This window comes from Dipodomys spectabilis, unplaced genomic scaffold (genome assembly GCF_019054845.1).
Source record: "Dipodomys spectabilis isolate Male_0828 unplaced genomic scaffold, ASM1905484v1 ptg000028l, whole genome shotgun sequence".
Lineage (NCBI taxonomy): Eukaryota > Metazoa > Chordata > Mammalia > Rodentia > Heteromyidae > Dipodomys > Dipodomys spectabilis.
Window position 1 is genome coordinate 2,913,886 of NW_024870705.1, and position 72,089 is coordinate 2,985,974.

Here is a 72,089-nt window from a genome sequence, read left to right on the forward strand (position 1 = left end):
GACCTCAGAACTCTCAGATCAACTTGTGCTTCAGTCAACTGAAACATAAAACAACCTAACAAGGTTGGTCACTATTCTTTTATTCAATGAATTTCATGGCAAGTGTGTTATTTTAAGGAGAGGTGTGCCTTGTTTTAATTTTCTGTGTTGTCCACGATTCTCCTAGCAGATATTACACCTTTCCTTGGATTATTTATTGCTATGCACAAGTTACACCCCATTATTCTCTTCCACTTTTTGTCTAGAAATAAAATCAGAGGAGGGAAATTTACAGTTATGTTATAGCATTTATCACAGCAAAAAAAATAAAAATAAGCTTGAGGAGTATGGTTTAAAATCCTAATGTATGTGGAGACAGACGATCGGAATACTAGTCTCTGCATGAAACTTGCCAATCAACTTTGACACAGAACAATTGGGCCTCAAGTGTTAAGTAGTCTGGATGATACTTGAAATCATCAAATTCTCTATTGAAGCTGGAATAGAAGGGAAACATATTCTGGCAACATATAAATGACAATAATTGGATGAAATTTGGCAAGTATATATTATTATTAACATATTTCAGACTGCATATATGTCATTCTTCTTGCCAATAAAGACTTAATTTACTTCAATAACTAATATATAGAATATATTCCTTTTTTCAACTACGCATCCATCCAGATATGCTCTCAATAGCTACATATCATTTTATTGTTCACTATAATTTTTATCTTGGAGTTATATCCTTGAATATATATTGATCAGTACTCTGTTATACTAAATCATATTTTTTCATGTGAAATTATGTGAAGGTTCTTTAGAGTTATTAATGCAGATTATTGTCTGAAGTGCCTTATTCTGAAGTAATATTAAAATGTAATAATAAAGAAAAATAATATCACCTATTGATGTATATAAAAATATATGGCATTCTTTGTATAATTTCATGAAACTCTAGGACCACATCTAAAATTTGAGGCTAAATTATTTGACTAGAATATGGAACTCATACATCAAGAAGAGAAAAAATGTTACAGATAGAAAAGTAGACAATAAAATCTGAAACTCTATTGGGAATGTGTACTCCTAGGTAGGAGAAGTTGTCAGTTTGAGGCTACCATACTATCTCTATCTTTCTTTTTTCCCATGATTGATTGAGAATTTGCAAGAATTATATTAGTGTTAATTACAGAGAATTTTCATCAAAAACATTGAGTGTATTTTGACTTCATAGAAGTTAAAATGTAGATAATGGAACACTCTTTCAATTTGTAGAAACCTTCTTAATTGCATTGCTTCATGGAAGTAACTAGACCCTGTAAAAAGAGAAATATGAATATCTTGTTTTGTAATATGACAGCATATATCCTAGGTATTTCTAGGACCAAACAATTTTGAAATTCCTCTATGGTGAATTTGGAAAAATCTGTCAATTAGTTAATGTATCAATTGGACAATTGCAGCACCATTCAGAGAGTGATGGCAAAAGAAATGACTGCATGATTTGGAAGGCCACAGTTCTTCTGTAGAATGTTCGCTTACTATATGTAATAGCAAAACTTAATAAAGTTTAATGACAAGTCATCAAAATAAATCTTAGAATGATCTTTGTTTCTATCTCCTCAAATTCTCTGGTTTAAACTAAATAGACGTGGAAGAGGAAATAAATCCAACACGGGAATACATGGACCGAACTGCTTCTAATTAAAATGGAATTAAAAATGACAATCATCAAAATGATAACAAGGACTGAATAAGCCAGCAGTAGGTTAGGTGGAAAAACATTAAAAAACTGACAAACCCTTAGCAAATCTGAAAGCAGAGGCAGCCTGAGAGAAGAGGGACAGAGAGAGAGAATGTACCCAAATGAGTAACACCGGAGATGAGATATTTAACCTCATGACAGAGTCAAGATACAGAAGAGGATAAGAGAATATTGCGAAAAGCTAGTAAAATAAAATCCTAGACAAAATTAGAAAAAAAATTAGACAAAAAGGGTTTACAGGTCATTTCTGGAAGTCCTTCAAAGGCTAACTCACTATAAGCCTCTTAAAATCTTCTATATAGCAGACAGTGAACTTATACAATGAACTTGATGGATGATGCCAGTATATTGCTTAACCAGAAACCTCATATGGATTCATCAGTAAAAGAACTGCAGAAACATTTCTTGCTTGAACTTCAGTGCAAACTTTCTCAATAAATTTCTATAGAACTGATATGAAGAACTAATAAAAATAACCCACAAATTCTGACAGAAGGGGAATCATAGCAGAGGGGAAAGTTGCTTCAACATATTCAAGTCAACCCATGTAATTCAGTTCATCAGTAGGAAGAAGCACACGAATCACAAAATCATGAGTATAGCTGTCAAAAGTCATTTGATAAGATCCCATGAAACCTTATTATGGCAATTATGGAGAAAAAAGAAACATATGAAATATTCCTCGATATAATAAAGACTCTCTATGACAATCTGACTGTTCCCTTACACTTAATAGTGAAAGGAAAATACATGTCCAGAATTAGAAATGAGAGAATGAATCCCTGCTCCGCAGAGCTTTTCAGTATACAATAGGAATTCCTAACTGAACTAATACTGGTATAATTTGGGGAGAGGAAGGGAAAAAAACAAATTATTTAAATAGAGATACAGGTAAACCACTTGCAAAAATGAGATGTATAAGACGTTATGTTCAAAAAGGAACTTCACAACTTTGGGTGGGGGTGGGGGGAATGGAACGATAGGGATGGTAAGGGGAAACAAAGGAGGAGGCAACAATGCTTGATAAGAAAACTACTCATTAGCTTGCTCATGTAATTGTATCCCCTCTCTATGATATTTTCATTATATATACATATTTATTTGTTTATATATGAACATATATATACATATCTCAAAGGAAAAAAATGGGATCCAAATAGGGAAAGAAGAAATGAATCTCTATTTCTTTGCAGATAACTTGATTCTCTATTGAAAGACTTATACACTACAATCACAATCCTTTGGCTGTTCTAATCTTTTGGCAAAGTAACAGAGTTTACAATGAACTCAAATAAATCATTTCAGTATGCCCAAAATGAAAAGAATGAAGCTTAACCACAAAAAGACCTTCTTTTGTGATAGCCTCCAAAAGAACATACTTACGACTTCACGTAAGCCGGGAAGTGAAGGACCTCTGTGAGGTACACATCAATCATCTGAAAATAGAAATTGAAGCATATTTAATAACATGAGAAAACCATACATGCTCCTGTATTTGAAGTATTGACATTGAGAAATTTGGGAAATTCTCAAAAGCTACTACCTCCAAATTCAAAGCAGTACTGATCAACATCCCTAAAACATAATTTAGTGGAAGAGAATATGTAATAAAAACTCAAATAGAAATGTAGATGAACCAGAAAGCAACCTTTAGCAGGAAATTCATAGCAAGAATATAAATACTCCATTGCAAACTCTATTATTCAACACAGAGAAAAACCTCAAAATACACAAAAACTCACTCACACACATAAAATATAGATATATACAAACATATGCACATATAGACACAGATGTGTGTATACAGACATATATATACATACATATATAAAATTAGAATTAGTACATAAACAGGCCTAAAGACCAATGGAATAGCATTAAAGACACAGAAATCATCCCAGAGATTTATGGCCACCTAAATTTTGATAAAGGTGCAAAAAGCATCAGATAGAGGAAAGGGAAACTCTTCTCAATATGGTGCAGATAAAAATAGCTATACATGTATGAATAATTTAAAGTAGAACTTTATATTTCAACTTAAGTTGGAGCCAAGTCTAAAGGAAACAAAGGCCTCAAAGTAGGTTTATGTATCATGAAATATGATAGTATGGATTAGGGTATGACGTATTGAACTTCGAAATCAGATCAAAATTTACTACATAACAATCCAGTCACAACAAATCAAGGGAGGGCTGAATATAAGGGATTGTGTTCCACTGGAGAATTTTGCATGGCAATATTCAGAGGTAGCAAGAGAAATATGCGTAATAAACCCACCATTTGGGAGGCAATCTATTGAACTCTAACTATAAAACATGCAAGGGTGACAGAGCTCCCCAAATTAAATTTCCTCAATAACAAATTCACAAATCCTCAGAGAGAAAACTGTCTGATAATTAAGTGGGATAAAGACACAAGAGACACTTCTCTGAAGAGGAAATATCAATGACCAGTACACACATGAAAAAATGTTCAACCTCTAAAGCCATAAAAGAAATTCAAACAAACAACATTGAGATTCCACCTCATCCCAATTGGAATGACTATAATCAAGAACTTTAATAACAACAAATGCTGGAAGGGTTGTGGCAAAAGGAAATTCTACTATATTGTAGGTGGGAGTATAAACTTGTTAAACCACTTTTGAAAGCAGTATGGAGGATCCTAAAACTCTGAAAAGAGTTGCCCTATGACCAAGCACATGATCACAAACAAGACCGTACTAATCCTACCAGAACAACTTTGTTTAAAGCAGCATTATTTACGATAGATAAGAAAAGAAATCAACACAGATCCCCCTCAGTAGATGAATGGATCAGGAAAATGTGGTACACACACACACACACACACACACACACACACACACACACACAATGGAATTTTATGCCTCCATCAGAAAACATTTGTTAGGAAATGAAAAGGCAAGGAAAAAATTATATTAAGTGAAGTAAGCCAGGCCCAAAGAAACATACGTCCCATGGTTTCCTTTACTTGCAATGAATACTACATGTCAGGGACAGGCAAAAAAGTTCAAAAGCTATGTACATTTGACAAGATAAAATGATGTTAAGAGAAATGTACTCCAAGGTAGGGACACAAGTGGCTTTTTCTTACTTACTAGTGTTTCTAACAGATTCATAAGGTACCATGTGATTTTTTTTTTGTTGCTTTTTTGTTCCTTCCCACATTATTATCCATGTTTTCACTCTATTTGATGTCGGTGCCCTGCATCTTCTCTATTTGGGGAGGGGAAGGAAAAAAAAAGAGAATGATTAAGGAGGGATACAAGTTGGCCCATTGTATGAATGAGATGTACAAGACTGTTGAAAAACAATTTTTACAATTTAGGCTGGAGGGGGAGGGGTTTACTTGTGGATGTGTGAGCAAAGAATGGTAGGGGAAAAACAAAGGAGGAGGGAACAATGCTTGATAGGAAATGTATTCATTACCTTGCTCATGTAACTGAAACCCCTCTGTACAGTATTTTTAAAATAAAAAATCTTAAAAAATTCATTAAGAAACAACCACCCCATTTATAAGTTGTCTAAATTATCCAAGAGATTCTGATCGGTATGGAATAAAAATGACCAAATGAGGAAATATTTAATATCTCTTGCCAAAATCCACATGCAAATAACTACAGTGTACATCAAACGTGCTGTGCTTATCATGAGCAAGAATACTGTAAAAATACTGTACGAAGGAGTGACAGTTACATGAGTAAGGTAATTAGTACATTTTTATCGAGCATTATTGCCTCCTTTGTTTTCCTCCTACCATTGCTTCTTTCCTGACATCCCCAACTATTCCCCACACTGAAGTTGTAAAGTTCATTTTCAACATAAGGCGTACGACATCTCCTTGTTACATTGGTTCAACCTGTATGCCAATTTAAGCATTCTAATTTTTTTTCCCTTCCCCTCCCCAAATTAGAAAAATATATACACAACAGCCAGGACACTGGAATCAAATTCAGTGAAAAGAAGGGTTATATTGTGTGTGTGTGTGGGGGGGGAACATACCAAAGAAACAAAAAAGCGCATACTACATTTTAAACACATTAAAAACAATAGCACGTCTTCGTATCTTCAGGTTCATTTCTCTTAACAACATCATATATCTCTATCTACTTATATATGTAAATATATAGGTATATGTATCATAAATATACATATATATCATATATATGTATATATATGTGTGTGTTTGTGTGTGTGAGTCTCTCTCTCTATGCCTATACATGTTTATTTAGCTTCAGACCTTTTTGCTTGTCCTAAATTTATACTAGTTATTCCAAATAAAGGAAACCATGTGACCTATGTTTCTTCCGGCCTGACTTACTTCACTTAATATAATTTTTCCAAGTCTTTCTGTTTCCTACCTAATGGGGTGGTCATTCTTTCTGATGAAGGCATAAAATTCATATATATATATATATATATATATATATATATATATACAGATAGACATGTATGTACATATATGAATAATATGCATATATATGTATATTACATATGTATATATGCCACACTTTCTTGATCCATTCATTTACTGAGTGGCATCTGGCTTGGTTTCTTATCTTAGCTATGGTAAATAATTCTGTGAGAAACATAGTTGTGTGGTAGGCATAGTATGGTCTTAATCATGATCATTTGGGTAAATTCTCAAAAGTGGGATTGATGGGTCATAGAGGAGCTCTATGTGCAGTCTTTTCTTTCTTTTAATTTTTTATTGTAAAGATACTATACAGAGGGTTACAGTTACGTGAGAAAGGTAATGAGTACACTACCTAGTGAGCATTGTTACCCCCTCCATTGTTTTCCCCCTACTAACCCTTCCCTCCCTACCTTCCCTGAGGTTTGTTTTTTTTTAATTGTGATTAAGTGATTACATAATTTCCCAAATTTCACAGTATTGTGGAATAATGATGCTCATTTAAAGTAACAAGTTCATTCTAACTTTCCTGGAGCAAATTGTCTATCACAGTCTATAACATATAACGGTGTATCCATATACACCATACAAGTGATCAGTTGCATGGGGATATTTAGTAGTTGTTATAGAAGTTGTGCATTTCTTCACGTGTATATTGGCCTTTCTAATTTCCCCTTCCGTGAAGTTTCACTTCAAGTATTTGGCCTACTTCTTGACCAGGCAGTTGTTTCTTTCGTTCTTTTTTTAAAAATATTTATTGTGAAAATTCCATACAGAGGGGTTTCAATTACATGGGCAAGGTAATGAGTACATTTCTTATGAAGCATTGTTGCCTCCTCCATTGTTTCCCCTTAACATCCCTTCCCATCTGCCCCCCCACCACAACTCCCCCACCCCCACCCTACCAAAGTTATAAAGTTCGTTTTTCAACATAACTAATTCTCATTGTTTCAAGGGGTCCACCTGTATCCCTATTGAAACAGTTTCTTTTTTCCCTTACCCTACAGAAATTACACCAACAACAAATACAGTGAAAGCAGGAGTTATACCGTGGGGGAGGGACATACAAAGCATCAAGGAAATAATGTTCTAAATATATTAGAAACAATCGCAAGAAAGAAAAAAATTGAATATTTATCTTGGGTTCATTTCACCTAACATGAACTTATCTGAACTTTTCTGCTTGTCTCAGACATATACTAGTAATTGCAAATAAGGGAAACCATGGAACCTGTTCCTTTGGGCAATTTACTAACTGCTAATTCTGCTTCTGTAAATTTGCTTGCGCTAGCACAGACCCTCCCGGGAAATAAGTAAAAAGTTTCAGAGTCCAGATGCAGGCCCTAGGACAAGGTCTGCAAACATAAAGAAAAAAGAGTATGTTCTTCTAAATTCCTGTGTAAAAACTCTCAGCAAGGGACTCAAGATAAAGACTATCTGGCAAGCCCAGCAAACTAGGTCAAATGTCAATCAATCACGAGCCTGTAACTATGTGGACTCCTCTCCAGGGAAGCCTCCCACTAGAGAGCCAACCAGTTAATGAGGAGTGTTACAAGACTTCCTGCACAACAAAAAGATTGCTGGAGTATATAATGATTATTAAATTAAGCCAATCCCAGTGTTTTATGCTAATCTTGTGGTTTTTGCCTTTAAAAGTGCCTGTAACCACTGCTCGGGGCTCCCTGTCTGCCCTGGACAGAGAGTCCATTTGCGCAAATGCCAAATAAAATCCTCTTGCTTGTTGCATCTGCTGGTTTGGAGTCTTGGTTCCTGGGGTGCCCTCCCATTGAAGGAAGTATCCCAGTGAGTCTGGGGTCTTTCAGGCCTGGCCTACATCACTTAATATATTTTTTTCCAAGTCTTTCCATGTCCTAACAAATGAGGCAATGTCATTCTTTCTGATGAAGGCATAGAATTCCATTGTGTATATATACCACATTTTCTTGATCCATTCATCTACGGAGGGGCATCTAGGTTGGTTTCCAATCTTGGCTATGGTAAATAATGCTCCAATAAACATAGTTGTGCTGGTGGATTTAATATGGTTTTGTTTGTAATCATTATGTTAAATGACCAAATGTGGGATTGCTGAGTCATAGAAGAGCTGTATGTGAAGTCTTTTGCGCAACCTCCACACTACTTTTGAAACAACTGCCAAATAATTAAGTGGACTAAAGACTTAAAGAGAAACTTCTCTGAAGAGCAAAGAAGGATGGCCAATAAACATGTGAAGAAGCACTCAACATCTCTACCCAGAAAAGTAATGCAAATCAAAACATTAAGATAAAACCTCACCCCAGTTACAATGTCTATAAACAAGAACTCTAATAACAACAAATGCTGGAGGGATTGTGGACAGAAGGAAATCCAACTCCATTGTTTGTGGGAATGTAACCTTGTTCAACCACTTTCAAATTCAGTTGTTTCTTTTTTTTTTTTTTTTTTTTTAGTTTTATTTTATTTTATTTGAGAACATACTGTACAGAGGGGTTACAATTACATGGGCAGAAAAATGCATACATTTCTTACCAAGCATTGCAGCCTCCTCCTTTGTTTACCCTTCACCTCCCTTCCCAGCCACCCCCCTCCCCCCCGCCCAATCATGCCCCCCTCCCCACCCCCCCGACATTGTAAAGCTGGTTTTGACATGACATTTTGTACTTCTCATTGTTGCAACAGGTCCACCTGAATCCTTAAACGACTTGTTTGTCCCCGTCTCCTCCACATGTTATACTGACATCAAATATAGTGAAAGCAGGGGTTACACTGTGGGGGAGTAAAAAAAACAAAGCAACAAAGAAATAATATTATAAATGCGTTAGAAACACATGCATGAAAGAAACAAAAACATTAAAATACATATTTGAGGGTTCGTTTTCCTAACATCACATTCTCTGACTTTTTCCGCTTGACTCATACCTATACTAGATATTGCAAATAAGGGAAACCATGGGACCTATGTTTCTTTGGGCCTGGCTTACTTCACTTAATATAATTTTTTCCAAGCCTTTCCATTTCCTAACAAATGGGGCAATGTCATTTTTTCTGATGGAGGCATAGAATTCCATTGTGTATATATACCACATCTTCTTGATCCATTCATCTCCTGAGGGGCATCTGGGTTGGTTCCATATCTTAGCTATGGTAAATAATGCTGCAATAAACATAGTTGTGCTGGTAGCTTTAGTGTGGCCTTGTTTGTGATCATTTGGGTAAATGCCCAAAAGTGGGATTGCTGGGTCATTGGGGAGCTCTATGTAGAGTCTTTTGAGGAACCTCCATACTGCTTTCCAAAGTGGTTGAACAAGTTTACATTCCCACCAACAATGAAGTAAGGTTCCTTTCTGTCCACATCCCCTCCAGCATCTGTTGTTGTTAGAGTTCTTGATTTTTGCTGTTCTAACTGGAGTGACGTGATATCTCAATGTTGTTTTGATTTGCATTTCTTTTATGGCTAGGGATGTTGAACATTTCTTCATGTGTCTATTGGCCATCCTTCTTTCTTCTTCAGAGAAGCTTCTCTTTAAGTCTTTCGCCCACTTACTTATTGGGCAGTTGTTTCTTTGAGGATTTGTTGTTGGGTGGTTTAATTTTTTGAGTTCCAAGTATATTTTAGATATGAGACCCTTGTCCGTTGTATGGCTAGTAAAGATCTTCTCCCAATCCGTGGGTTTCTATTGATCTTGCTAGCTATATCATTTGCCCTGCAGAAGCTCTGCAACCTTATACTATCCCATTTGTCCAACCTTTCTTTGATTTGTTGTGTTTCCAGGTCTCTATTCAGAAAATTTCGGCCTGAGCCGAGGAGACCCAGGGTTTCTCCTATTCCATCCTGTAATGTTTTCAAAGTATCTGCTTTGAGTTCAAGGTCTTTGATCCATTTGGAGTTGATTCTGGTGCAGGGTGATATATAAGGATCTAGCTTTAGTTTTCTACATGTAGTTAACCAGTTTTGCCAGCACCATTTACTGAAGAGGCTGTCTGTCTTCCATTCTATTGTTTTAGCTCCCTTATCGAAGATTAGATGGCTATAGGTCTGTAGGTTCATTTCTGGGTTTTCAATTCTATTCCATTGGTCCTGAGGTCTGTTCTTATGCCAATACCAAGCTGTTTTGATTACTATGGCTTTATAGTAGAGTTTAAAATTTGGTACTGATATTCCTCCAGCAGTGTTCTTTCCGTTGAGGAGCATTTTTGCTATTCGGGGTCTTTTATTGTTCCATATGAATTTTTGGATTGCCTCTTCTATTTCCTTGAAGAATGAGGGTGGAATTTTGATAGGTATTGCGTTGAATTTGTAGATAGCCTTGGGAAGTATTGCCATTTTCACAATGTTAATCTTTCTAATCCAGGAGCATGGGAGGTTTTGCCATTTTTTAAGTTCTGTGTTGATTTCCTTTTTCAAGATTTTAAAGTTTTCATCATAGAGGTCCTTCACTTCTTTAGTTAAGTTAATTCCTAGGTATTTTATTTTTTGTGGGGCTATTATAAATGGAGTTGCTTTCCTAATTTCAGCCACACTTTTCTCATTGTTGGCATACAGAAAAGCCATTGATTTTTGGGGGTTAATTTTATAACCTGCTACTTTGCCAAAGTTTTGAATCAGCTTGAGTAATTTGGGAGTGGAGTCTATGGGATTCTTTAAATACAAGATCATGTCATCTGCAAAGAGGGAGACTTTTATTTCTTCTTTCCCAATTTGGATCCCCTTTATGTCTGCATCTTGTCTTATTGCTGTAGCTAGGCATTCTAATACTAGATTGAAGAGAAGTGGAGAGAGTGGACATCCTTGTCTTGCTCCTGAGTTAAGAGGAAATGGCTTTAGTTTTTCACCATTGAGTATAATGCTGGCTGTAGGTTTGTCATATACAGCCTTTATTGTATTGAGGAATGTTCCATGGATTCCTAATTTTTCCAAAACCTTCATCATGAAGGGGTGTTGGATCTTGTCGAATGCTTTTTCTGCATCTATTGAGATAACCATATGGTTCTTATTCTTGCTCCTGTTGATGTGATGAATAATATTAATTGATTTGCGTATATTGAACCAGCTTTGCATCACTGAAATGAATCCTGTTTGATCGTGGTGTATGATTTTTTGGATGAATTGTTGAAGTCGGTTGGCCAAAATTTTGTTGAGAAGTTTCGCATCAATGTTCATCAAAGAAATGGGTCTATAGTTCTCTGTCTTTGATGCGTCCCTGCCTGGTTTTGGGATGAGGGTTATGATGGCTTCATAGAATGTGTTCGGTAGTGAGCTTTCTCTTTCAATTTCATTGAAGAGTTGGAGGAGAATTGGAGTGAGCTCTGCTTTGAAGGCCTTGTAAAATTCTGCTGTAAAACCATCTGGTCCTTGACTTTTCTTAGCTGGGAGGTCTCTTATTGCTGTTTCTATTTCAATGCTTGATATGGGCCTGTTAAGATAGTTTAACTCATCTTGGTTTAGTTTTGGCATGTCAATATTTGCTAGGAAGAGGTCCATTTCTGTCAAGTTCTCAAACTTATTAGCATACAGTTTTGAGAAGTATTCCCTTATAATGTTCTGAATCTTGGTTGTTTCCGTGGTGATGTTTCCATTCTCATCTCTGAGTTTATTAATTTGGGTGTGTTCTCTTCTTTTTCTGATAAGATTTGCTAAGGGTCTGTCAATTTTGTTAAGTTTTTCGTAGAACCAACTCTTTGTTTTGTTGATTCTTTCTATAGTTTTTTTGGATTCTAATTCATTTAATTCTGATTTAATTTTGATTATTTCTTTCCGTCTACTGGATTGGGGTTTATCTTGCTGCTCTTTTTCAAGGAGGTTTAGATGCGTCATTAAATTGCTAGTTTCAGATCTCTCCAATTTGTTGATGTAGGAGCTCAGAGCTATAAACTTGCCTCTGAGTACTGCCTTTGCTGTGTCACAGAGGAGCTGGTATTTTGTGTGTTCATTTTTGTTGAATAGCATGAACATTTGAATTTCCTTTCTAATCTCTTCCATGACCCACTCATGATTCAGCAGTGTGTTGTTCAGCCTCCATGTGATACCGGACTTTCTTTGGTGGCTTTTGGTGTTCAGTTCTAATTTTATTCCCTTGTGGTCAGAGAGAATGCAAGGTATAACTTCAATGTTTCTGAATTTAGACAAGTTTGCTTTGTGGCCTAAAATGTGTTCTATTTTAGAAAACGTTCCATGTGCTGCTGAGAAAAACGTGTATTCTGATGCTGCTGGGTGAAATGTTCGGTAAATGTCTGTTAAGTCTAGTTGATCTATGCAGCTGTTTAGATCTGTGGTTTCTCTGTTGAGTTTTTGCCGAGTTGATCTATCTAGTGGGGAGAGTGGTGTGTTAAAATCCCCAACAATTAATGCCTTTGGATCTATATGGGATTTGAGGGAAAGTAGTGTTTCTTTGATAAATTTGGGTGCTCCATTGTTTGGTGAATAGATATTTAGAATTGTAATATCCTCCTGAAGGAGAGATCCTTTAATTAGTATGTAGTGACCTTCTTTATCTCTTTTCACGAATTTTAATTTGAAATCTATTTTATCTGATATTAGGATTGCAACTCCCGCCTGTTTATGCGGTCCGTTTGCTTGGTAGATTTTGTTCCAGCCTTTAACATTGAAAATGTGTTTGTTTTTACGGGCAAGATGTGACTCCTGGAGGCAGCAGATAGAAGGGTCTTGTTTTTTAATCCAACTAGGCAGTCTATGTCTCTTAATTGGAGAGTTCAGTCCGTTAACATTAAGAGATAGGACTGAGAGGTATTTGGGAGTTCCTGCCATGTTATCTACCTTCTTGGGGGCTGCGAAAACTGGGTTCTTCCTATGGTTCTTGGATTCTCAGTTTGGGTGCAGTTTCTTGGCCTTTATTGCGGTCTTGTTGGTGTTCTATGTGTAGGACATCTTTAAGAATCTTTTGTAGGGCTGGTTTGGTGGAGATGTATTGTTTCAATTTTTCTTTGCTATGGAAGGTTTTTATTTGGCCTTCAGTTATGAAGGAGAGTTTAGCTGGGTACAGTATTCTTGGTTGATAGTTGTTTGTTTTTAGGGCATGGCATACATCATTCCAGGCTATTCTTGCTTTGATTGCCTCTGCTGAGAAATCTGAGCTGATTCTAATTGGTTTCCCTTTATAAGTGATTACCCTTTTCTCCCTGACAGCTTTAAGGATCTTTTCCTTGTTCTGAGTTGATCCTGTGTGGATTATAATGTGACGGTGGGATGTCCTATTCTGGTCTGGTCTATTTGGGGTTCTAAAAGCTTCTTGTATCTGAATAGGCCTATATTTTTGTATGTTTGGGAAGTTCTCTGCTAGGATCCTGTTAAACAAATTTCCTAGACCATTAACTTCTGTTTCTAGGTGCTCCTCTACTCCCATTATCCTTAGATTAGGCCTTCTGATGGTGTCTTCCAGGTGTTGGATAGATCTATCATATTTCTTGGACTTGTCTTGGATGGTTGTATGTTCTTTCTCTATAATATCTAGGCTGTCTTCAATCCCTGAGATTCGATCTTCTGCATGGTCTAACCTGCTGTCAAGACTCTCTACTTTGTTTTTTATCTCTTTTCCTTCTAATAGGTCAGCTTTGATGGCTTCAAGTTCTTTGTTGAAGCTCTGTTTTAGGTCTTGTATGAATTTCTTTACTTCCTTAATTTGGTGTTCAGTGTTTGTCCTCAAGTCACTTAGTTGATTGGTTATGGTTTCTTTGGGCTCCCATTCCTTCTGTTGGGTTCCATTCAACATTCCCTTTGTGGTCTCCCTGACTTCCTTCATCTCTTTGTTAATGGATTCCATGAATGCCTTTAGTGATCTTTGTGTGTTCTCTACCTGGTCTCTCAATTCCTGTATTACTCTTTGATTAGCTTCCTCCCATTCGTGGGATTCATGCAGATCTCTTTGAGTGTTCTCAGCCTGCTCACGCCATTCCTCCCTTTCTCTTTGAGTATTCTCAAGTTGTTCACGCAAATCCTGTATCAGTTTTTGAGTAGCTTCCTCACGCTTATGATATTCCTGTATAAACTTCTGGGATGCCTCCTCTCTCTCCCTGTCACGCTCATACAGAGTCCTTTGTACATTGTCAAACTTTTCATTTATCATGTTTGCCAGCAGTGTTTGTAGAGCTGTTTGGGAACTCTCCTCTGGATTATTCATTATCTGTTCTAACCCCTGATTATCAAGATTGGGAATTGAGATACCCGAATTTGCCATTTTTCTTGTGTTTTTCCGGCTTACTCTGCCCATTTGAGATGAAGATAGCACCAGTTTTGTGCTAGAACACTATCTTAAGGCAACCATCAACCAAAGTTTGCATTTGTACAGTCAATAGTCTACAGATACAATCTAGTTCAACAGATACATCTATTCGACATCAAACAACTATATTTTAAAAGGCTTCGAACCGCAGAGAAGAATTTGGAAAACCAGAAATTATTAGGGTTAGGGAGAGATGTGGGTAAAAAATAGAAATAGATTGGTGTGGGGAGGCACAGGGAGAGTTAACTATGTCCTAATCACAATGCAGGAAATAGGGTGGGTAGGATGCAAGTAGAGAGAGAGAGAAAAAGAAGAAAGGGAAAGGGGAATGAAAAGAGACCAGAAAAAAAAATAGAAACGTAAAAATTAATGTTATTTTAGAGATTAAAAGACCATCTATTTATAGAGGAATATGAATATGTTGAGAGAAAGGGAGGGACATAGAGGAGATGTGAAAAACTTTAAAAAAATGCTTAAAATATTATATAGGTATAAAGAGGTAGTACTGCTATTAATGAATTTAAGTCTCAGAGGTTTTGAATTGAGTAATAAGTTTGTGGATTAAGTGTGTACACAATGGGGGGTAGGGTCTACTGGTTAACTACGGGTTTATCTGAGGATGTGCAGGACAAGAGTTAAGTCACATAAAGAAGAACAAAGAGGAAAAGATGGAAAGGATAGGAAAGTGAGAAGAAAAGATCAGAAGTTCAGTAGAGCTAGACAAAAAACAAAAAGATAATTAAGAATGAAAGAAAAAGAGAAAGAAGACAAGAAAAGAAAGGAAAACACACATTCACGTATTCCTAAAATAAAAATTGTAAGAGGAGAAAAGAAAAAAAAAAGTTAATGGAAAACAATTATTTTTTCAGAAGAGGCAAAAATTAAAGATTAATAAAAGTTTTAGAAAAGCAAAAAAAATTTTTTTATATATATAAGGTAACAAGAAACAAAAAAAAAAAAAAACAAGAAAAAAAGAAAAGAAGAAGAAGAAGAAAAAAAAAGTTCTTTGATTTTTTTTTTTGGGGGGGGGAGTGGTGGGAATAGTCCTGTATCTCCCTTTTGTCTGTAACCAGAGTCTGGTTGGAGTCTCTGGTCAGCTTGAGGTCCTGTGGCTTGATTGGTTTCTTAAGTCAGTTTGTTGGAACAGGCAGAAAAATGCTCTGCTTTACCCAAGATTTTGAGATCCCCCTCCCAGGTTAGTTTACTGGGAGGGTGATCTGCTTTGAGAATCACAAAAGAGGGGGATGCAGTGATGAGGCTAGGTTCTGGGTAGAGTTGAGGCCTTTCAACCAACAGTAGCTTTTCGCTGGGGCTATTTTGTGAAAAAAACTCACAGCACCCAGCCTGGAGCCATTCTCAGGGTTTCTGTTTTTCAATTGATTGTGGTGGCTGCTAGAGGGAGGGGCAGCCTCTGGCTCTGGTTACCCAGTGAGGAGAGCCACTCCAATGGCTGGCGCCTGAGCTGGGTGACTTTTCCCTGGATGGAACTGAGTCTGTGAGGTCACTTTGCCGTTAAGTTCTTGTGACCTGCTAAATGACTCGTTTTATTCCAAGGATTGAGCTGGATCTAGCTGCTCCTCCGAGCTTTGTCGGTATCCAAGATGGAGATCCCTGGTGCTGAGGGGGGGAGGGGTGGCCTTCCCTCCTCTGCTCCCTGGGAAGGAGTGAGGAAGTGGGGCTTCTCCTCACGCCTAGTCTTGGATCCTGGGTCGTCTCTGGTCTGCAAAGTGCAGGATGAAATTGTCCGCTCCTTGTCGGTTCTTGCTGGTGTTGAGTAGAATCCTCTCGCCCGCTGCGTCTGGCTCCTTCGTCCCGGACTCTCTGTGTGAGCGCTCAGGTATGGCCGTGGCTGCGGTCGCCGCTGCGACCCTGCCGCCGCAGCAGCAGCTGCTGGCAGGCGCTCAGATGTGTCTGCTTGGCTTCCCCTCTCTTGACTAACTCTCTGTCCTGTGATGGCACACTTGGTGTGATTCTCTGGCTTGGGACTGTTCACTGGAACTCTGAAACTGTTTTCTATGCAAGAGCTTGTTCAGATTCCAGCTTCTCCTCCGCCATCTTCCCGGAACTTCCTCAGTTGTTTCTTTAAGGACATGTTGTTGGAGGATTGAATTTTTTGAGTTCTAAGTATATTTTAGATCCGAGACCCTTGTCCATCAAATGGCTAGTAAAGATTTTCTCACAATCCGTTTGCTTTCTATTGATCTTGCTATCTATGTCCTTTGTCATGCAGAAGCTTTGTGCCTTCAATCACCATGAATTTATATGCATGAAATCTGATAAGAAATATGAGGGTTTTTTATGGCTGTAAGACATGATTTACTTTTAATTTTGGTAAGATATTTATTCAACCCCAAACTCAAGTGAACTGTTTTGAATACAATGGCTGATAATTATTCTTTCCTCACAGTTGATTTTTGTGAATGTAACCTTAATTTGTCCTCTTTGATGCACCTTGTATTTAATTAATATTTTATATTAATAATGTCTCTTTTAAGATTTTAATTTATTATCCTATCTGTTGATATCGTCTGTTATCCTTGAATGTGGCTAGTAATATGCAAATGCCTACTAAGGAAAAAAGAATCAATGTGGATAATAATAATGGTTAGATATTAGCTTGCTCAGGTAGCAAATGAATCTTTCTTACCCTAAAAGATTGATAATATCGAGCAAAGGAACTTCCTTGCATTAACATCAAGTTTGACTGCAAATTTGAAACAACGTCAGGAATAAAAGAATGCAAATGAAAACTACACTGAGATTCCTACTACCTCCTGTTAAAAAAAGAAATCATATCAGAAGCTGGCACATATGTGACCAAATGGGAATGCTGCTATTCTGTTGTATTAATGTAGACTAGATTCAACCACCTTGGAAAGCATTTTGGAGGTTCCTCATATATTAAAAACAGAGCTCCTGTATCAATCAGCAATCCTGTTCCTTTGCATTGACCCAAAGGATTTCATACTAGTATACAATAAACATACCAACATGACTATGAATATTGTTATATTTACTTAATATAGCTAATGATTGGAACAAACACTGGTAGATCACTCCCATTTGGCCTACTGCATATAACCATTTCTTCAAATGTGTACATCCTGTAAATTCCATAAAGCTTTTAGAGGCTAAATGGGTTGAAGTCGATAATGGTAATTAGGAAGATGTTAAAAAAGACTTGTAACAACTGTTCGAATTTGTCAGCTTTTTCCTTCTTATAAAAATATATTTGTTTTGTCTGTCATTGGGCTGAAATCTGGGCATTAGCACTGTCCTTCAATACTTCAGCTCAAGGCTAGCTCTCTACAAGGAATAAAACCCAGAGTCTCATGCATACTTGGCAAGAATTCTAATATTTAGCCACTTTCCCAGCCTAAAAAATTGTCTTGACTCCAACCTATAATACTTTTACCAAATGATAAATTATGTCGTACACATTTTTTAGTTTGATTTCACAACCTAGTATCTGATCAGAACATTTCAGCCATACACACACACACACACAAACACACACACACACACACTCACATTGTCCCACCAAAAATTCACACTGAAAGAATGAAGCTATAAGCAGCATGTTACTAACATAAGTTACTCTAGGAAGGAATCCCAGTTTGAAAATTTTTTCATACGTTCCCTCATATGGTCCTGTGCCTTGAATTATTTACATTAAGCTTATTCAACTATAGAAGACCAGTTATCGCAGATGAACACAGACAAATAACAAAACATGATACACTTTAATTACTTTGATATATTATAAAATTTAGACCAAATACATTTGTGCACATACTTGAATCAACCCCATCTTTATGTACTCCCAACCAATGAAGACTGATGCTGATTTTGAAAAATTTTCCCATTGTAAGAATTTGAAATTAGGATGTGGCTGGGTTTCACAGTAGTCATTGTGTAATTGGACAATGTCTACACAACCATGAGAAAAAAACAACTTGATTGCTTTCATTATTTTGAACATTAGATTATGTATGTACAAAGGACTTGATTTTAAAATTGTAGTACTTCATTATAAAGGGGTGTTGGATCTTGTCATATGCTTTTTCTGCATCTTTTGAGATAACCATGTGGTTCTTATCCTTGCTCCTGTTGATGTGATGAATTATATTAATTGATTTGCGTATATTGAACCTCCTTTGCATCCCTGAAATGAAACCTGTTCAATCGTGGTGTAGGATTTTTTGGATGGATTGCTGAGGTCAATTGGCCAAAATTTTATTGAGAAGCTTTGGATCAATGTTCATCAAAGAAACCTGCCTGGTTTTGGGATGAGGATTATGATGGCTTCATAGAATGTGTTCGGTAGTGAACTTTCTCTTTCAATTTCATTGAATAGTTGGAGGAGTATTGGTTTGAGCTCTGCTTTGAGGGCCTTGTAGAATTCCGGTCCTGGACTTTTCTTAGATGGAGGGTCTCTTCTTCCCAACCTCATTTTTCAAGGAAATAGAAGAAGCAATCCAAAAATTCACATGGAACAATAAAAGACCCTGAAGAGCAAAAACGATCCTCAACAGAAAGAATAAGGCTGGAGGAATATCAATACCAAATTTCAAACTCTACTATAAAGCCATAGTATTCAAAACAGCTTGGTACTGGCACAAGAACAGACCTCAGGAACAATGGAATACAATGGAAAATACAGAAATGAACCTAGAGACCTATAGCCATCTCATCTTCGATAAGAGAGCTAAAAAAATAGAATGGAAGAAAGAGAGTCTCTTCAGTAAATGGTGCTGGCAAAATTGGTTAACTACTTGTAGAAAACTAAAGCTAGATCCTTATATATTACCTTGCACCAGAATCAACTCCAAATGGATCAAAGACCTCGGAGTCAAAGCAGCCACTCTGAAAACATTACAGGATGGATTAGGAGAAACCCTAGGTCTTCTTGGCACTGGCCGAAATTTTCTTAATAGAGACTCAGAAACACAACCATCAAAGAAAAGTTGGACAAATGGGATTACATGAAGTTGCAGAGCTTCTGCATGGCAAAGGACATAGCTAGCAAGATCAATAGAAAGCCCACTGAATGGAAGAAGATCTTCACTAGCCATACAACGGACAAGGGTCTCATATCTTAAATATACCTGGAACTCAAAAAATTAAATCCCCCAACAACAAATCTTTAAAGAAACAACTGCCCAATAAATAAGTGGGCTAAAGACTTAAAGAGAAACTTCTCTGAAGAGGAAAGAAGGATGGCCAATAGACATATGAAGAAATGTTCAACCTCCCTAGCCATAAAATAAATGCAAATCAAAACGACATTGAGATACCCCCTCATTCCATTTAGAATGGCTAAAATCAAGAACTCTAAAAAGAACAGATGCTGGAGGGGATGTAGATAGAAGGCAACCATACTTCATTGTTGGTGGGAGTGTAAACTTGTTCAACCACTTTGGAAAGTAGTATGGAGGTTCCTCAAAAGACTTCACATAGAGCTCCCCTATGACCCAGCAATCCCACTTTTGGGCATTTACCCAAATGTTTACAAACAAGACTACACTAAAGCTACCAGCACGACTATGTTTATTGCAGCACTATTTACTATAGCTAGGATATGGAACCAACCCAAATACCCCTCAGTAGATGATTGGATCAAGGAAATGTGGTATATATATACACAATGGAATTCTATGCCTATATCAGAGAGAATGGCATTGCCCCAGTTGTTCGGAAATGGAAAGACTTGGAAAAACTTATATTAAGTGAAATAAGCCAGGCCCAAAGAAACAGAGGTTCCATGGTTTCCCCTATTTGCAACATCTAGTATATGTCTGAGTCAAGCAGAAAAGATAAGATAAGGTGATGTTAGGGAAATGAACCCTAAGATATGTATTCCAATGTTTTTTTTTCTTTCATGTGATTGTTTCTAACACATTTATAAGATTATTTCTTTGTTGCTTTGTAGGTCTCTCTCCCACAGTATAACCTCTGCTTTCACTGTATTTGATGTCGGTATAATTTGTGGAGTAGAAGGGAAAAAACAAATCATTTAAATAGGGATACAGGTGGATCCATTGGAACAATGAGATGTACAAGTCGTTACGTCGAAAAATTAACTTTACAACTAGGTGAGGGGGGAGGGCGTGTAACAGGGAGGATTGTGTTGGGGGGCGGGGACAGGATGGGAATGGATAGGAAGGGGAAACAAAGGAGAAGACTACAATGCTTGATAAGAAATGTACTCATTATCTTGCCCATGTAATTTTAACCCCTCTGTACAGTATTTTCACAATAAAAAATAAAAATTAAAAAAAATAAAATTATCATACTATAGCCACTGTGCATCTGTCTGTATGGAATATGTGAAATTCCGTTGTTATCACATATCTGAATTCAGTATTTTATATTGTAACATGTATTACAGAAAATGAAGCATCTTCTTCACAGTCAAAACAATAAAATGAATGGAATATTGTTTACAATAAAGCAATCATGAATGCATTCTGATGATTTTCTTAACAATTCCTAACATAGTAAATATTCTTGCAAAGTGCATAAATGAATTTAACCAAGTCAGAAATATCTGCAGTTGTTTGAATGAATTTAACCAAGTCAGAAATATCTGCAGTTGTTTGTGTCTTCAACTACTATTAAAGAATAATTATCTATATACTTACCTATGAAATCATATATATTCATAGCAAATTAGATAGAGTTAGTAGAGAAAATAAACACCTATTTTTCTGATTCCATTCAGAATACAGTTATTTAAATTACATTTGACTCAATAAAAATCAGGTTAAAATTATGGATAAAGTTTGCAAATGGAGGCATTTTGACAAAGGAATTCAATTAAGGCCTAGTTACATTTTTTTTTAAATAAAATAATGTCAAATGTATTTCTCTAGTTTGGCAATAAATAACCTGAATATTCATGGATTGATATAAAGCTACATGAAATTAGAAAATGACACTGGCAAATATACTCAAATAATTATGTATTCTATTCAAATTATTAATCCATGAAATGTTGATAATTGCCAAATGAGAAACTGAAGAGTAATCTTCAGACATTGTGTTCCTCAACAAGTCCCCAGGTTTCTATGATATACTGCCCCTTTGAATTTTTTTTTTATCACAGTTCAAAATTGAAAATAGTATACTCCTGTAAGGTGTTCATGTTCATGTGAATAGTTTTCATTCAATACAATTCTTTTATCTTTTATATAGTAAAGTATAGACATGTATTATAAATACACAAGTTTTTGTCAAAAATATATGAACAATACTTCATTGATTCTAATTGGATAAGAGGATTGATCAGAGAAATCCAGAAAAATATTTCCATGTTTACTTGGATAGTATCATTGAGTTGATGGGTAAATTTGAAAAGTGTAAAGAGTTTAAAGGGTAGGAATATGTAGATATTCCCTCTTGAAAATAGAAATTGTTCAACCAAGAATGAGAAGGATTTTCGGTGTACTCATTACCTTTAAAATCTTCTGGTTATAGTGATCATCACCCCACATAGAATATTTTTCTTTAATTAGAGAATCAGCATTCATTCAAAAACGGTGCTGATTGTTCAGAAGGCAGAAGTTTATTGAGAATATTACACTGGTTAGTGTAATTTTATATAGTTTGTTTATTTTCTTCTCATCCAGGTACATGAGATCCAGATGAAAAATGCATTTCCGTTGCCTGTTGTGACAGTATTTCATTGTGCTCCCAAATTTTGGGGCTAAGGTATACCCAAACATAATTGCTATTTAAGATACAGCTATTGATTTTAGGTGCTAGATGAGGTGTGATTTCAGGCATTTTGCAGTCTTAATTTACTTTCCACAAGATATAAACTGGTGTATTGAAGAAACTAAACTATTACCATGAAACAGCGATTCAGTAATTACAAATAGTTGTAAAGCTTCAAGATGAAAATTTAAAAATGCCTCTTTTAGACATGCTTTGTTCATTGGATTAGAATTGCCAGGCTTCAAGTACTATGGTGATAGGATTTAAAGATTTTCACATGTAAGAATAAAATTATTGAGCAAAATATTCAATAAGTGAACATGACAGATAAAGGTGTCATCATTATTTAAAGGGAGATTTATGCATGAAACAAATTGTTTAAATAGAGATACAGGTGGACCCATTGCAAAAATGAGATTGTTGTACAAGATGTTATGTCGAAAAACGACATTTACAACATTGGCCCCCACGGTGGGGGACGGTGCTTGGGGGCAAGGGGGAAGCAGGACGAGAGATGGGATGGGACGGCAATGGGAAACAAAGGAGGACGCAACAATGTTTGATAAGAAATGTACTCATTGCCTTGCTCATGTAAAAATAACACTTCAGTACAGTATCTTCAAAGAGCTCTTTATACTAAACTCAGTCATCTTAAGAGAAAGGACACTGCAATGTTACCAAGTGTTGACTACATGAGCAGGGAAATAATCATCAAGCATTGCAAAGGTCTAAAGGGGCTTATAATTGTAGGCCTTGTGCTAGAAATGAAGCTTAAATATACTTTCCTTATTAAACATAGTATATGCTTATTGGTTTGAATCCATGGAACTCAATGGTGAGCATTGAGAGGAAACAGCTAAATTTGCAGAAATGACAACATGATTCTATGCAACCAATTTTCTCATATAAAGAAATTGAACATTTTATATTTTGATGACTGCAGTTTGTTTCTAGATTATGGATTGCACATTAAATAATTGAATATTACTCCACAAGATTCTGAATCACACACTGTAGACTTATAAAGGCCCTTTTACCAGTATGATGTTACCAGTATGATGTCATTTACCCAAACTATAGCACAGTCTTGTAACTTGATTAACAACAACAAGTCCAACTTACCAAATTCTTATGAAAGATTTAATGTATAAATGTGGGGAAAGTGAGCGAATATTTAGATTCACTTTCAGAGCTTTTGAAATGTACTTCACAGGGAGAAAACATTTTAATTGTGTAGTTAGTTGCATGGACATATAGTAGTATATAGGAGTCTAAAGTGCAGTGGTCACTTGCTTGCAGTGTGCGTTCAGGATGGGGCTATAGTTATTCTATTATTGATAAAACCATAATCTCTTAGTCATGATTACTCACTTTATTGAACATCATCCCACATTATGGCAAGTCAATGCTACCCTGCAGGTACAAATGATAAAAGCGAAGATTGCACAGCATGCTCTATTTTTTCCTCTTTTGATTTTCTGAGAATTCTGCTATTGCTCAGTAGAATTGAACTCTTGGTGGCTTTCCTACCCTCTGTAACTCATATATAAAAAGATAGTTCTGCTTATATCTACTTGATGTGTCTACCCTCTGTCTTGTTTGAGTGATCACTAATTGCCAGTGCAGGTTTTATACTTTTTTATGGCAGTTTTAAAAAGAACAGGAAATCAGATATTCATACATTATAAATTAGACCTAAAATTGTGTGCATATAGCGTAATAGAAGACTTTTCTTCATAATGACCACTGAAATTTCTTGATCAATTACTGAAGACATGTACTTATATGAAGAAGGTTTTATCACTATCACGCCATTTATCCAATACATACCATGCTCTTCCGCCTGGACTATGAGGCAACAGGAACAACTTCAGTTTCTTTTTTAAAAAACTATTGTAAAAATAGTGTACAGAGGGGTTACAATTACATGAGTAAGGTAATGAGTACATTTCCTATTAAGCATTATCACCTCCTCCTTTGTTTTTCCCTACAATCCCTTCCCACCCCACCTCCTCAACCCTCTCACACCTCCAAATTGTTAAGGTGTTTTTCATGATAATATCTTATACATCTCATTGCTACAACATGTCAACCAGTATCCTGTTTCAGCATTTGTTATTTCCCTAACTCCACAAATTAGAAAAATGTATATAAAAGATGCAGGGCACTGTCATCAGGGGTTATAACTTGGGGGAAGAACATACAAGAGAAACAAATCATATAAGACAGTTTAGAATCATAAAAGCAATTCAAGAAAGTAGAAACAACTTAAGTCCCTATCTAGGGATTCATTTCATTTATCATCTTCTTGTATGGTCATATGTATATAGCTTTTGGACTTTTCTGCTCCTCCTCGATTTATATTATTTATTGTAAATAGGGGAAACCATAGGACCCATGTTTCTTAGGGCCTGGCTTACTTCACTTAATATAATATTTTCCAGAAAAACAAATCGTTTAAATAGGGATACAGGTGGACCCATTGCAACAATGAGATGTACAAATCGTATGTCGAAAATGAACTTTACAGATTTGGATGGGGGGGCTGGGAGGATTTGGTGAGGAAGTAGGGGAAGGCTGGGAAGCGATGGGAAGGCGAAACAAAGGAGGAGGCTACAATGCTTGATAAGAAATATACTCATTATCTTGACCATGTAATTGTAAACCCTCGGTACAGTATTTTCACAATAAATAAATAAAAAAGGAAAAAAATAATTTTTTCCAAGTCTTACCATTTCCTAAAAAATGGGATGATGTCATTCTTTCTGATGGAGGCATTGAATTCATTTCTAAATGAGGGTTAGAAGGATAAATGTGGGGATAGTGAGGAAGAGTGAATGTTGTGAATTAACAAGTTTTGTCGTCTTGAATAAAAGTAATTGTTTACAAAGTAATTTTCTTCAGAAAGAGAATATTAAATGAGAAAGATATTTCACTGTGTAGATAAAAAATAGAGTGTAGAAACTGTGTCTAATCTTATAAACAATGGTTAAAAATGAAAAACACTGGGTTTTAATGTATCACACTTAAATGAATTCTGTGCAAATGAAAGACGATTTTCCTACAACATTTTCAATATTTTGTGAGTGTAGTTATTAATTTTAGATCTACATTCTGATAATTTTCCTTTTCCTTATTCCTTTATGGCTGTGTTTCCTCTACAGGAGGAAGCAACATAAAAATGGAATGGAACATTTCAATTCACATTTTTTTGCAGAGATGCTGTCAAATTTCTTCGATGTTGTTTAAATACCGGAGGATAATTTTTAAGTTAGTAATAGTATGGTACTTTATTAGAGAAGAGTAAGAACAGATGAGAACCAGTGGCTCAGGTATGTAATCCTAAGTACTCAGGAAGGTGAGATCTGATGATAAGGTTCAAAGTCAGCATTGGGAGGAAAGTCCATGAGAATTTTTTCTACAAATGACCACCAGAAAAGTGAAAGTGGCAGTCTCTCTCAAAGGGCAGAGCACAAGCCTGGAGATAAATTATGCAGAGAAAACGCCCAACCTCACAGTACAAACTCCAAGACAGACAAAAAAAGCCAGAAGAGAAGCATTTGCAATATTTCTGTGTAATTTTGAAGGTCTAGGAAGCATAGTATTTGACAAAAGTGTTTTTTTTTTAATTTAATTTAATTTTATTTGTGAACATACTGTACAGAGGAGTTACAGTTACATGGGCAGGATAATGCGTACATTTCTTACCAAGCATTGCAGCCTCCTCCTTTGTTTATCCTTCACATCCCTACCCAGCCTCCCCCCTCCCCCCCAATCCCAATCCTTCTCCTTCTCTCCCCCCCCCCCCCCCCCCCCCCCGCACCAACGTTGTAAAGCTCGTTTTGGACATGACAACTTGTACTTCTCATTGTTGCAACAGGTCCACCTGTATCCTTAAACAACTGGTTTTTCCCCATCTCCTCCACAAGTTATACTGACATCAAATATAGTGAAAGCAGGGGTTATACTGTGGAGGAGGGACATACAAAGCAACAAAGAGATAATCTTATAAATGTGTTAGAAACACATGCATGAAAGAAAAAAAACATTAAAATACACATCTAAGGGTTCATTTTCCTGACATCACATTATCTGACCTTTTCCGCTTGACTCATACATACACTAGATATTACAAATAAGGGAAACCATGGGACCTACGTTTCTTTGGGCCTGGCTTACTTCACTTAATATAATTTTTTCCAAGTTTTTCCATTTCCTAACAAATGGGGCAATGTCATTCGTTCTGATGGAGGCATGGAATTCCATTGTGTATATATACCACATTTTCTTGATCCATTCATCTACTGAGGGGCATCTGGGTTGGTTCCATATCTTAGCTATGGTAAATAATGCTGCAATAAACATAGTTGTGCTGGTAGCTTTAGTGTGGTCTTGTTTGTAAACATTAGGGTAAATGCCCAAAAGTGGGATTGCTGGGTCATAGGGGAGCTCTATGTGAAGTCTTTTGAGGAACCTCCATACTGCTTTCCAAAGTGGTTGAACAAGTTTACATTCCCACCAACAATGAAGTAAGGTTCCTTTCTGTCCACATCCCCTCCAGCATCTGTTGTTGTTAGAGTTCTTGATTTTTGCCGTTCTAAATGGAGTGAGGTGGTATCTCAATGTTGTTTTGATTTGCATTTCTTTTATGGCTAGGGATGTTGAACATTTCTTCATGTGTCTATTGGCCATCCTTCTTTCTTCTTCAGAGAAGCTTCTCTTTAAGTCTTTCGCCCACTTACTTGACAGAAGTGTTTTAAATTACTCACTGTCTTATTATGAGATGACATTTTTGCAGGAATTGTATAATATATTTGGCAGAAGTGTTTCAAATTATTCACTGCCTGATAATGACATGACATTTTTGCAGGAATTGTATAGAGAGCTTTTCCAAAGTTCAGAATCTATCTATTCAAAATTTTCCTTCAAAAACATCTCAATCTCAATACAAAGGGGTTTCCATGTAAGGAAGAATGTGTGATATTGATATTAATGGCCGTTCCCTACATATACTTTCATACTTTTTTTTTTTTTTTGTCGTTCATGGGGCTTGAACTCTGGGCCTGGGCGCTGTCCCTCAGCTCTTCAGCTCAAGGCCAGCACTCTACCACTTGAGCTACAGCGCCACTTCCGGTGTTCTGGTGGTTTATTGGAGATAGGAGTCTCACAGTCTCTCCTGCCCAGGCTGGCTTTGAACCGTGATCCTCAGATCTCAGCCTCCTCAGTAGCTAGGTTTACAGGCGTGAGCCACCAGTGCCCGGCTTATACTTTCATTCTTAACAATGTGTTACGTACTATCAAGACTCTTCCATGAATGTCTTACTGACAGTAGATATTTACCAATGTACAAAGGAATCTTTGGGAATATTGACAAGCCATCACTGAATTTGGAATTAATTCTCTCCTGAGAATCCAAAAGTTATAAAACTGTTTTGTACTGTAATGACAGGGATATGAGTTACAGGGAGTTGTCAAGGCAAATATAAAAGAATCAGCTTTTTTTCTGATCTTAGGGTGAATCAAGAATCTTGACTATTTTAAAAAACGAATAATTGTGTCGAATTGGAGAACACTCCATCAAACAAAATACGGGAATGAAGGGCATAAAAGTCATAAGCCAGTCTATCAGGGACAACTTGGATTTAGCCTAGTGTCCATTAGCATGCCTAGGTTGTTGGGTGAAGAAAGAAACCTGAGGTAAGGACTGTTTCCTAAGTTCTAAATGTAAGTTCACCCCTCATAGTAGTTAATTTTGTCTGGGAATAGTATGTTCCATTTCACTCATTAATAATGTAGAATATAAGAAAAATATAAGAAAACTAAAATAATATGTGGTTCCTAATACAAATTTCCCAATAATTTCTGTGTTCCAAAGAGGAGAATGGGTAGGAAAATTTTACCGATTTTTTAAACCACCTAATTTTGCAACGTATTTGTCAAGGCACAAGATTCTAAATCATCTCAATATTTTTCATGTGTAATCTAATCTACAGAATAAATCTGTGAGTTCTTCCGATTTTCTGTGGCAGGGAAAAATAGATTCTTGCAGGAGTACAAACAGCTGACATTTGTTAGTTTTGGGGGACAATGTGCACTCTTTGAAGATACCATATTTTGTACAGAGAAACTGTGATTTATTAGACAAGAATTTGTTCTGAGAAGATGAATCTGTAAGTTACGATTTTAATTCATGATCAGTTCATGAAACCATATATCATGAATATTTGTTTTCGACTTGTGTATAAATTGCCCCTCATATATATGCCCCCCACCATTTTTTTGTTCATTTGTCATTCTTGGCCCACAACATTCCTATTGCTAAATGGAATAAACTTTCAAGTGTATTTTAGAAAGATCTCCCTTGCCAAAAATATTTATTACTGGTTAGATTCTTATGTAATCAAAAGAGATGAAGTATTTGACTACAGATAAGGAAGTTTCACATCAGAGAGTCTTGCTTACATTTATGATAGTTGTGAAAATGTGAAGGTTTCTGTTTTGGAGCATATTTGAGCATTAGTATCTCTTGGTTTGCAATGTCAAATGACTATTTGAATTCCTACCAAAATACTTGAAAAAAAAAATGATTTCAACATTAATTTGTCAATGTGGGCTAGAAACCTGGTGACCTAGGCAAACCTGTCTGCTTATAGAAACGTCAAGAAATCAGACCTGTGTGTACTATTGACTTAATTATCTACAGGTAAACATGAGAATTGAGAAGAGTGGATGAATCAATACTCTTCTTTTTAATGGAATCTTGTCAAGGTGATGTACAGAGGGATTTGCACTACATATGTAAACAATGAATGAGTACTTCTCTCATCATAGGTTTTTACCCATTTTTCACTTTTACTGTTTTTTGCCTAAAATCTCTATCCTCTCCCACCAGGTGTAACGTTTATTCCCTACATATAGATTTGTTGGGATTGTTCTTGTTGGGTTAGCCTTTTAACCTTCGTCTCAGATTTTGTTGTTCCCTACCTGTGCCTAATTCTCATTAACTTACATGATATACAGTGTGTACCAAAATCAAATACAGTGACAACATTGTACAAAACAGGCAAATAAAAGAAAAAGGCAAGTGAAGAGAAATACCTTCACATACTACATTTTAAAAAATCAAGAAAGAGAAACCAACTAATTTTTATTGCAGAGTTGAGATTGTTTAGCTTAATATTATATGGTCATATGTATATTACTATTAAGCTACTGTGATACTATCTAGGACTAAAATGGACATATACCAGTTTTTAGAAATAAGAGAAACGATGGAGCCTATGTTTGTTTGTGTCTGGCGCCCTTTAATTCATGTTTAAGGTTTTCCATTTCCTTACAAATGGCACTATTTCATTATTTCTAATGAAAATATAATTCCATTGTGTTTATACCCCACATTTTCTAATTCATTAATCTGCTCTCAGGCATCTGGGGTGGGTCCTGGTTTTCCCTATGGAATGCACATAACTTTGCCATACTAATCGAATGGGGTGGAATTTCAGTATTGACTTTATTTGGCTTGATTTTATTGTCACAGACATTCAGCATTTCTTCCTGTATCCTTTGGTCATTCTCAATTAGCCATCAGTGAAGTCTCTCTTTAAATATTTAGACTTCTATTCATAGAGTGGGGTTATTGTTCAGGTTTTCTTTTTGCGTGGGTATTTCTCTTGTTGAATTTTGTTTATATTTCAGCTCTAAGATCCTTTTCTCTTTCTCGGCTAGTGAAGATCTTCTCCCAATCTTTCCGCTTTTTATATACCTACGTTGTTATGTCCTTTCTTATAAGGAATCGGTACTAGTTCAAGCAATATACTGGGTCTAACGTTTCTTTGACTTGATGCATTTGTGCATCTGTAATGAGAAAGTTTCAACCTGTTCTACAAGATCTAGTTTTTCTCTATTGCTTCCATTCTGAGTATTTTCTTTAACCTCGAGGTCTGATACATTAGGAAAGTGTTTTGACACAGGGTGATGTATAATCTAACTTTAAGCTCTTATAAGAATTTAATGAGTATTACAACACTATTTATTTAATATTGATTTTTATTTTAAAGCATTTACCTTGCCTCTTTTTAAACTTACCTAATGAAGAGTCATATTTTTTTCTTTAGAAGTGCATTTAAAATATAGGTGCCCTACTTTCTCTTTTTGTCTTAATTGGTATATGTCCAGTTTCATTCAAAGAGGAATGCAAGAGCTTAATTGCTATGTATATATGAACAAGAAGAGTAGGGTAAGAAAAATGAACTTCAAGAAACATGAGGTTTATCATGGTTGGCAATTTCTTTAAAATTACTATGAAAAACTATTTCTTTTTTGTTGGTTTTTGTCCTTTATTTTTCATAGGGTTTCTCCCTTCTTGTCACTATATTTGATTTCGGTAGACTGTGGACTATATAAACTTTAATCTGAATAGGGCAAAGAAGAGGAATCAAAAATTTAGAGATAGAGGACAAGAGGAGAACCAATGCCACAAAATTCCTCACAAGACAACATGTTGGAAATGGCTTTTACAGCAGGTGGGGTGGGGGGGGGCCGAGTTTGAAGTAGAATAAAGTGTAAGGAAAATGAGGGCGAAAGTAACGTGAAAAGAAAATCATTCATTGCCTTAGATACATAATTACAATCACTTTGTAGATCACACTGACAATATGTTTAAAGAAAAAGAAGAGTATTGATACATTTATTTTAATTTTCATAAGTTAACACATGGATTTGTACGTAGATTGGTTTTCAGTCTATACACAGACATGTGTTGAACGATCTGTTCTCCTCAGCACCCTACTAGAAAAGTCTCAGTTTCTCTGAGTCTGAAGGTTCTAAACTATCCTTCACAAATTAATGTTGAATTCATTCCTGCTCACAACTTCTGAAGGATAACCAGGAAACATTTGCAATTATATACTAGGTGCACAAATAAGCCCATAATCAGAAACTCTCCCATTTTAACACCAATAATAAATGAGGCACATTCTTACATCTTTAACTTCCTCATCTTTACCCAAAAGATTCAACTAAATTTATTACACAGGAGCCGTACCAACAATTTTTACAAGGTGGATCTTCATAAAATATGCTTCAAAAATTATTGCATTTTGCATCAAAAATATTTTGGACCTCTATAAATATTTAGGGGCATATATTTGTGTGGCAATTACACACAAATTAAATATGAAGATAGTCATTGAATATGGTTCCATAAAAGTGTGTTTGTTATACTCTACATATACAGTCCACTCTTTCTTGGAACATCATACAATGCCAAAAGATGCATATCCTCTTGCCCTAAAATTATCACATTTTTTAGCACACAATCATGCTTCACAAATTGCAGTTTGGAACCTCAAAAGAATAAGTTTTGTCAGTTTGTGTACACATACATTCACCTGGTTTTTTTCTGCCACATGTTTGGGAAGAACTCTCAGAATCCTTGTTTAAATGAGATTACATGTGGAAATGATTGAGATAGATGAGAAGCTTCTATAGTAAGAACTATACTTCAGAATGTTGGTTAAAAATTCCCTTTGAAATTTTAATGGCCATTCTATATGGGAATACATAATTGGTGTAAATTTGTATGAGAGGTTTAATATCATTACAGTTTTATTTTGTATTTATTAGGCTCTGAAATTATATCAATATATGAAATGGAAGATGATATTCACAGGCAAAGTTAAGGACAGTGAATAAAGAAGTATGATTTGTTCTCTATTGGGAAACAAATATAGATTTCGATTTGATTATTAAAGTTTCTATATTCCAACCTTACTTTGTCTATGTGGATAGTGACATGTTGAATTCCTGTAAGGACATAAACACCCGGCTTTGCTTCTGGATTCAAGGAAAGGGTGAATAGGGATTGAATAGGTAGTTGAAATTAAAATGAATTCATTTGGTTGAATGAGCATGAAAAATGTATTAATAAATGTAAGACGTAGATGAAAAAATGAGAAATGATTTGACCTCATGGTTTGTTCCCAGAATGATTCCTGCTAAGAAATAGAAAAAAATATTATTTTACTTTCTGTGGAAAAAACTGGAATATGTATTTCTGAATTCTGCACATGAATAAGAACTTCACTAGCAGTTCAAGCGATATTCAAAAACTAATAAGAGCATATCATCAGTTATTTTCAAAAAAATCATTCTTACTTCCACTTCCATTTCTATTGAATTTTGTTCATTGTATACAAACCACACTAATCACACTTGGACAGTCTCTGCCTCAACACATTCAAACTTCACTGAACAATTGAAGTGTGACCCTAGTCAATCTATTATTTCAGCGATTATTTTTCAGTTCTTCAAATTTTACTCTAATATCACGCTTTCAGGCTTCGCCATGTCTTGGCACAGTTTCTGAACTAGGTCTCTTGTATATATGGACGTATCATGCATCCAGGAAAATGGAAAGAAATACTTCACGTGGTTGTACAGTAAAGAAAATCCATAGTGGTTTTACTATATAATGTTATTACAATGTAATTAGATCAAAACTCCATTTCAATATTTGTGAAGGGATGCATAAAAACAAACCACAAAGAGTGATTGTTTTATGGGATGTATCGTACTAAATAATACATGCTTTATGGTAAACAAGTAAAATATGAAGGGATACAATGCAAATTCCTTCAGGTACAATTACAAGAAATATTCCATGGCTCATACAAATAAACGGCTTTTCCATTCTTATGTGTAGACAAAACAAATGCTATTGTGAAGTCACAATTACATTGTGAAGTGGTATCAGGTAAATATAGTCTGAAGTTCTGAAAAATAATTAACCTTTAAGACACATATGCATATCTTCTCTCAGTAGGAACACTGAAATATTGGACTTTGAAATGAGCATAGAAAATTTACTTAACTTAGATTAACATTCCTACATGAAAACTGCTTTCTCACATAGGTATGGTTATGAGAATTATATGCCAGAGACATACCAACATTTGTTATACATCACTTGAATCAAGCCCAGGGTAAGAGGCTTGAATATCGTTGGACTAATCAAGGATTCAAGACTAATTGCCAAAGAAGACACATTAAAAAAATCAGTGAAATCCTGAGATTAATTTTTATCATGAGTGAGTAAAATCAAGAATTGAAGGCCCGGAAAACTATCCTCACTTTTCATCCAAAACACATCCACTTATGGGTGTTGAAACAGAGTGGGAGAAAATGTACACCATTTGAGTTTGTACACACCCAGACAAAACATTTGCATCCATAAATGGACAGGTAACAGAAATGTCTGTTCACACACACAAATCACCTCACATAAGTCTCTCTCTCTCTCTCTCTCTCTCTCTCTCTGTCTATCTATCTATCCATCTACAAAATGGCAAAGCTAGGATTAGATAAATCTTGAAAAGACCAATCAATCCACAAATCATGAATTTGTAGATCCTTTAGTATCATCTACTTTTTAGATGCCAGAAAATTATGATCCCATAAGAAAATAAATTAGCATAAGGGAAGAGAATTAGTAATCCCATTAGGTCACATTAAGTGTACTAATAACCAATTAAGTAAGGAAATAGGGTTGGGAACCTGGCTCAGTGGTAGAGCACTTGCTTTGCATGAATGAGGCCTGGGGTTCGATTCCTCAGCAACATATAAGCAAAAAAAAAAACAACCCAGGCATGGCGCTGTGGCACAGTGGTAGAGCGCTAGCCTTGAGCTGAAGACCTGAGGGACAGTGCCCAGGCCCGGAGTTCAGGTCCCACGACGGTACCCCAGCAAAAAAAAAGTGAAGTATGGTAATATCACTGCTCCATCAAACATTACTCTCTGAAATTCAGAGAGAAAATACATGATATATACGAATAGGGACTGAATAAAATCTAACTGGCTCTTATGTGGAAGGAAAAAAAAACAGAGACTTTGGAAATACCAGTGAGTATGGGGCATTGTTGATGAATATTGCATTGCATTCCTGTCTTTGGTTTTTGTTCTTGTTAGTCATTGGACTTGAACTTTGGGCTTGGACACGGTTGAGCTCTTCAGAGCGCTAATGCTCTACCACATGAGCTACAGAGCCACTTCCAGTTTTGAGATGGTTAATTGGTGATGAGAGTGTGACAAATATTATTGAGTTCTGAGGATCAGATCTCAGCCTCCTACAGGTCCCTAAGCAACCTGTATCAGGCCTTTTTTTTTCTCTGTTATCCAGAGTGTGCTAATGATTTTTGAGCTTGTCTGTTCCCAACATTCATGCACACTGCCGGTCTATGAATAACCATGGTTTTCCTTAAGGATAATGCTCTCGATAGTCTTTGATTTTGAAGGGATTAAATCCAGAAATAAATCTGAAAAAATCCTTCACTTCATTAATCTATGATTAGATCCTTATTTTTCAAACACGTGAGATGCTAGAAATAATATTATCACCTGGCCTGGCTCAAGTGTGGTTTTCTACTCCAAAAATTGTTTCACATAACATATTCCTTTACCTTTGCATGACAGAGGATGAGAAACTCCCTAACCCAAAGAATAAATGTATCCTGTTGATCAAATTCTAGATGGATCTGTTCTGTTTGTAAATAGGATTAGTTTTAGTCCTTGCTATTATCTTCATGAATTAGTAAGTTGTCATCAGATGCAAGGGTAAATTTATCTATCATTATTACTCCTCCTCAAAAATTTCTTCACTATATAAACTGCCAATTCATCCTTCACATAATATTGAAATATGTTTGACATACAGCAGACATTTCAATACAAATACTTAGTATACTTAATACCTTTTCACAGTAAGAATATATGAGGCCTGACCATGATGACAGGCTCACATAAATTCACCTTGGTCTTATGTTGAATAAGCTTGTTTTTTTTTCTATACTGATCAGAGGAGAAAATTCTTAACATTATCAATACATCTAGAATCTCTTCTCTCACTTATAAAAAGGAAGAGGTTTCATATTGGCAAGCAAGACAAATTACATGATTCCAAATTAAATAAATGTTCATGAAGAATTCCAGGAAAAAACAATTACTGTTCACTTTTTCTTTTATTTGCCATCTTACCAGGTCAGAGAGGCTTACTGTTTTCAAATTCCATAAAATAAAAAATATAATCTATTTTTTGACAAGTACATTTTAGCAATTAAAATTCTTTAAACAATCTCATAAATACTCACTAAGAGATAGCATATCTTTTGTAGTTACACATTTAATTTTGAATTTCCAATCTATACCATATCCAATGTGTATATACTCTATACAGGAATGTAAAATTTGAAATCCATGTATGTATTGGCTGCTAAAAATCTCTAAATACATTTTACTGTATGTATATTTGCAAAGTGCCATTTGTAAATCAGCTCAAGAATCTCCTCAAATAGCCTATACTAATTCGTAGAGAAAATTTAATTCAATCATTCCTATATTATTCATTAATGAATTTCAGAAGGTATACATGGTAACAAACCCATTAGTCAGTACATTTATCAATTACCAGTTGAATATACTGCCATTTACACTATCAGAATTGATGTGACAAGTGAATCCTTATATCATGAAAATGGTTATAAAAAGATTGGCCCAACATAATACTGTTATCTATGGTTTCCCTGATTTAAATTGATTATAAGAGAATGAGAAGAACATTCAGATAAGGTAATTCTGATTTGAAGTAATTTGGGTGTTTACATTTCTTATCGGTCCTAGGGAAATTATACTTCACTTTTGTCACCAATCATAGGTTCACCAGTTCAGAAAGCAATCGAAAACTTCGTTTTTAGTGAGCAAAATATATGGGTATATAGAACAGAAAGTGTGGTATTCATTTATCTATTTCTTTACTGTGAATTTTAAAAGACAATAGTACATCATAAGGAAAGCATATTCTTTACCTGTTGTTGCCAGATGATTTGATTGTGCCCCAAACAAAACTTGGGTTAGGATCTTCCAAGGATTCTGCCAAAGGGAAAGTAACATTCTTGATTGAGGTGCTAGATTACATTGGCTCAAACTTATACGTTGATAAAGAAAAACAACAAGGTGTTTTTTTTTTTTTTTTTTTTTTTTTTTTGATAAAGAAAAACAAGGTTGAAGGCCTGGAGAGCTTTCCAAGAAACTTTTAGCTGGATAATAACATTGAAAAGTATGAGTTCTTAGCCATGTGCAAAACCATATCATTTAAATGTTTGACATGGTTTTTAATCAGTTAATACTGCATATTTTCATATATGTTATTGATATTAGCATACAAGACAATCCAAGTTGAACAAAGAATTTTTAACTTCACTCCTGAAGGAAGAAATCATACAACAGCACAAGGTAAGTTGAGATTCAAAAATGGAAAATGCAGAAAATTCAACAAGTTTTTACCTTTATCCCAGTCTTCCTCAGAGGAAACATATTGCCATGTACTTTCAGAACTCTTGTATTTTTTCTCGTTCCATATGATGTTATCTGCAAACAAAGAAAAAACTAGTATCACAGTAGAAAACAGGTGCAAATGGCCTTCATTGATCTGGATTGTGTTTTAGTTATCAGGCTTACCTATATCATCTTCAAGAGAAGTTTTGTGCATACAATTTGCAATATGTTCACTGAGTTGATCTCGTGGAACCAGGTGGCGAGCATTAAAGGGACAAGAAGTCAATTTGGCAGCAATATCAGGATGATTCTGTATAACAAAAGTTCAAATATGAAGAAACATTTTCAAATTTTCTCCTTTTAGATTACTTTGGGCATTATATCTACCATGGACCTGACACCACGGTATAGGTACTCTGCTATTACATCTTCTTTTTAAATACATATATTTTATTGAAAAAATACTGTACAGAGGGATTACAATTATGTGAATAATATAATGAGAACATTTCTTATAGAGCATTGGTACTGCCTCCACTGTTTTCCCCTTAAGATCTCTTCCCTCCCATCTCCCCAACTCCTCTCTTCTACCACTCCCACCCACACAGATAAAGCTGTAAAGTTCTTTTTCCACATAATATCTTGTAGATTTCATTCTTACAATGGGTCAAACTGTATCCCAAAGCAGTATGGAGTTTCCTCAAAAGATTCTACATAGAGCTCCTTTGTGACCAAACAATCCCACTTTTGTACTTTTTCCAAATGATCACATACAAGACCATACTAAATTTAGCACCATTATTTTTCATAGCTAAGATATGGAACCAATCCCGAAGTCCCTCAGTAGATGAATGGATTAAGGAAATGTGGTAAATATATACAAGATGGAATTCTATGCCTCCTTCAGAAAGAATGATATTGCTCAATTTGTTAAAAATGGAAAGACTCGGAAAAAATTGTCTTAATTGAAGTAAACCAGGCCCAAAGAAACATAGGTCCATTGTTTCCCTTATTTCAAATAACTAGAATATATTTAAGACAAGCAGAAATGTTCAAAAGCGATATATACAGGATCATAAAACATGAATTTTACTGTTAAAGAGGGGGTTAAAGCAGGAGTTGATTGTAGTTGAGCTAGGAATGAGGGGATGGTAGAGGAAAAATAAAAGAGGAGGGAAATTGCTCAATGACTCCATCAGAAAGAAGGACATTGCCCCATTTGTTAGGAAATGGAAAGGCTTGGAAAAAGTTATATTAAGTGAAGTAAGCTAAAGAAACATAGTTCTGGTTTTTTTTTTTCCAATAACTAGTATATGTCTGAGACAAGCACAAAAGCTCAGATAAGATGATGTTAAGAGCAAAGAACCCTACATAAGGACAGAAGTTTGTTTGTTTTTTTCTTGCGATTGTTTCTAATGTATCTATAAGGTTCCCCATTGTCAACGTCTAAGGTGTTGGGGTTCCTGGGAAAGGGTCACGAAATCAGGACATAGGGGATGCATAGTGAAAACAGCAAATGCCACTGGAGGCTGTTCTTTATTGTTAGTGGGTATTTAAAGGAAAGCAAGCATGATTCTTTGCCAAGATTTAGTCAGGAGACATTCACAGAAAAAAATTTCACAGATACATTTTTACTTAAACTATGAGACAAAGTCTTTGTATATTATTATCTAAACTATTATAGAGAAAGCTGAAACCACCTCCCCAATATCAGGAAAATGCTTGACTAGCTGTTCATCTATGCTAAAGCAAGCAGAAGAGCTAATGCTTCAGCTCCCAGGAGTCTGTGACATGTGTTTTTTTTTTTTTTTTTTTTTTAATTTTACTTTATTTTATTTGAGAACATACTGTACAGAGGGGTTACAATTACATGGGCAGGATAATGCATACATTTCTTACCAAGCATTGCAGCCTCCTCCTTTGTTTATCCTTGACCTCCCTTCCCAGGCTCCCCCCTCCCCCCCACCCAATCAAACCCCCCCTCCCCCCCCTCACCGACTTTGTAAAGCTGGGTTTTACATGACATTTTGTATTTCTCATTGTTGCAACAGGTCCACCTGAATCCTTAAACGACTTGTTTGTCCCCATCTCCTCCACATGTTATACTGACATCAAATATAGTGAAAGCGGGGGTTACACTGTGGGGGAGGGACATACAAAGCAACAAAGAAATAATATTATAAATGCGTTAGAAACACATGCATGAAAGAAACAAAAACATTAAAATACATATTTGAGGGTTCGTTTTCCTAACATCACATTATCTGACATTTTCCGCTTGCCTCATACCTATACTAGATATTGCAAATAAGGGAAACCATGGGACCTATGTTACTTTGGGCCTGGCTTACTTCACTTAATATAATTTTTTCCAATCCTTTCCATTTCCTAGCAAATGGGGAAATGTCATTCTTTCTGATGGAGGCATAGAATTCCATTGTGTATATATACCACATTTTCTTGATCCATTCATCTACTGAGGGGCATCTGGTTTGGTTCCTTATCTTAGCTATGGTAAATAATGTTGCAATAAACATAGTTGTGGTGGTAGCTTTAGTGTGGTCTTTTTTGTAAACATTAGGGTAAATGCTCAAAAGTGGGATTGCTGGGTCATAGGGGAGTTCTATGTGAAGTCTTTTGAGGAACCCCCATACTGCTTTCCAAAGTGGTTGAACAAGTTTACATTCCCACCAACAATGAAGTAAGCTTCCTTTCTGTCCACATCCCCTCCAGCATCTGTTGTTGTTAGAGTTCTTGATTTTTGCTGTTCTAACTGGAGTGAGGTGATATCTAAATGTTGTTTTGATTTGCATTTCTTTCATGGCTAGGGATGTTGAACATTTCTTCATGTGTCTATTGGCCATCCTTCTTTCTTCTTCAGAGAAGCTTCTCTATAAGTCTTTCGCCCATTTACTTATTGGGCAGTTGTTCCTTTGAGGATTTGTTGTTGGGTGGTTTAATTTTTTGAGTTCCAAGTATATTTTAGATATGAGACCCTTGTCTGTTGTTTGGCTAGTAAAGATCTTCTCCCAATCCGTGGGCTTTCTATTGATCTTGCTAGCTATGTCATTTGCCCTGCAGAAGCTCTGCAACCTTATGCAATCCCATTTGTCCAAACTTTCTTTGATTTGTTGTGTTTCCGGGTCTCTATTCAGAAAATTTCGGCCTGAGCCAAGGAGATCTAGGGTTTCTCCTACTCCATCCTGTAATGTTTTCAGAGTGTCTGCTTTGAGTTCAAGGTCTTTGATCCATTTGGAGTTGATTCTGGTGCAGGGTGATACATAAGGATCTAGCTTTAGTTTTCTACATGTAGTTAACCAGTTTTGCCAGCACCATTTACTGAAGAGGTTGTCTGTCTTCCATTCTATTGTTTTAGCTCCCTTATTGAAGATTAGATGGCTAAAGGTCTGTAGGTTCATTTCTGGGATTTCAATTCTATTCCATTGGTCCTGAGGTCTGTTCTTATGCCAATACCAAGCTGTTTTGATTACTATGGCTTTATAATAGAGTTTGAAATTTGGTATTGATATTCCTCCAGCAGTGTTCTTTCCGTTGAGGAGCGTTTTTGCTATTCGGGGTCTTTTATTGTTCCTTATGAATTTTTGGATTGCCTCTTCTATTTCCTTGAAGAATGAGGGTGGGATTTTGATAGGTATTGCATTGAATTTGTAGATAGCCTTGGGAAGTATTGCCATTTTCACGATGTTAATCTTTCCAATCCAGGAGCATGGGAGGTTTTGCCATTTTTTAAGTTCTGTGTTGATTTCCTTTTTCAAGATTTTAAAGTTTTCATCGTAGAGGTCCTTCACTTCTTTAGTTAAGTTAATTCCTAGGTATTGTATTTTTTTGTGGGGCTATTACAAATGGAGTTGCTTTCCTAATTTCAGCCACACTTTTCTCATTGTTGGCATACAGAAAAGCCATTGATTTTTGGGGGTTAATTTTATAACCTGCTACTTTGCCAAAGATTTGAATCAGCTTGAGTAATTTGGGAGTGGAGTCTATGGGATTCTTTAACTACAAGATCATGTCATCACACACCCAAATTAATAAACTCAAAGATGAGAATGGAAACATCACCACAGAAACAACCAAGATTCAGAACATTATAAGGGAATACTTCTCAAAACTTTATACTAGTAAGTTTGAGAACTTGACAGAAATGGACCTCTTCCTAGCAAATATTGACATGCCAAAACTAAACCAAGATGAGTTAAACTATCTTAACAGGCCCATATCAAGCATTGAAATAGAAACAGCAATAAGAGGCCTCCCAGCTAAGAAAAGTCCAGGACCAGATGGTTTTACAGTGGAATTTTACAAGGCCTTCAAAGCAGAGCTCACACCATTTCTCCTCCAACTCTTCAATGAAATTGAAAGAGAAAGTTCACTACTGAACACATTCTATGAAGCCATCATAACCCTCATCCCAAAACCAGGCAGGGACTCATCAAAGAAAGAGAACTATAGATCCATTTCTTTGATGAATATTGATGCAAAACTTCTCAACAAAATTTTGGCCAACCGACTTCAACAATTCATCCAAAAAATCATACACCACGATCAAACAGGATTCATTTCAGGGATGCAAAGCTGGTTCAATATACGCAAATCAATTAACATTATTCATCACATCAACAGGAGCAAGAATAAGAACCACATGGTTATCTCAATGGACGCAGAAAAAGCATTGGACAAGATCCAAGACCCCATCATGATGAAGGTTTTGGAAAAATTAGGAATCCATGGAACATTCCTCAATACAATAAAGGCTGTATATGACAAACCTACAGCCAGCATTATACTCAATGATGAAAAACTAAAGCCATTTCCTCTTAACTCAGGAACAAGACAAGGATGCCCACTCTCCACTTCTCTTCAATCTAGTATTAGAATGCCTAGCTACAGCAATAAGACAAGATGCAGACATAAAGGAGATCCAAATAGGGAAAGAAGAAATAAAACTCTCCCTCTTTGCAGGTGACATGTGTTTTGAGATAGGGAGAGAGAACATGTTCCCTCTCTAGCCCGGAATTCCAAGAGCTTTCCACATACACGAACACAGTCCTCAGATAATCCTGAGACCGGAGCCTGCATCATTCTGACCCTTCAACATAGACCCTGAGTCTTCACACCCCATGATTTTTATTTATTTATTTTTTGAATGTCCCTTCCCCATGGTATAACTCCTGTATGTAGGAAGACCTGAGGAAGATGGTGGAAGAGAAGCTGGAGGATAAACAAGCTCTCGCATAGAATGCAGTTTTAGTGTTCCAGTGAACCATCCTAGGCGGGAGAAACACACCAAGTGTGCTATTACAGTAAAGAGAGTTTGGCAAGAGAGGAAAAGCCCAGCCAGGGACAGATCTGAGCCTTGCAGGTTGCTGCAGCTTCAGTGGCTGCAGTGGAGGAGGCAGCCGAGGCCACCATACCAACGGAGAGAGTCTGGGATATAGGCATCAGATGCTGTGGGCCAGTGGATTCTACTCACCACCAGTAAGAACTGAAAAGGAGCAGAAATCTTCATCCTGAGGATAGCAGATCAGAGACGGCCCAGAAACCAAGAGTTTGGCAGGAGTACAACCATGACATCTGTACTCCTCATGGAGCACCTGTGAGAAGGCTGCCCTCCCCCAACCAGAGATCATCATATTTGATACCGACAAAGGCCCTACAAAGCATCTAGCTCCAACTCAGGCCTTGGAAGAATACAAAAACAGCCATTTAGCAGGTCCCAAGAACCTAGCCTGACCTGCCAGGCTCAGCTCCACCCAGGGAGTTCGTACCTGGAGGCTTGTCTTGCTTTATTGGATAAACATAGCCAGAGCCTGCCCCTGCCCACAACAGCTTAGACAAACAATTGAAACTCAGTAAACATCAACCCTGAGATGACTCCAAGCTGGGATCTGTTTTTCAGGAGCTAGTCTCTCAGGAAAGAGCTACTGATTGCAGATAAGTCTCACCCCTACCCAAACCCTTGCCTTATCATATCAACTCCAAGCTAGAGGAAACAGCCATTTCCCTCTGTTGTGATACTCAAAGCAGATCTCCCTCTCACTGAACTAGCCTAAGGGAGAAGATCACAAAATCCTGAGCAATGCAGAGCATTTTTTGCCTGCTCAAACAAACTGACAAGAAACCAATCAAACAACAGGAAAAGCAAACACCACAAGCATACCAGAGAGCCCTCATCTAGACAAACAGGAGATACAAGATTTTCCTCCCCCCTCAAAAAAAAAAAAATCACAATTTTTTTTTTGTCTACTTTGTTTTATTTTTATTTCTTTAAAAATATTTTCTATTATTTTAAAATCTCATAATTTTTATTTTAGGTGTATATGTAATGTGCTACTTTTTGGAATCTCCTTTGACCTTATGGTCCTTTTTTGTTTTATTTTTCTATTTTTTTTTTGGTTTTTATTCTTTTCTCTCTCTTTTATACATGACTTAATTGCTGTTCTGCTTATCCCCAGAGACATACCCCTAATCGTTTATAAGATATAGTCCCCCATTGTGTACATACTTAATCCAGGAAAGTATTACTCATTTCACAACCTCTTAGGCTTAATTTTTTAAGTCGTATTACCTCTTTATACCTATGTAACGTTCAATTATTCCAATTTTAAGAATTTTTATTTTATAATTTTTCATGTTCCTTTTTATTTCTTGCCTCCTCTCATCCTATATTTTTCCTCTATCAATATCATTTCCTTATATTAACATTATTTTAAATGTTTCATTTCTTAGATATATATTTTTGTTTTTCCATTTTTCTTGCTTTTTTATCTCCCTCCTATCATTCTGTCAAATCCATTTCCCCTCTGAGATTAAGGCCTCTTTACTCCACTCTCCTTTTTCCTCTCTCCATAACTCTAATCCTATTTTTCCCCACAATTCTCCCTAAAACTAATAATTTCTGGTTTGCTAAATCCCTCTCTGTTCTTCTTAGTTCTTTAATACATGGTTGTTTGATGTTGAATAGATTGTATCTTTTGAACTAGATTGTATCTACAGCCATTTTGACTGTGCAACTACAGGACTATGGTTGATGATTTCCATAAGGCTGCTCTAAAACAAAATTGTTATTTTCATACAAAATGGCAGAAAAAGCAGGAAAAACACGAGGAAAATGGCAAGTCTGGGTATCTCAACTCCCACCCATAAGCAGGTGACAAACGTTTAATGAATAATTCAGAGGAGAGATCCCAAAAAGCTCTAAAAACAATACATGTAAATGTGGTGAATGAAAAGATTGAAAACCTGCAAAGGACTCTGAAAGATAAGGAAGAAGAAGAGGAAAACCAGAGAATAATACAGGAATCTCCACTTTGTTAGAAAGACACTCAAAGTTTAAAACAGGAAATGCATGAGCAGGCTGAGAACAGTCAAAGAGAAAGGCATTATGTGAATAGTTGAGAACATCAAGTAGAAAGACAGGAATTGTGTGACCAGGCTGAGGACACACAAAGAGAAACAAAGGAAGTGTGAGCTTGAGGAAGCTAACCAAAGACAAATACAGGAATTTGATGAGCAGGATAAGAATAGATGATCAATAGAATCATTCATGGAATCCATAAAGAGAAAGCTGAAGGAATCCAGGGAGACCGCAAAGGGATTGCTGAATGGAGGCCATCAGAAGGAAAGGGAGTACAAGGAAACCATAACCAATCAACTAAGTCATTTGAGAATAAACACTGTACACAAAATTAAGAAAGTAAAGAAGTTCATAGAAGATCAAAAATTAAACTACAACAAAGAATTGGAAGCCATCAAAGTCGATATATTCGAAGAAAAGACGATTAAAACAGAGTGCAAAAACTTGACAGTAGGATAGAGCATGCAGAAGAATGAGTCTCAGGGATTGAAGACAGCCTAGATAACAGAGAGAAAAACGCACAACTAACCAAGACAAACCCAAGAAACATGATAGATCTTTTCCACTTTTGGAAGTCACCTTCAGAAGGCTTAATGTGAGGATAATGGGGGTAGAGGAATACCAAGAGACAGAAGTTAATGGCCTAAGGAATTTATATAATAGGAACCTAGAAGAGAACTTATATAACATGCAAAATGATAGGCCTATTTAGATACAAGAAGCTGTTAGAGCTCCAAATAAACCAGACCAGAACAGGATATTCCACTGTCATAATCTATACAGGAGCAATTCAGACGAAGGAAAAGATCCTTTAAGCTATCAAGTAGAAAATATCAATCACCTATATAAGGACCCAATTAGCATAACCCCAGATTTCTCAGCAGAGACAATTAAATAAGAAGATCCTGGAATGATGTGTGCCATACCCTAAAACTAAACAACTATCAATCAAGAACACTGTAAACACTTCTTCATAACCAAAGGTCAAATAAAAACCTTCCATAGCAAAGACAAACTGAACCAATAAATCTCAACCAAAACAGCCCTACAAAAGATACTTAAAGATGGCCTACACATAGAAAACCAACAAGATCAAAATTAAGTCTAAAGAATGTGCACCCATACTCAGAATCTAAGAACCATAGGAAAGAAGCCAGTTGTCACAGCCCCTAAGAAGTTGGATAACATGGCAGGAACTACCAAACACCTTTCAGTCCTAACTCTCAATATCAATGGACTTAACTCTCCAGTTAAGAGACATAGACTAACTAGTTGGGTTAAAAAGGAAGAATCTTCTATCTGCTGCCTTCAGGAATCACACATTCCCATAAAAACAAACATATATATTTTGAAAGTAAAAGGCTGGAAGAAAATTTTCCAAGCAAAGAGCCCCCATAAAGTGGCAGAAATTTCACTACTTACATCAGGTAAAATAGCCTTCAAATTAAAATTAGTGAGAAGAGGTAAAGTTGCTACATATGACTTAAGGGATCTCTCCTTCAGGAGTATATTATAATTCTAAATATTCGCCTAAAAACAGAGCACCCAAATTTATCCAAGAAAGACTACTTTCCCTCAAGTCCATTTAAACCCAAAGACATTAATTCCTGGGGAATTTCACACACAATTATCCCCACTAGATAAATCAACTTAACAAAAACACAACAAGGAAACTGCGATCTAAAGAACTATATAGATCAACTAGATTTAAAAGAAATCTAATTAATATTTCACCCAGCAACACCAGAATCCACGTTTTTCTCAAGCACATGGGGCATTTTCAAATATAGACCACATTTTAGGTCACAGGCAACCTTGTCCAAATTCAAACACATTGAAATTATGCCCTGCATTCTCTCAAACCACAAGGGAATAAATTAGACCTCAATACCAAGAGCCACCAAAGAAAGTCCTGTAAGACATGGATGCTGAACAACACACTGTTGAATGACCAGTGGGTCACTGAAGAGATTAGAAAGGAAATTCAAATATTCATGTATTCAACAAAACCTAACGTACAAATTACCAGCTCCACTGGGATACAGCAAAGACAGTACTCAGAGGCAAGTTTATAGCTCTGAGTTCCTATATCAACAAATTGGGGAAATGTGAAACCAACAATTTAATGAGACATCTGAATCTCCTTGAAAAAGAGCAGCAAGATAAACCCCAATCCAGTGGATGGAAAAAAATAAAAATATAAATAAAATAAAAAAAAATAAAAATAAAAAAATAAAAAAAAAATCAGAATTGAAGAAATTATAACCAAATAATATACATACATATATAGAAGCAACAAAACAAATAGTTGGTTCTTCAGAAAAAAATTAACAAAATTGACAGAACCTTAGAAATCTTATCAGAAAAAGAAGAGAAGTCAGCCAAATACATAAACTCAGAGATGAGAATAGAAACATCACCACGGACACAATCAAGATTCAGAACATTATAAGGGAATACTTCTCAAAACTTTATGCTAAAATGTTTGCGAACCTGGCAGAAATGGACCTATTCCTAATAAACATCGACATACCCAAACTAAACCAAGATCAGTTAAACCATCTTAACAGGCACATACAAGCATTGACATAGAAACAGCAATAAGAAACCTCCCATCTAAGAAAATCCCAGGACTGAATGAATTACCAGAGGAATTCTAAAAGGCCTTCAAAGGACTACTCACACCAATACTCCTCCAATTCTTCAATGAATATGCAGAGAAAGTACACTACCACTCTTTCTATAAAGGCATCATAAGTCTCATCCCAAAAGCAGGCAGGAACTCATCAAAGAAATAGAACTATGGACCCATGTTTTTGATGAACATCGATGCAAAATTTCTCAACTAAATTTTGCTCAATCAACTTCAACAATTCATTTAAAAAGCTATACACCACTATCAATCAGGATTCATTTCAGGGAAGCGTAGCTGGTTCCATATACACAAATCAATTAATATAATTCATCACATCAACAAGACCAAGGATTAGAATCACATGGTTATCTCAATCGATCCAGAAATAGCATTTGAGAAGATCCAAACTCCTTTATGTTGAAGGCTCTGGAAAAACTAGGAATCCATGGAACCGTCCTCAAAACAATAAAGGCTCATTTTTGTCCTCAATGGTGAAAAATTGAAGTCATTTCCTCTAACATCAGGAAGGAGCCAAGGATGCCCACTTTTTCCACTTCTCTTCAATTTAATACTAGATTGCATAGCTACAGCTATAAGACAAGATGCAAATATAAAGGGGATTCAAATAGTATAAAATGAAGTAAAACTCTCCCTCTTTGCAGAGGACATTTTCTTATTTTTAAAAAATCCCATGGATTCCACTCCCAAATTACTCATGCTAATTCAAAACTATGGCAGAGTACCAGGTTATAAAATTAACCTTCAAAATATCAATGATTTTTCTGTATACCAACAATGAGAAGAGAGCAGCTGAAATAAGGAAAGCAACTCCATTAGTAATAGCCCCACAAAAAATAAAATACCTAGGAATTAACAAAAGAAGTGAAGGAACTCTGTGATGAAAACTTTCAAAGTCTGAAAAAGAAAATCAAAACAGGACTTAGAATGTGGAACAACCTCCCATGTTTACGGGTTGGAAAGATCAACATCGTGGAAATGGCAATACTTCCCAAAGCTATCTGCAAATTCAATGTGATAGCTATTAATATCCCAACCCCATTCTTCAAGGAAATAGAAGAAACAGTCCTAAATTTTATATAGAGCAATAAAAGTCCTTGAATAGCACAAACAAGTCTTAACAGAGAGAACAATGCTGGAGGAATACCAATACCAAATTTGAAACTCTACTAATCAAACCAGCTTGATACTGGCACAAGAAGAGACCACAGGATCAATTGAATAGAATTTAAAACCCAAAAATCAACCCACAGACCTATAGCCACATAATCTTTGGTAAGGGATCTAAATAAACTAGAATGGAAGGATCACATTTTCAGTAAATGTTTCTGGAAAAATTGGTTAATCACCTGTAGAAAACTACAGCTAGATCCTTAAATATCACACTGCACCAAAATCAACTCCAAATGGATTAAAGACCTTGGAGTAAAAGCAGACACCCTGAGAACGTTACAGATTGTAATAGGAGAAACCTTTGGTCTCCTTAGCCCAGATAGAAATTTGAAATTTTCTTAATAGAGACTCAGAAATACAACAAATCAAAGAAAAATTGAAAAATGGGATTGCGTGAAGCTGCAGTGCTTCTGCAAGGCAAAGAACATACCTGGCAAGATTAATTAGAAAGCCCAAACTTTGGAAAAATAGCTTCACTAGCCATAAAATGGATAAGAATCTCATATATAAAATATACTTGAAATTGTAAAAATTAATTCCCCAACAACAAACCCTCAAAGAAACAACTGCCCAATAAATAAGTGGGCTAAAGCCAGAGAGAAAAACTTCTCTGTTTGGGAAATCATAATGGCAAATAGACACGTGAAGATATGCTCAACCGCTCTAGCCATAAAAGAAATGAAAATCAAAGCAACATTGAGATTCCCCCTCACCCATTACAATGGCTATAATCAAGAACTCTAATAACAACAGATGCTTGAGGGGATGTGGCTAGAAGAGATCCTACTGCATTCTTGGTGCGAATGTAATGATGTTCAACTACCCTATGACCCAGCAATCCCACTTTTGGCATTTACCCACATGATCAAAAAAAAGACCTTAGTAAAATTACAAGTACAACTATGTTTATTGAAGCATTATTTACCACAACTAAGATACGGAACCAACCCAGATGCTCCTCAATAGATGAATGGATCAAGAAAATGTGGTATATATACACAATGGAATTCTGTGCCTCCATCACAAAGAATTACATCACCCCGAATGGAAAAACTTGGAAAAAAATTATATGAAGGGAAGTAAGCCAGGCCCAAAGAAACATAGGTCCCATAGTTTCCTTTATTCGCAACAATTAGTATAGATGTAGCACAAGCAGCAAAGGTCAAATAAGATGATGTTAAGCGAAATGAACCCAAGATAGGGACCCAGGGTGTTTTTTTTTTTGTTTTCTTCCTTGCTATTTTTTCTAACATATTTTTAAGGGAATATGTGATTTTTTTGTAGGTCCATCCCCCATGGTATAACCGCTGTTTTCATTGTATTTGATGCTTGTATAATTTGGGAAGAGGAAGAGAAATAACAAAATGCTTAACTAAGGATACAGATTGACCCATTACATCAATTGCACACGATTGAAATAACCAACTTTACAATCTAGTCAAGGCTAAGTATGGGGGTGAGGGTGTGTAGTTGAAGAGTTGGGAGGGACAGGATGGTAGGGGAAAACAGAGGAGGCAATAATTTTAGATAAGAAATGTACTCATTAATTGTAACCCATCTGTACAATATTTATACAATAAAAATTTTATTTAAAAAATACGCTATGTCAAAAATGAACTTTATAATTTAAGCAGGGGGGAAGGGGGAGTGTAGTTCTGGAGACCGGGGAAAGGATGACAGGGGAAAGTTAAAGGAGAAGGCAACAATGTGGTTAAGAAAAATACTCATTATCTTCCTCCTCTAACTGTAACCACTCTGTACAGTATTTTCACAATAAAAAACTTATTTTAAAAAAAGATGTTAAATGAAATAAACACAAAGATAGGGATTCGAGTGGTTTTTTCTTTCTTGCTATAGTTTTTTTTTTTACGTATTTGTAATAAATTCTGTGGTTTCTTTTTTCCTTTGGTTTGTTCCTCCCCCATGGTATAAATCCTATTTTCACTGCATTTGAGTCTAATGCAATGCATTGTGTATATACATAGACCTAAATTGCGTGAGGAAGAGAAAAAACAAGGGCATCCTTTAGCACAGGGCTAGACTTCTACAATTTTAGCCACAGAACTTCTTCTATTCTCATTTGATAGTGGAGATAAGAAGGTTTATGACTCTCCTGCCTGGATTGACTTTAAAAAAAAAATGATACAGAGATCTCAAACCCTTCTCTTTAATGAGGAAACAGTGCCAGTATCCATAAATTGTATATGGACCGGTAGAAACATAAACATGCTCAATTTGGCCTATGTTTACTCAAATATGGATTATTTATATACAATTGACCAATGCATAGATAGGGTAATTGAAAACATAGTTGAAAATATCAAAACCGAGTATCATCTCATGTGTCTTTTTTACAAACAAAATAGCAGAAACTATGCCTCTCCTAAAGCTTTGGAACTTTTTGTAGCAGTGTCACATGAAGAAAAATAGTAATTTTCTACCCATAGTAGAAGTGAATCTTCAAATATTGTGAAGTTTTTGATGAAAATAGGAGCAATTTTGTAATAAATACCCTCTTTATAGAAAAGAGACAATGCATCTCCCATGTTATGTTTATAACCGTGGCATGAAAAGTAAAGTACGCAAACTAAATTCTAGGCCATATGATAATAGAGTGGGTGTTTTAACAAAATAATTTGATGCTTAAGAATACCATTGATTGACAGTACGGCCATTAGGCAATGGAGAGGAAAAGGGAACCACCTCTAATATTTGTGAAATATGGCACATACAGTTTGACATAATTGTCCACACAAAACATCTTGCCTTTGTTCTGCTTTGAATAGGGATCTAGAAACACGTGTCTACAAATATAGTTGGAATACGATTGTCTTAATTTTCATTACATGCTGCTGAGATATCAGAAGAAATACAAAAATCTCACTATGACATTTATGCCCACAGTCTCTCTCATATTTTCACATACATTTCCCACAATTTATTACAAAAACAATACTCAAATTTATCCATGAACTAAAGAAATTAGGGAATATCAACATGTTCCAATGAAACATTACCACTTTTCATTTCACAAGATGGTATGGGAACCTGTATGATCTGATTTTGTGATTTTTATCATAGGGACACTGCAATAACCTCTCAGGATCCACAGATTCCTCTGAAAGAGAACAAATACTTCGGGAAAATAATATATTCGGGAACAGGCAAGTCTTCAATGTTGTTTCCCATATTAACTCTACCTTAGCTCAGGAATCCCTCTTTGGGGAATATAGGTTCAAAATATGACAAAGGATATTACTCTGGAATTTAAGTTATGATGTACTCTCAGTCTCTATTAGGAAGTCCTTAATTTTTATTATTAGATATATTTATTATAGTCAAAAATTATTGATTTGAGTGAAATCGAACTCAGATTTTGTTTTATCTTCTGAAATCATACATACATTGAGTGCCCCTGATTTAAATGCTTTCTTACATTTCAATCTAGAATGTACCCATAATTTACATTCTTTTCACCTTTCAATCTAGCACATCAAAAGTCAAAGTTATAATTATCAAAATGTCTAAATTTTCAGATTCAATCAAGATGAATCCTACTATCCTATTCACTCGGATCCTGTCAGTATACTTTCTGTGATTCCAAACAATAAAAAAATGGCATAAACTAGATCATTTAAAGTAATTGCCCATAACAAATGCATAAACATGTTTACCTTTTTCCATTTTGACAGACAGCTAAATATCAGCAAGTCCTGCGGATAAAAAAATTCTCTGAGAGAAAACATGACGAAATACTTCAAAACCACATTTTTTAAATGTTGTGATTTCATCAGCGATATGAGAAAGAAATTGATAGAACCTATTCATCTCTAATACTTTTTGTTGCTAGACACACTTGAATTGAAATATATTGATATCTGTCCACTAAAAAATTATGGTCAGTAATAACAAGCTGTAGAAATGTACAACTTTTAACTCAAAATGTTTCATATATTTCAGGCATTTTTCTTCATCATACCAAAGCAGAGGATGATGTATCCTGACAACTTTTAAATGAATGTGGAAAAAGTATTCTAATTTATTGATGTCTGATTTCTTCATTTATATACCATACATTTTTACTTATACAAATATTAATGTTATAATGGTACAAAATGAACATATAAAAGCTGTACAAAAGTACTTTTGGATGTCTGCCTTTAGGAATGCCTTTGCATTATTTAATCACCAATAACATAAACTACGTGCAAATTTCTGCACTATAACTTTTGATTATAGAACTTGCAACTCAAGAATCTATTGACAGGTTCATGTAGGACACATGAAATTCAGTTAGATTTTAATAAAATATGATGTTATTATGGCAAGTTTCCTAAGATGAATTGAAATGTTTGTGATATATGAAATGGCACATAACATATGTCATATTTTTAGCATTATGTAGATTTCATATCATTATTTTTCATAAATACCGAGTAATTTTTTAAAAAATATGCCAAAGATTTTTGTTGTACCCTAAGGAAACTTTGAGAATTATGTATTCTCAGTGGCAAGGTTCTTCAATAAATAACTAGTGTATATGAACAAACTATTGTAAATTAAACTATTTGATGATAGAATAATGAGGACAGGATGTTATTGGTCTACAAATTTGTCTGTTTTGAATAGCTGAACTGAAGCATTTCAGTATTTCTATCGGTAGAAAAATATAATATGGTTTAAGATAATTGAAACAAGGCCGGACACTGGTGGTTCACACCTGTAATCCTAGCTATTCAGGAGGCTGAGATCTGGGGTTCACGGTTCAAAGCCAGCCTGGGCAGGAAAGACCGTGAGACTCTTATCTCCAATAAAGCACTGGAAAACCAGAAGTGATGTTGTGGTTCAAGTGGCAGAGTACTCACCGTGAGCTTTAAGTTATTCATATTTGCAAGCAGTTACTTCATTCTTTGCTGGATAAACTTCATTGAGGAGAAAAGTACACTGCCCTCCATTAGCCCAATTTCAGTGGCTGAAATATAATGCAGTTACTATTTTTTGCTGGGAATATTTTAGCGCAGCGATATATATACTTTCCTAGATCAAACAGACCATTGAAACAAGTGCCATGTAAAGCACCTTCTATGTATTTATAAAAAGTATGATCATAGTTCTGGTGAGTGAGATGCTAAGAAGACACCACCAGCACACTTCTATCAAAGCCTAGAACAATTCCAGTAAATTCTATGACGAAAATCATAGCACTCAGAAATGGAATCTTCCCTTCAGTCTTTGCACCAGAAGGGAGCATTTCAATTGAGACACCTGGCGCGATGATGAAGGACCCGAAATCCTCAAGGTGAAATGATAACATTAAGTATGGAACCCAACAGAGGAGACATTAGAAGTGACCACTGAAAAAGATACGTCTATTTGATGGAAGAGCTTCCTGTTGTCTTTGATGGGTCTCCTCATCTTTAGCAGATATTTTAATGTGCACACAATTCTTTTCGTTCTTCCCGTTTATGTTACTACTTTTATTCTTAGAGTTAAACATTACTGATATTCAGAATTTTTCTGAATATCAGCTGTTGTCTTCCTACAGGTTCTTTGTTAGGTCGAGTTTTCTAGGTTTAATTGAAATGCCAAGACACTACTCTCTGAAGCATTTTTTTGTATCATGGAATGATAGCACCAATCATTAAATTCTGTCCGAATATTCTATCAACTCAGGAAATTTACACTGTAGCCTTTGCTAGGACGCTCTTCAGGAATATTTCCTAGCAGTTCTTTCTTTTTTGGAGTGCGGAGGGGGGGGAGGATAATCCATTCCTGTGGCCTGAACTCTGGGCCTGGGTGATGTCCTTTAGCTCTTCAGCTCAAGGCTAGTGCTCTACCACTTCAGCCACAGCATCACTTCCGGCTTTTTGTTATGCTTATGGGGTGCTGAGGAATCGAACCCAGGGCCTCATGCATGCAAGGCAAGCCCTCTACCACTGAGCCACCTTCCCAGGCCCTCCTAGCAGTACTTAATTGAAGGCAGGTAAGTATTAAAATATACTTTGGAAAAATGGTATTATCCGGTCCCATGAACTTTCCTATCAAAATATATTTTCAGTCGCTTCCAGAGAATTTTCAGGCATAATTTTGAATTGTGATCCACAATGTATAAAATCATTATGAAATTCAGTAAACAAAATACATATATTGAAATAAATTTTATACTAAATTTTGTTGTAAATGCCATCTTCATATTTCTGTGAATTTGTCTGCATATCCTTCATATACACAATACCACTGGATTAATTCTGGAAACACTAGTAACTATGAATTCTGTAAATTCTTCATATCTAAAATAGGATTTGAAGCAAATTTAGTATTTTTACTCATGTACTATATCCTGAGATAATATTGCAATTTTCTTTACACCAATATAGGATATTTACTAGTTATAAACTTAGGCAACACCATTTAATTATTCCATGATAACTAAGCATTAAACCTCATACTGAATATGACTTGCTGTTTAATTTTTCTGGGAGGGAAAATTACAATATTCTAGAGATTTGTCTTTAGAGAACATTTGAAAATACTGAGGTCAATTCATAACTTTCTGTTTTGTCTCGATATGCTGTTTAAACAATTGTTTTGCTTCTTAGTGATGAACTGTGTAAATATGTGTATGCTTAATAAGCCTTTGTATGTTCATGCCAATGTATTTGTGTCTCATGTGCATGTGTCTGAAATATTTGTTTTGACATTGTGCAGTCTTGTTTTACCTTATACCTCCATACTTGCAAAAACAAAAATTTTGTTATATTAATTAGGGAATCATCAGTGGTCCCATTATTTTAAAGGTATTAACCTAATCACATACCACACCTTGCAATACTATTTAAAATAAATTAGTTTTACCCTACAACATCCTACACTATTGTTCTCCTATAACATAATTTGGACCACAACATGCTCTATCATCTGCACAGATGGTAAATATTGATGTCCCCCAACACTAGACTTCTCAAGATACAGATATGATAAAGCTATTTTATGGGAGTCAGTCATTAGAATCTCCTACTATTGTAGAATTGAAGTATTCTCACAGACATGAATCATTTATATAGTTATGAAAAGATAGCTAATTATTCGACATTATTCTGAATCTGTCCCTAAGAGCACTACCTTCTGTGACTGTTATTATGTTGCAAACATTTGCATATTTCACACATCTTAATGGAATCAAGACTATTCTGTGTTTGAACATATGTGAAGTTTTATCTATGACACTTCTTTTGTAATTGTACTGAAGATTATTTATTACATCACTATGATATGTTGCATATATGGCTATAATTTTTGTCAGATCATGTTAGTCTTCACAAGAGAACAAGGCATACTGCATAACAATGTGAAATGCAAGAGTGTTGGAAAACAGCAACAGAGAACAGAATAGGAGATGAATTCATATAAAATCATGAATAAACTATTTCCAAATTTAGTAATTTTATTGTATTTTTTTATCACATCCTGTGATGATTTTTGAATATCTGTAATTCCCGATAGTACATGGGTTAATAAGTGAGATGTATTTCTAAAAGTGTTACAAAAATTGTGGAGATTATGGATTTGCCATGACATTACATTTGAAAAAGTAGACTGAAACTATAGAACTTCTGCAATGATTCACATAACAAGAAAATGGTAAGAAATGACAATGGAGAAACATATGTATTACAAACACTAACACGAAAATATGCTGGATATTACCTGTAAAACTTGGGGAGGGAATTATGATTGGAAAGAGAGACATAAATGAGGAACGGGGTAACATGTTCCCCAAGAATTGTGCTTATTAGCTCTCTTATGTAACTATACACCCTCTGCACAACACCGTGACAATAAAATTAAAATAAAAATAAAAGACCTAAATCCTACAAAAGATGGGATGACTAGTGGTACATATTCCATAACAATTCCCTTTGAAACAGATGAGAATGATAATATCTATTAGTAATTCTCTGAGTACTACTGGTGCCACTAGCTCCTTGTTGGATATACAAAACAAATAGAGACCAAAAGAGTTTTAGGCTAATTAGCCTAGGCTATCTTTTAAATTCTGAAATCTAGTTCAATCCTGAATAACCTTATTCAATATTTCCCCATTACAAGATGTATGTTAAGGTCGTTTGCTTAGGAAATATATAAATAGGATTTTGTCATAATCTTTTGCATAAAAACCTCTAGGCCATTTCTAATTTCCAAAACTGAGTTTTAGTTAATAAATGTGATGATTAGAATCAGAAAAGTTTTACTTTTTCCTCCCTTTCATTCTAAACAAGTTTTTGAAAGGGCATGCTTCTCATTTGCAGGGAGCTAGAAAAGAGTTCTTTGTAATTGCTTCACAGCAAAAATTAGTTTCTTTTTTTCTCACAATAAGTTAATTCATCGTTCATAGGAATTGTAATGTAAGCGTCACGAATCTTCAATAAAGTTACTGCAATATATGTATGCTTTGCTATACAGTAAAAATCATCTGCACTGGTTTAGATTTATCAGTGATTATATGATTATCTCTTTCACTTTACATATAAATTTTAATACTAAATAAATCATTAGAAAATTTGGTATTAAATAGAACTGTTATAGAGATCTATATGCTCCATGCACAAGGTGCACAATGACAATTGAGTGAGCACTTTCAAGAAAATTTTTAGACATGAACACTTTGCTGTACAGAGTTGTGACAGAATCATTCTGTAAGAGGTGATTATTGAGCAAAGTGACTCAAGTAGATATGAAAGATTTATTTTCTAGTACTTACTTGTATTGGAGGACCTACATGAAGAGGAAACGTCTGCTGAACATTTTAAAACATGATTGTTCAAAACTCCATTGGAACTAGCAACACCAAAAATTCAACTCCATTGCGAAATTCATGTTTTATAAAATATTCTGCGGTCTATTTCAGCTTTCTTTTGTTTTATTTTGATGCTTCTGTATGTGAATTTAGATCCTCACATTTACTTGACAAGTTCTCTACCACTTTCCCTTAATAGATATGTGTTCAGTCAAGAATTTAGCCTCATTTTCCACTATACTTTCCTACTTATTTTTGAGAGGATTCTGTTTGCTATACAAACACACACCTAGAGACTACAATTTTATATTTTATGGCATCCTTTTGTGGCTGGGATGACAGGCACAGGTCATCACTTCCAGTTTCCCTTGTTTCAAGGCCATTTGTGTCTGGAATGGCATTGAACTTTGATTCTTCCATTCTATGCCTTCAAAGAAACTTGGATTAAAGGTAACAGTCAGGGGTATTCAGTTATAACTTTGGGGTAACAATCTCTTCATTTCATATGCCAGGTTCATCTTGAAATTTTCCAGTAGCCCAGATTCACTGCCTAATTCCCAAAAGCTGGGATTATGGGCATCACCACTATGCCTCGTTTCTTAATATTTGTTGTTGTTATTTTAACTTTCACATAACATATATTTGTAAGCCATCATGATCTGGATCTGGATTTCCTTGCTTCTTTTCTTTCTTCCCACCTAATTCCTCCATTAATTGCATCCATCATTCCTTCCTTCCTTCCTCCTTCCCTCCTCCCTTCCTCCCTCCCTCCCTTCCTCCCTCCCTCTCTCCCTCCCTCCCTACCTCTTTCGTTCTTCATTCCTTCCTTGCTTCCTTCGTTCGTTTGTTCCTTCCTTCCTTCCTTCCTTCCTTCCTTTCTTTCTTCCTTCCTTCCTTTCTTCCTTCCTTCCTTCCCTCCTTCTAACTTTTGATGTACTCCAGTCTGTCTCTGAACTTGTAATCCTTCTTCCACAGCCTGTTTCAGCTAGTGGCAAGGTAACCCATCACACACACCACACTATACAAAAAAAAATCTGATGTGCAAATAGATTTGCTGAGTATGATTAGCCAAGTACAAATCCCTCTTTCAATTATATATATACATACATATATATATTATGAAAAATCTGTACAAAGAGGTTACAGTTACATGAGTAAGGTAATAAGTACACTTCCTATTGACCGTTATTACCTCCTCCTTTGTTTTTCCCCTACAATTCCTTCCCCCCACCACTTGCACAACTCCTTACTTCTCCCTGAAGTTGGAAAGTCCGTTTCAACAGAGTGTATTGAACATCTCATTGTTAGAATGGATCAATATGTATGTTTATTGAAGAAATTTGTTATTTGCTTTCTCCTCCCCTAATTAGAAATATATATATATATATATATTTATATATATATATATATATATATATATATATATATACATATATACAAGTTTCTTGGCACCTGCATCAAATTCACTGATAACTGGACTTATTCTCTAGGGGAAGAATATACAAAAGACACAAAAAATCGCATAGTATATTATAAATCTATTAGAATATAGCAAGAAAAATATAAGCACTTTTGTCCCTTTTTTGGGGGTTCATTTCTTAACATCATCCTATATTGTCATATGTACTTACCTTTTGAGATTTTTTGCATGTTCTAGACATACTGGCTATTGAAAACAAAGGACACCATGGGACCTATGTTTCTTTGTTCCTGGCTTACTTAATTTAATATAATTTTTTCCCAAAAATTTCCATTTTCTAAGAAATGGAGCATTGCCATTCCTTCTAATAGAGCCAGAAATACATTGTGAGTGTGTGTGTGTGTGTGTGTGTGTGTGTAATATATATATATATATATATATATATATATATATATATCACATTTGCTTGATCGATACATTTACTTAGGGGAATCTAGGTTGGTTCCATATCTTAGGTATGGTAAATAGTACTGCGATAACATAATTTTGTAAGCTTTAGTATATCATTGTTGGTGTGCATTTGGTTAAATGCCCAAAAGTGTGATTGCAGGGGAACTCTATGTTCAATCTTTTGAGAAATCTCAATAATGTTTTCCTTAGTGGTTGTACAAGCTTACTCAAAACAAAACGCAGTAAGATTCCCTTTTGGCCACATCCCCTCCCATACCTGTTGTTATTAGAATTTTTTTAATTTTTAGAATAACTTACAGAAGAGTTACAATTACATGGGCAAGATAACGAGTACATTTCTTATCAAGTATTATTGCCTCCTCTTTGTTTCCACTTCCCATCCCTTCACATACTCCACGACTGCCCCCACCCGATCCTCCCCCTCCACCAAAGTTGTAAAGTTTGTTTTTCGACATAAAGACTTGTACATCTCTTTTTTGTAATGGGTCCATCTGCATCCCTAGTTAAATAATTTTTCCCTTCCACTCCACAAATGATACTGACATTAAATGCAGTGAAACCATAGGTTATAACAGGGGGGAGGGACATACAAAGCAACATAGAAATTTTCTTATGAACATATTAGAAATAATTGCATGAGAGGAAAGAAAACACAAAAAAAATTGGAATACTTATCTTGGGGTTCATTCCTCTAACATCAACTTATCTGACCTTTTGCTTGACTCAGACATATACTACTTATTGCAAATAAGGGAAACAATGGGACCTATGCTTTCTTTGGGCCTGGCTTACTTACTTAATAACATTTTTTCAAAGTCTTTCCATTTCCTAACAAAGGGGGAAATGTCATTTTTCTGATGGAGGCATAGAATTCCATTGTGTATATACACTACATTTTCTTGATCCATTCATCTACTGAGGGACATCTGGTTGGTTCTATACATTAGCTATGGTAAATAATGCTGCAATAAACATAGTTGTGTTGTTAGCTTTAGTATGGTCTTGTTTGTGATCATTTGGATAAATGCCCAAAAGTGGCATTGCTGGGTCATAGGAGAGCTCTATGTGGAGAATTTTGAGAAACCTCCATACAGCTTTCCAAAGTGGTTGAACAAGTTTACACTCCCACCAACAATGTAGTAAGGTTCTCTTCTGGCCACATTCCCTCCAGCATCTGTTGTTATTAGAGTTCTTGATTATAGCCATTTTAATTGGGGTGAGGTGGTATCATAATGTTGTTTTGTTTTGCATTTCTTTTATGACTAGAGAGGTTGAGCATTTCTTCATGTGTCTACTGGCCATCCTTCTTTCCTCTTCAGAGAGGTTTCTCTTAAAGTCTTTAGCCCACTTATTTATTGGGCAGTTGTTTCTTTCAAGGTTTGTTTTTGGGGGATTTATTTTTTTAAGTTCCATTATATTTTAGATATGAGACCCTTGTCTGTTGAATGGCTAGTGAAGATCTTCTCCGAAGCCGCGGGCTTTCTATTGGTCTTGCAATCCCATGCAATTTCATGCAATCTCATTTGTCCAAACTTTGTTTGATTTGTTGTATTTCTGGGTCTCTATTAAGGAAATTTCAGCCTGTGTCAAGGAGACCTAGCGTTTCTCCTATTCCGTCCTGTAATGTTTTCAGAGTGACTGCATTGACCCCGAGGTCTTTGATCCATTTGGAGTTGATTCTGGTGCAAGGGGATATATAAGGATTTAGGCCTAGTTTTCTACAGGTAGTTAACCAATTTTGCCAGCACCATTTACTGAAGATTTTTAGCTCCCTTATTGAAGATTAGATGGCTATAAGTTTGTAGGTTCATGTCTGGGTTTTCAATTCTATTCCATTAGTCCTGAAGTCTGTTCTTGTGCCAGTACCAAGCTGTTTTTATTTCTATGGCTTTATATTAGAGTTTGAAATTTGATATTGATATTTCTCCAGCACTTTTCTTTCTGTTAAGGAACTCTTTTGCTATTCGGGGTCTTTTATTTTTCCATGTGAAGTTTTGCATTGCCTCTTCTATTTCCTTGAAGAATGAGGTTGGAATATTGATAGGATCACATTGAATTTGTAGATAACCTAGGGAAGTATTGCCATTTTCACGATGTTAATCTTTCCAATCCAGGTGCATGGGAGTTTCTCCACTTTCTAAGTTGGGTTTTGATTGCCTTTTTCACGTTTTTAAAGTTTTCATCATAGAAGTCCTTCACTTCATTGGTTAAGTTAATTCCTAGGTATTTTCTTTTTTGTGAGGCTATTACGAATGGAGTTGCTTTCCTAATTTCAACCACTCTTTTCTCATTGTCGGCATACAGAAAAGCCATTGATTTTTGAGGGTTAATTTTATACCCTGCTACTTTGCCAAAGTTTTGAATCGCCTTGCATAATTTGGGAGCTGAGTCCATGAGATTCTTCAAATACAAGATCATGCCATCTGCAAAGAGGGAGATTTTTAATTCTTCTTTCCCTGTTTGGATCCCCTTTATGTTTGTATATTGTGTTATTGCTGTAGCTAGGCCTTCTAATACTACATTGAAGAGCAATGTCGAGGGTCGGCATTCTTCTTTCATTACTGAGTTAAGAGGGAATGGATTTAATTTTTCACCATTGAGTATAATGCTGGCTGTAGTTTTGTCATATACAGCCTTTATTGTATTGAGAAAGGTTCCATAGATTTCTTGGTTATAGAAAGTCTATGTAGGATGAGGTGGATTCTTAATTTTGTCTTGATTTGTATTTCTTTTATAGTTAGAGAAGTTGAGCATTTATTCCTCTGTCTATTGGACATTCTTATTTCTGTTTAAGAGATTCTTCTCTTTCAGACTTTACTCCACTTATTTATTGGACAGTTGTTTCTTTGAGGATCTTCTGTTGGGGTATTAATTTTTTTGAATTCTAATATATTTCCTTTATTTCTGTATTTTTTAATTTGTCATCAAGAGGCTTAATCTCTGGGCTTGGACTCTATCTCTATGCCATTCAGCTCAAGGTGGGCTACATGAGCCACAGGGCCACTGCCGATTTTTATACTGTTTTTTGAGATGGGAATCTCACAGACTTTCCTGTCCAGGCTGGCTTTGAGCTGTGATCCTAAAATCACAACCTCCTAAGTAGATAGGATTAAAGGCTGAGTCACCGACGCCTGGCTTTGAGACCCCTGTCCATTGTATAGCTAGTGAAGATCTTCCAGTTAGTGCACTTTCTATTGGTCTTTCTGTCCTTGGTGTTTCAGAAGCTCTGTAGTTTCATTTCCAAACTTTCTTTGAGGTTTTGAGTTACTGGGTTTTTATTAAAAAACATTTCAGCCTGTGCCAAAGACCCCTAGAGTTTCTCCTATTTCTTATTCCAATGTTTTCAGATTGTTTGCTTTGACTTCGATGTCTTTGACCATTTGCAGTTGTTTCTATTGCAGGGTGATATATGGGCATCTATTGTTAGTTTTCTACAGGTCTTTAATCAGCTTTGTCAGCACCATTTACAGAAGAGACTGTCTTTCTTCCATTCTATTTTTTTTTCCCTTAGGGAAATTTAGTTGGCTATATAGATCTGTGAGTTCATTTCTGGGTCTTTAGGTCTATTGTATTGGCCCGAGGTTGGTTCTTGTGCCTGTACCACGCTGTTTTCATTACTATGGCATTGTGGTAAAGTTTGAAATTTGGTGTTATTCCTCTAGCACCATTGTTTCTTCTAAGGAATGTTTTTGCTATTCAGAGTCTTTTATTATTCCACATATGAATTTTTGGGTTGCTTCTTCTACTTCTTTGAAGAATGAGGTGAAGTTGGTACATTGACCAGTATTGCATTTAACTTGTAGCTAGCCTTTGAGAGTAATGTCATTTCACATTAACCTTCACAATCCTGGCTTTTTTCCACTTCCTTACTTCTGTTTAATTTTCTTTTTCAGTTTTTAAAGTTTTCATTGTAGAAGTCCTTCACTTCTTCATTTAAATCAATACCTAGGTACTTTATTTTTATGGGGCTATTCAAAAGGAGTTATTTTACTCTGATTTCAGCTGGATTCTTCTCATTGTTTGCAGATGGAAAGGTCACTGATTTTGAGGGTTAATTTTGTATTCTGCTACTTTGCCAAAATTTCTGATCAGCTCAAGTAATTTCTGAGTAGATACTAGAGAATTCTTTAAATACAAGATCATGTCATCTGGAAAGAAGGAGAGTGTTTCCTAATTTTTCCCTGCATAGATCCCTTTTATATTTCTATGCCTTGTAATTAAATAGAAGTGGAGGACATCCTTGTCTCATTTCTGAGTGTACAGGAAATGACTATCTTTTTTTATTAAGTATAATCATCGCTGTAGGTAATCATACACAGGCTATTATATTGAGGAATGTTCAATGAATTCCTAGTTTTTCCAGAACTTTCATCATAAAGAAGTGTTGGACTGTGTCAAATGCTTTTCTGCATCCATTGACCTAATTCATTTTTTCTTATCTTTTCTCTTGTTATTGTGATGTATTACATTAATTATTTTGCATATATTGAACCAGCTTTGGATCCCTGAAATTAATCCTGTTGATAGCGGTGTATCATTCTTTGCTGAATTGTAGAAGCCGATTGTCCAAAGTTTTGTTGAGGAATTTGTCACCGATAGTCATCAAAGTAATGGTTCTATATTTCTGTTTTTAATGAATCCGTGCCTGGTTTGGGGATGAGGGTTTTGATGGTTTCATAGAGTTTGGCACTGAACTTTCAATTTCAATTTCATTGAATAGTTGGAGTATTCATGTGAGTTCTATTTTGAAGGCATTGTAAATTCAGCTGGTCCAGTGCTTTCCTTGGGTGGGAGGACTGTTATTGATCTTTCTACTTCAATGCTTGTTATGAGTCGATTATGTTGGTTTAAATAAACTTGTTGAGTTGGGTCAGGTCAATATTAGGTACAAATATGTTCATTTCTTCCAGATTCCCAAACTTATTAGCATAAAGTTATAAGAAGTATTTCCTTATAATGTTCTGAATCTTGGTTCTTCATGTGTTGATGTTTCCATTTTCATCTCTGAATTTGTTTATATGACAGTATTCTCTTCTGTTTGTGGTAAGATTTGCTCAGGGTCTCAATTTTGTTAATTTTTTCAAAGTACCAACTCTTTGCTGTCTTGATTCTTTCTAGGGTATTTTTGGACTTGAATTCATTTAATTCTAAATAAATTTTAATAATTTCTTTCCATCTAGTGGATTGGGGTTTAGCTTGTTGCTCTTTTTCAAAAAGCTTTACGTGCCTCCTTAAATTGTTGATTCCAGGTCTCTCCAGTTTGTTTATGTAGAAATTCACAGCTATAAACTTGCTTCCAACTAATGCCTTTGATGTATCCCAGAGGACCTTATGAATTTGTGTTCATTTTTGTTAAATATCCTGAATATTTGAATTTCCTTTCTTATCTCTACCATGACCCATTTATGGTTCAAGAGTATGTTGTTCTGCTTCCATGTGTTACAGTATTTTCTTTGGAGTTATTTGGTGTTGCATTCTAATTTTGTTCCCTGGTGGTTTGGGAGAATGCAGGGCATAAATGCAATGTTTCTGAATTTGAATAAATTTGCTTTTTGACCTAAAATGTGGACTATTATTGAGCATGTTCCATGTGCTGCTGAGAAGAATGTGTATTCTGGTGCTGCTGGGTTAATTGTGTGGTAGATGTGTATTGTCTATTTGATCTATGCAGTTGTGTAGATATGAGGTTTCTCAGTTGTCTTTTTGCTGAGATGATCTATCCAGTAGGAATTTTGATGTGTTAAATTCTCCAGGAATCAATGTCTTTGGATTTATATGAGACTTGAGGGAAAGTAGAGTTTCTCAGATGTATTTGGTTGCTCTCTTTTGTGGTGAAGTGATATTAAGAATTGTAGTATCCGTCTGAAAGGTTGATTCATTAATTCTTTGTCACTTCTTGCTTATTTTAATTTGAAATGATTTATCTACTATTTAGTATTGCAACTCTGTCCTTTTTATTCCAGTCTTTTACTTTCTGAATACGTTTGTTTTTGTGGAAAGGAGTGTCTCTTGAAGGCAGCAGATAGAAGCATCTTGTTTTTTGATCTAACTAGACAATCAACGTTGCTTACTTGGACAGTTCAGTCCACTAACATTGAGAATTAGAACTGGGAGGTTTTTGGTAGTTCCTGCCATGTTATTCATTGTCTTGTGACCTGTGCCAACTGGGGTCTTCTTATGATTTTTAGATTCTCTCTTCCAAAGCTATTTCATTCCTTTATCATGTTCTTATTGGATTTCTAGATGTGAGATATTTCACGTATCGTTTGTAGGGCTGGATTGATAGAGATATATTGTTTGAATGTTTCTTTGCAGTGGAAGATATGTTATTTGAACTTTTCTTTGAAGGAGACTTAGTTGGATCCAGTATTCCTGGTTCAGATTTGTTTGTTTGAAGGACATTTCATATATCATTCCAGACTCTTCTTGCTTTAATTAACTCTGGCTAGAAATCTGAAGTTATTCTGATTGTTTTCCCTTTGTAGTGATTGATCTTTATACTGTAACAGATTTAGGGATCTTTTCCTGGGTTTCATTTGATCCTGTGCATATTAAAATGTGATATCAGGATGTCCTGTTCTGGACCAGTCTCTATTTGTGGTTGTAAAAGCTTCTTGTATTAGAATGGCCCTATCTTTTAGCAAATTTGGAAAGTTCACTGTAAAAATCCTGTTAAATAAACTTCCTCGACCTTTCACTTCTGTTTATAAACATTTGTTTACACACATAAGCCATAAATAAGACACTTTGATGCTGTCTTCTCAATTTGAAATAGATCTATCACTTTTCTTGGATTTTTCTTGAATAGTTGTCATTTCTTTGTAATGGCTAGGCTCTTTCCATAGCAGAAATCCTGTCTTTTGCATTAGCTAACCTACTGAAAATGTTTTCTTTTTCTTTTTCTTTCTTTATTTTTTTAATTTTCTTTTCTTGTAAACGTTCAGATTCTGTCATTTGATTTCTTTGCTGGAGCATTGTTTAAGCTTTTATTATTCCTTGATTTGAGTTTCAGTGTTCATTCTCCAATTCCTTAGTTCAGGTCTTATAGTTTCATTGGACTTCCTTTCCTTCTATTGGACATCATTCAGCCTTCCCTTTGTGGCATCTCTGGATTTCCCTTGCCTTCTGTTTGTGGATTCCAGGAATGCCTCTATTAATCTTTGCTTATTCTCATCCTTCTCATGCAATTCCTGTATTTATCTGAAATTCATTTATTAATATTTAGGTAGACATCATGCTCCCATAATTCCTGTAATAATCTTTGGGTAAGCCCATTATGCTCAGACCCTGTCCAAGCTTTCATTCCTTTCATTCAGCATGTTTACCAGTAGTGTTTGTAGAGCATTTGTGGAACTCTTGTCTGGATTACTCATTACACTTCTGTTGATGATTATCATGAGTGGAGTTGAGTTCCTGGATGATATTTTTCTTGTGTTCCTCTGACTCGTTCTTCAACTTTGGGTATGAAAAGAAAATTAATTCGGTGCTAGTACACTATTTTAAGGCAAGTATAAACCATAGACCTGTAGTTGCCCAGATTTTTTGATGCAGTCAATGTAAGTATACATATAATCTAGTTCAACACATACAATCTAGTTCAACAGAAAGCAAACAAATAAACAAACAAACCTGAATAAATTATCAAAGACAAGAAGCAAGTCAAAGAAGGAATCAGAAGATCAGAAATTAATAGGTGTTGGGAGAATTGTGGTGAGAAAGTTAGATTAGAGGAATGTGGGAGGGAAAAGGAGTGAGGGATTCAGAGAGCATAGAGCATATAAGGAAAGGAAGAGTAAAAGAAAAAAAGAAAACCAAAAATAAAAAAATAAAAATGAGACAGCTAAAAATTATATAAGTATAAAGTAATAATAGTACAATGAAAGAAGTGAAATCAGAGTTTGTGAATTGAGGGATTTATATCTGAATTAAGGATGAACACAATAAAGCATAAGACCTAATAATAGAAGTTGCATATATACTTGTGGATGAATACAAAAGCAACTAAGTGCTGTAAAAAACACAAAAAGACCAAAAGAGAAAAATATAGAAATAATTTTTAGAACACACACCTAAAATAAAAATGATAAAAAGAAAAAAAAAAGAAAACAATATATTTTTAATTAGGTAGGAAGGAGTTACTGAATTTTTTCAGTGTGCGTGGTAAAATGAGTGTGCCTTGTGTTTGTAACCAGTCTCTTGTTGGAGTGTCTGTTTTCCTGTTCCTTTTGAAAGTCTCATGGCTTGACTGGTTTCTTAAATCATTTTGAGCATGCACAAAGAAGCTCTGCTTCTCAGAGATTTTATGACCCTCTTTCGAGAATAGTTCAATGCGAGGTACGTCTGCTTTAATCATCACAAAGAGGGAGATTCCTGTTTCCTCTACTTTGGAGTTGCTCTGGTGGGGCTAAGTTGTGGGTAGGGTTGAGAACTTTCAGCAGTCAGTAGCTTTTCCGGGAGGGTCTAGCTCCTGAGACACTCACACAGTCCAGGTTGGAGCCATTCTCAGGATTTTTGTTTCCTGAGTTTCAATTACCTTTCTTGTATGCCTTCTGCTACCGAGTCTGTTGCCTATGCTGCAAGGCATAGTGGCATCCTCTGACTTTGTTTACCCAGTAAAGAAAGTCACTCTTCCATGGGCTGATCTCCCTCTGCCTGGTGCAAGCTGAGCCATGTAATTGAAGTTACTTTGACCTGTTGAATGGCTCCTATTGTCTTCTTCCAAAAGCTGAGTTATGTGCTGGGTACTCCGGTCAGGTCTTTGTCAGTATCAAAGATTGAGATCTTCTCCATTGATTCGTGCAGGTCTATTTTCCCACCACTACTCCGTGAGGTGTTAGGAAATTGTGGGGGTACACACATCTTTCCCTTGGTTTCAGAGTTGTCCTCAATTGGCTACTGTCTGTGGTCAGTAGGATGAAGATTTTCACTTCCTGTTGGTTCTATATGACAATGAGTAGAGTCCACTCCTAGGTCACTTCTGGCACTTTTTTCCTGGCTTCTCTCACTCAATTGATATGTTGGCAGTGGTAGGAGCTACCACCACCACCGCAGTGTAACTACTCAAATCTGGATATGAGCACTTGGACATTTCATTTCTCGTCTAAGTCTGTGTGCTACGATGGCACACTTGGTGTGACTCTGTAGACTTGGACATTTCAATAGAAACCTTAACCTACTTTCTATGTGAGAGCTTGTTAATCCCCAGCTGATCATCCACCATCTTCTTGTAGACCTGTAATTTCATGATTTTTCTCCTCACTTTTCAAACCAGAATGAATTTGACAAGAATTTTTTTCTGACACTAATAATTCATTGTAGATATCAATTAACATGTGGTAAATATTAAAATTTTATTTCAGTTTAATTGCTGTTCACTTTTCTGCATGAATCAATGCAACTCCAGCCTTCACACAAGAAAAAAGGTGAAAATTCCTTAACACAGTGTGTTTGATTTAGCATTTAGGAAGTATCACTCGCTAATTTCCAATGGCATAGTCTGTATATCGACCCTTACATCCCGCTCTCATTTTAGTACTTAAGGCAGCAAATAATTTTCAATGGAAAAATTATTATTATGTGATAAAACTATCTCAAACTTATACAGAGTTATCAGATATTTGTACACAATTGTCAGGTTTTATTGATCATTTACTAAAAGGAGCAATCACATAAAACTTAGAGGAGAGAGGGACATGATTTATAATTTCCTACTTGAGTTATACTTGAAGGGTTAAAACTTGCCTCAAGAAACATGTTCAGCAGATCCTGCTGAGGCATAATTACTGCATGTAAATTTACTACCTGCCCAAATACAACCGTCATGCAATTTTCTTGAAGATTGTTAGTCACTCATTTTGATATATTTTCACGTATTTTTATATCATTTCTTTCCTGTACGTTGGATGAATAATATTGAAGACATGAAATTTCACTAAAATATGTTTGATTCAAAACCAATTGTCTAAAAGGACACAAATATTGCTTGACTGATTGATAGCAGTATGAGGTAATGAATTCTACAGCGTAAAAACAGGCATGAATCTGAATTGAAAGAGACTTATTAATAGTTCAAACTCTTCCTTCAAATATTCTTTGTTACGCTTAATTTCAGATGACAGTTATCATGACCAAAATTTTGAGATTTCCACCCATAGTAATGAAAGAATGAAAAATGAATGGTAATAGCCAACAAACCAAATACACAAAATATGAAGAAGAAAGGGCATAAAGGAAGGCTCTGTAACTTTCTAATTCTTTCACACAGCAAAGGGAACCATAAACATTTGACATAGGTTTAAATCAGTGCAATGATAGTTTTTTAAAAATGTTTCTTCATGATAATTTTAGAAATATGTTTTTGATCTTTCTACCCTGTGTCAAAGACAAATTACAATCTTCTAATATACAATTAGGATAAATGGTAAGAACTCTATTAATGCACATTTTGAAAGTACTGATGTGCCATAAGCACTTCCCAATCAATTTCCAATTAATCGATTTTACAAATGAGGGAAATCATCAATACTTGTGTTTTTCCCATAAAGTCTTTCATTGCCCATACATACCAGTGTTATGCACATCTTTTTTCTGAAAATGCAATTCATTTCTAGCCTATATTGCACATGAAGGAATAATACACTGTAAACATTCAGGTTGCTACATAAGTTGTAACGTGTGAAAGAGTGTTGGGAACTATAATTGGAATATAAGTTAGACCTTTGAATTCAGAATGTGACCACCAGATATCGTCGTTTTGAAATCACGTTGTTTATGATGGTGTGCATATATAGGCAGTGGTATTTTTCCTATTGAATTCTATAAAATATTGGGTGCAAACTTGCAGAAATATTTGAACATGATTACAATTCTTGAGTTTAAGTCAACACTAATATTTACGTGAAATTCTAGACACGAAGAAACTAGGAGTAGTCCTAAGCATTTTCTATACCTGCTGGATTATGTAGAGTTTATGGGAGCCTTAAGGAAACAATGAAAGGAGAAACCTGTCACATGGCATATTAAAATGGAAATATGTGACTATATAAAGAGATTGAGTATTTCTACCTTCCAGACAGCGACCAACACAAATAAAGGAACATATATTTGGTTTCAATTTTGAATTTTTCCATATGTGTTCATGTCTGGAAAATAGAACCGTGGATGTGGTGAGTATAGTAATTATAAATAACATTTTCTCACAGTGCTAGACTTTTTTCCTGGAACAAACTAATGGACAAGACACTGAAATCAGTATAATTGCTGAGAAATATATGTACTAATAGATTATTGAAAGATCATGAATTTTCTATTGCCAATTGATACTTACTTCAGAAAACTGATTGGTGAGAATCCATTTTCAGACATATTCAGCTAGTTTCCTGTCCTTTTGACTCTATCATTTCCACAAAAGCAAAGGTTCATTAAATCACTTATTCTGTCACTAAGCCTGTGTGCAAATTTTGCTCAAATTTTCTTAGCACATATTTTAAATGTTCATAAATCTTTGAAGGTCACTGTCTAGAGTACAACTCGGTGATTTTTTTTCTGTTTCTTCATGACTCACCCTGTCAAATCAAGTGCTAATTTTCCAATGCATACAATGTGCACTATTTGTAGTTGTCGTTATCATTAGGTAGCAACTATGAAGAAAAGCAATCAAAGTATTCTTCATCTGGCCAATGTGCATAATTCTTTCAAACCTGGTATCTATATTTATCTCTATTAGTTGTATTGAAAAAATGTTATTAACAAAAGTCATTTGCATGTCATAGAATACTGGAAAACAATGAAGAAATAGAAGACACCAATGGTTTATCAGGAAGGATGGGAATAAGGATGAAGTTGCATCTTGTTCAGTAACAGGGAATACCATCTAGGGATCAAATGTACTGAATTTTAGTAAAATTGAAATGAAATATAGTTCATTTAAATATAGGTAGTTGGATACTGTCCTCCAGTTTGACTTAATTGAGAGAAGAAAAAGTTGGGCTGAAAGTCCTAAGATCATGATTGTTACAAGAGCTCTATTTGTGCTTTCAAAGAAATGATGATCACTCCCACACAAGACCTGATCATTGCTTCTGAGAAGCCTTCTGATGGCCATCATTCCTATATACTTCAGACAGGGTTCTAGCTCTGCTTTTTGTGTCTGATTAACTTCTTGAGACATCAAACACTCCCATAACACCCTCTCTTTTTCTCAGTACCTAAGTGTCCAAGTTCTTTGTAAGACTGAGATGTTGTCAGTTTTTCCATTTATAGACAATTCATGGCCTTCTAATTCTTCACATCCATGTTGGTCTTGTTAAAATTGTCTCAAAACATGTCTGCTTTTTCTTCCCAGAGCATTATTGTGTCCTTCAATTCCTCAGTCATACTATTAAGGAAAATTTGAGAACCCACCTTTCCCTCTCCTTATGAATGTGATATCTTCTTATTAATGTGATATCCCCTACTTTGTTCATATGCATGATATATTTCAACAAAGCAACTTCCACTGAATATTACACAAATCCAATATCAATATTGAAATCTCTATACACCCAAAGATGCTTCTATAAGTTTCTATAAATTACCCTAACCTGTGAATTAGAGAAGTCAATATATTTCAATTCAGTTTGTCTAGGTATGAAAAAAAGTTAGAGATTAATATGTTCTACATGGTTGCTTTTCCTTTCATTGGAAAAATCACATTTCAGAGGTCTAATTTTGGAATACTTAATGATCTTTTCTATAAGAAAGTTTTTCTCCAAACAGGAATGCTGACATTTACCTGCTTGTCACATCCAAAAGAAGTACATATCTTTCCATCTTTGTTTTGAGAAATTATTTCAACTGGTCTTATTTCATATTGACAGGAGTGCTTGTTGCTGTTGTTTTGGTGGGGATGGTGGTATATGTTTTTCGGTCCTCAAATCTGGGACTGGTGCTCTCTCTCTGCTCGACACCTCATAGCTCATGCTGAACCACTTGAGCCATAGTGGCACTTCCGAAATTTTTACGTGGGTTGCTGAAGAATGGAACTCAGAGCCTCATGCAAGTTAGTTAATCCCATTTCTACTGAGCTACCTTCCCAGCCACTGAGTTTAGATATGCTAGATTAAGATGTAAGCAAGCAAGTAAATTATGGAAGCTTTCTAGATTGAAATGTAAGAAAGCAGAACTTCAATGGATGTATCATCTCCGAAGATAAGTGTGGACGAAAATAAGAAATACTTTAATTAGAATAAACATTTTTTCATTATACTAAAAAGAACTATCTAATGAGAATAAGGAATATTTCAGAAGGTATTTTCCACAGTAATACTCTCACATTTTGTGTCTTCATTCTCCCAAGAGGGATTCGTATGGTAATGTATAGATCATAAAGGAAGAACAGTAAAGATTTATATATTCCCAAGTATAGTGTTTGTTCCAGAGGTATTTTTTGAGAATTCTATGGACCCTGAGAGGTTATGCAGTGTCTCTATGATAAAAATCCCAACATCATATAGTGCAAGTTGCCATACCTATTGTGAAATACAGAAACCTATGTTTCCTTAGAAAATGTTGGCAGTACAAAACTTCTGTTATTCATGATTAATTTCTGTATTGTTGCTAAGGTAAATTTTTGGAAATATATTCAAATGATGTGACAGTGGTGTGGGCAGAAAAGTCATGGACAGATTTTGTATTGCTTTTGGAATCTCAGCAGCATGTATTGGAAAATATGGCAGTGGAATTCCAACTAGTGTAT